Consider the following 72089-nt stretch of genomic DNA (forward strand, 5'->3'; position numbering starts at 1 on the left):
TCCTGACAATAACTATCTTGTTAGCATTATCAGACAGCTTCTCCACTGTAAATCCAGAAAACTGGGGCCTCACCCCCTCAAAACGATTCCAAAACTCTTGATAAAGAGCCGCCGTTACAAAACTTACATCAAAGCCTTTGCCAGAAGGCAAGTTTATGACGCAATGTAAGTCCTCCATTTTAAACTTCAGAATTTTATCAATGTTGGGGAGGCAGCGTCATGAAGAAGGATTCCTCTCGTCTCAATAAACTGGCGAGGAAAGCGAGCTCTGTTGTGGGCACAGAGCTCGACAGCCTGACAACAGTAGCTGAGAGACGGGCACTGAAAAAGCTGCGGTCAATCATGGACAATTCATCACATCCACTACACAGCATTATATCCAGACAGAAGAGCAGCTTCAGCGACTGACTGCTGTTACTGTCTTGTACCACGGACAGACTGAAGAGACCTTTTCTTCCTCATGCCATGAGGCTCTTTAACTCCACCTGGCGGAGTAAAGGCCCACACTAAACCACACCCCCCTACATTGCATATTACCGTACTTTTATTGCAGTGTGTATTTTATGTAGCACTATTTAAAGCACTATTGTTACAGTGTTAATGTTACTGTTTACCTGACTTGTTAACCTGAATGCCCATTTTGCACATCTGGTTAGCTACTCCTCTTGCACTATCGGCACTATGGTAAAATACTATACGTAGCCATAATACAATACAATACAACTTTTACTTATATCTGTACATTCGAGGAAACTGTGCGGGTCAGATGTATCGACATTTCGTTCTGTATACACGTGTACTAGAATGACAATAAAGTAGATCTGAATCTGAATCTGAATCTGAAATACTCTATACAACACGCTACAGTGGGTATTAGCCCGTCACATTGGGTGTTTTGTATATTGTATTCCTATTGCTTTATTATTGTGCTGTTCTCAGCAAAGGGATGGGTTTCAACAAATTTATTGACACTAATAACAGAAAACAATCATGACAATATCAACAGCAATTAAACACATTCACAATATTATATTTCAATATGACGTTTTTAACAGCAAACACAATGTGAGGTTTGAACAACCCTTCTCGAAAATCTTAATAGCAATCAAGCATATTCACAATTTCATTATATAACATCTTTGATAGTGTCAATAGATCCGTCCAGGTCAAAGTCGATTGCCTTTGGTCTGAACAAATCCACCAGATTTTTTTTTTTTTTTTAATTTTTTTTTTTTTTTAACAAATTTATTGACACTAAAAACAGAAAACAATCATGACAATCTCAACAGCAATTAAGCACATTCACAATATTATATTCCAATATGACGTTTTTAACAGCAAGCACAAAGTGAGGTTTGAACAAACCTTCTCGAAAATCTTATTAGCAATCAAGCATATTCACAATTTCATTATATAACATCTTTGTTAATGTCAATAGATCCGTCCAGGCCAAATTTTTTTGGTTTGAACAAATTTATTGACACTAAAAACAGAAAACAATCATGACAATCTCAACAGCAATTAAGCACATTCACAATATTATATTCCAATATGACGTTTTTAACAGCAAACACAAAGTGAGGTTTGAACAAACCTTCTCGAAAATCTTATTAGCAATCAAGCATATTCACAATTTCATTATATAACATCTTTGTTAGTGTCAATAGATCCGTCCAGGCCAAAGTCGATTGTCCTCAGTCTGAACAAATCCACCGACACCAACAGCAGCAAAACAAACACGACAATCTCAACAGCCATCAAGCATATTCACAATTTTTTAATATCTGACAATATGACGTGACGATATGACGTTTTAACATTTTTTCCTGACATTTTCAACATCAATTAAACAATTTCAGAGTTATTTTCTTTTAACAGTAGTTAACCAGCGTGTAAAAGGCAATACTATTGTGCAAGGGCATAGCTCTGCCATCCCACCCTCCCAAGCAGCATTCTTCCAGTCCTCTGTGTGGGTCCTCTCCCTTCTGGTGTTCCGCAGGGTTCAGTGCTTGGCCCCCTTCTTTTCAGTATTTACATGCTTCCATTAGGTGATATTATTCGCAAGTACAATATCAGCTTCCACTGCTACGCAGACGACACTCAACTATATCTTCCGTTGGAGGAATCTCACACACTAAACTGTGGAAATTTGGAGGCCTGCCTCGTTGAGATAAAAGAGTGGATGTCACTCAATTTCTTGCGTCTTAACTCTGAAAAGACCGAAATGTTAGTCATTGGTCCATCTAAATGCCGTGATATATTCTCAAAAACTGCTGTGAACATTGACAAATGTCACATCACACAGAGTGACTCAGTTAAAAATTTAGGTGTCATATTTGACCCTGATCTATCCTTTGAAATGCATGTAAAGAAAACTACTAGAACCGCTTTCTTCCATCTTCGTAACATTGCTAAAATCCGTTCAATACTGTCTCAGTCTGATGCGGAAATTATAATTCATGCGTTTGTCACCTCCCGTCTCGATTACTGTAATGCACTACTCTCTGGTCTCCCGAAGTCTAGAATCAAATCACTTCAGCTGGTACAAAATGCCGCAGCGAGGCTTTTAACTAGGACAAACAAGTACGATCACATAACACCGATTTTGGCTAACCTGCATTGGCTCCCAGTTAGCCATAGATGTGATTTCAAGGTTCTCTTAGTATTGTACAAAATCATACATGGACTTGCTCCCTCTTATCTTTCAGATCTGATTTGCCCCTACGTCCCGGTCCGAAGCCTACGATCTGAGAGTGCCGGTCTTCTGGTGATCCCAAGAGCAAATAAGTGTTCTGCTGGTTCGAGAGCGTTCTCCATCCGGGCACCGGTGCTGTGGAATGCTCTTCCCCCTGAGATCCGATCTGCAACCTCAGTGGAAATGTTTAAATCTAAACTTAAAACTCACTTCTACTCCATAGCATATGAATAACCTACTCTTCTCGTCGGCTGAAAAAATAGTCTGTGTAACATAGTGTAATAATCTGTGAAGCCCTTTGAGACTCTTCGTGATTTAGGGCTATACAAATAAAAATGACTTGACTTGACTTGACTTCTGTGTGGGTCCTCTCCCTTCTGGGTTCCACAACCCAGGCCGTTGCTGCTCGGACTCCCACAGTGTAGCTCCGGCTCCCCCCTCCGGGTGGGTGCAGACGAGTCTTCTTTATGGCTGCGTCCTAGGCCCGCCGCTCGCAGATTGTATGGTATCTGCAGCCATTTGGAGCACAGCCACGGGGGGGATCTGCCTGCACCTCCATACCAGCAGGTTTCTGGAGGTCCAGATGGCGTCCTTGATGGCGGCGAGAGTGAGCCAGTCCCTGGCAAAGTCGTTCCGAGACCTCCTCGACCGACTCATCCCGTAAAGCACGTACTGTGCATCAGGGACCTCCCCTGCTGGCAAGTCCGGGAACTTTCCTAGTTGGTCGGCCATTGTCCACAAGACCTGGGCAGCGCTGCACTCACAAAAAAGGTGCCTCACCGACTCCTGGGCGCCACAGCCAGGTCGAGGGCACGTCGAAGTCGCTGACATTCCTCGGTGGTGCATTACGGCTCTGACTGCGAGAACCTCATGAGCCACCATCCATGACAAGTCTCGTAGTCTGTTTGGGAGGGCAGGATGATTCACGTTGCTCCAAACCGTTGTGGATTCGCCAAACGCAAGCCCCCGCACAGGACTTACTGTTGCACGCTTTTGCACAATAGCAATAAGGGCCCTGTGGTTTTGTAAAGTGTGACATTCTTGTGTTTCCAAATCAAACTTCTTCAAAAAATCCCAAATAAAGAGATGTGTTGGTGGCAAGTTAAATGAAACTGGAATCAAACGATTGTTTGGTACAAGCTTTAGCTTCCGCAAATATGAGCCCATCCAAAACCGGGTCATTGCTTGACTTTTCGGGTTGTTGGGTGGGCCCACAGCGTTTTGGAAGTGGAGAGAGACATATTTGCTTCCCAGGAAAAGCTGGAGGTCAGGCACTCCTTTCCCCCCTTTTTCCTTTTCATTGTATCTCTTTTTATCCTTTCCCGCTTTGAGCCCCAGACAAAGCGAAAGATGGCTCGGTCCAGTTGTAACAGCACGTTTCTTTTAGGCATAAAAACTAAACTGATTGACATAAGCATTGGGAGGATGATCGCTTTGAGGATTAGGACCTTCCCCTCTATTGTCAGTTTTCTTAGTGACCATAAAACAAGTCTTTGCTTAACTTTCCTTGTCACGTCATCCCAGTTGGTCTCGCCTCCTCCATCCGCATTGAATTTTATCCCTAGGATTTTCTGGTCTGTCTTTAACACCGTCAGCGGCAGTCCTGCCTTTTCTGTCTCTTTCCACATTCCATAAAACTTCACTTGTGATTTTTCTCTATTTAGCCTTGACCCAGACGCCCTCCCAAACAGGTCAGTCAAGTCAAGGGCTCTTCCAACAGATGCGCGGTCAGTACATAAAATATTAAAATCATCCATGTACAAAACACACTTGGTAATTTGTCCCCCACTTCCTGGGATATTGATCCCTTCGACAAATCTATCTTTTCTTAACATTTGTGCCAAAGGTTCAATGCAAAGAACATAGAGAAGGGGAGACATAGGGCAACCTTGACGTACACCGCAGTTGATCTCGATTGCTTCCGATAAATTCCCGTTAATCATGAATTTGCTGTAGATGTCTCGGTATAGCAGTCCTACCCACTTGATGTATTTTTGGGGAAAACCACATTTTTGCAATACCCTGAAGAGGTATTGGTGCGAGACTCGATCAAAGGCTTTTTCAAAGTCTAGGTTTAGGACCGCTAGTCGCATGTTTCTGTCTCTCGCATAACAAATGGTGTCACGGATCAGCATGAGACTGTCGCTGATCTTCCTTCCCACAATGGCACAGGTTTGGTCTGGATCAACCAAGTCTCCCAAGACTACAGACATTTGTGTTGCTAGAAGCTTGCTGAAAATTTTACAGTCCACGTTTAAAAGCGTTATGGGTCGCCAGTTTTTTAAGTCAATTTTGTCTCCTTTTTTGTGCAATAGAGTAACTATCCCTATTCTGAAACTGTCTGGCATATGGTCTCGACTGGAAAATTCGTTAAAAACAGTAAACAGATTTGGTGCTAAAATATCCCAAAAAGTCCGGTAAAATTCGAGGTTGAGTCCGTCCTCCCCGGGTGATTTGCCTTTTTTCATAGGCTTTATGCAATCATTCAGTTGGTCTTGGGTAAAGTCCGATGTTAAAAAGGGGTCTTGACGCACTGATCTTGAAATATAATCTAATACATGCCCCATTTCATTCTCATGTGTTTCTTTCTTTTCAAATAATTTTTTGTAGTAGTCTTCGACCAATCTGGTTATTTCACTACTTTCCTTTGTTATTTGCCCGTTTTCGTTTTGAAGTTTAAAAAGCCCCTCATTTTTGCTCATAATTTAAAAAAAAAAATAGCGTGTACATTTTTCCCCTTCTTCTATTTCTCTTTCTCTGCTTCTTATTATGATGCCTTTGCTCTTTATTTCCGCCAAAGCGTTTAGTTCTTGTTTGGTCTCTTTGATTTCATCATTAAAGTCCATCCCCTTTTCTGTTAGGATGAAATAGCGTTGGAGTCTTCTTTGTAGTCCCGACATGCGTTTCATCTCTTTAAGTTTCTTGTTTTTCCCTGCATTTTTAAAAAAGGTCTGTGTTCGTTTCCTTGTCATTTCCCACCATTGTGCTCGTGAATCATACGAGTCTTGAAGGGCCTGCCAGTCTTTGTACAGCTCCCTGTATTGTGCGGCTAGAGCCTCATCCTCCAGCAGGGAGCAGTTTAACTTCCACAAACCCTTCCCAACAGTCATACCTGAAGGAAATGAGAAAGAGCAGGACAGTAGCAAGTGATCCGAAAAAAAAACTGGAATTAATCTTGCATCACTCTGTGCTAAACCCCTTGTAAATATGTAGTCTATTCGAGAGGCTCTGGCATTGTCACTACTGAACCAGGTGAAGCCCTCCTCTCCTGGATGTATGGATTTGAAACAGTCCACCAGTTTAAATGTCCGGCACATGTCTTGTAATAAAGTTGATGTTTTATCTACTATAAACTCCTCATCGGTCCTCTTTCTATCCTTCCTACTTAGGATGCAATTAAAATCTCCTCCCACGATTAGTGGTTGATGGCCTAGCATATGCGACTGAATGTCCTCTAAAAGTTCGTACCTGAGTTGTCTGTCGGCATGGCCGTATATGTTAATGAGGTTAAAATCATTCCCTATATAAGAAAGTCTTGCTAAGATTGCGCGTCCGTCTCTCATCACAGTACTCCCCTTTATGATGAGTTGAGGGTGGTTTATTAAAATGGCTACCCCATCGTTACGGTTTTTATTCGAGCCACTCCATAATGACGGATATGGCCAAATCTCTTCCCACTGTTTATAATTTTTTAGAAAGGGGATGCAGCAGTCCTGTAGTAAAAACACATCTGTTCTGATAGTTTTTAAGAACGATAAAACACTGTGAGCCTTAACCTTTGATCTCACACTTCTCACATTGATAGTAGAGAATGTAATGTTCATAATTGTTGTTAAAGTATTTAAACTAGTTAGACAAAACCGGGGGATCTGAGTCCATTCTTTGGTGATCATCGAGATCATCGAGAGTGTCACCTGTGTCAGACACATCACTTAAGAGTAGTACCTCATTTTGAGACTCACCGGGGAAAACTCTGGAACCCTCTGACTCTCTTTCTGTGGTTCCAGGTCTTCCCCTTTTTTCTGGGTTAGGGGGTGAGCCAGAGGACCTATCAAGGGGTCTCTTACTTCCCTGCCCACAAAGGGTCAGATTTTTTCCCTCCCCGACTTCCTCCGTCTCAACTTCATACAGTTCCCTTGTGGGCTTATTCACCGGCAACCGGCTTTCTTCTAAATCTTTTCTCTTTGTTTCTGTTTTTTTCACCACTCCCAATTTTGTCTTACTTTTACCCCTCTTTCCAGTGCCCGTATGGGTTTTTGGAGAGTCGTTCGCCTTTTCGATTTGTTTGTCTTCTCCAAATCCCGGCAATGGCGTAGCAAACAAATTTGCTAATTTGGACTCTCTTCCAGGCCCTTCCTGATTAATATGTGTTTTTGGAGTGGCAGTTGCCTTTTCTATTTGTTTGTCATGTCCAAATTCAGGTATTTTATGAGAAATCGAATTAGAATTTCCAGGTTCTTCCTGATTCAAATTTGATCCTCTGGTCTCTCCTCCAGGGGTTTTGGTAGGGACATCTGTTTTTTCAATTTGTTTGTCTTGTCCAATTTCTTTGTGCATTTCTTGATCAAATTCATTGGGTATTTCCATAACTTTATTCATTTTGTTCATCTTCATTGGGTATTTCTATAACTTTATTCATTTCTTGTTCATTTTCATTTTGTATTTCCATGACTTTATTAATTTCATTGTCTTTGTTATCTTTATTCATTTCATTGTCTTTGTGACATTTATTCATTTCATTATCTATGTTGTCTGACATCATTTCATTGTCTTTGTTGTCTTTGTTAACTGCCTTCCTAGCTTTCAATTTGTTAGCAAACGAATTCGGGCAGTTTCTATAGAGATGATTAGTTTCTCCACAGAGATTGCATTTTCTGCTATTGATACATTCCTCAAAGGAATGTCCAATTGTTCTGCACTTTCCACAAAAAATTCGATCACATACCTCAGCCAGATGCCCATGCTCACCACATTTGCGACAGAGTTTCGGTTGCCCTTGATAGTGGATAAAGCCACGGTTTTCCCCCAGGAATATAGTCGACGGGAGTTGTTTCAGTCCCTGAAAGCCCTGAGGATCTTGCCGTAAGTGGACGGGTACCCTCCAGGCACCAGTCCAATAGCCTTTCTCATCCCTCACCTTCATAGCCTGGCCTTTTACTGAGCAGTATCTACTCAACCAATAACAGACGTCATCAGCACTGATTATTTCACTAAACATTCTAACAATGACAATCTTGTTAGCATTATCAGTCAGCTTCTCCACTGTAAATCCAGAAAACTGGGACCTCACTCCCTCAAAGCGATTCCAAAACTCTTGATAAAGAGCCGCCGTTTCAAAACTCACATCAAAGCCCTTGCCAGAAGGCATTTTTATGACAGCATGTACCTCCTCCTTTTTAAACTTCAGAATCTTTTCAACAAACTTGTTAATAAAATCCAGCCTTGACATTCCCTCCGAAATTGCCACAACATCTTTGAGGAAGAATCTTACGCAGTTACGTCTCCGCCCGCCGGTATAATGCCCGGCCATGGCAGGACTCGGCTGCTTTACTTCTAACTATGTTAAAATGGCTAGAATTGTAAAATTAATAATTAACAATACTCTTAAAACCGACGCCAATGACAGTATAAACGCATAGAACGAGCAGTGCTAACCTGATGCGTCTACCATCATGCCCTGCCGGTGTCCACGTACATCGACTACAACTTTCGCAATTCAGATGGGGGTTTTGGGGTTTTTAAGGGTTATTGTTCTATCTTCGTTATTCATTATCCATTATCCGTTATCAGTCAGTTCATAATACGCTACAAAGCCTAGGAGCCGGGACACTTACTCTCAGCCAAAAGGCCAAGCTAAGGTCCTAGCCCTAAAGCCTTGCTGCGATCATTGCGAATGCACCGTTCCAGGAGGTACTGCAATACCAGGCCGATGCGTGGAGTGGACAGAGCAAGCTCTTATTCCATCTCCACTGAACACAAAGTTCACAGTTCAAAAATGCTGCTGGAAAATTGAAATTCCCTGCGGGGATAAATAAAGTATCTATCTATCTATCTATCTATCTATCTATCTATCTATCTATCTATCTACTAGCGTGTTGGTACCTTTAAAAGGCACGGTTTGGGATGAAAGTTATATTATTATTATTGAAGCTTTGAAAACTCTTTCGGTGTACCGTCTTTCTCCGTAAATATGTGTAACCATGTATAATATGTATTTGCAACTGTATACTTTTGTAATGTATTTATTTTAGAGATTTATCCTGTTATGTGTTCTATGGGCAAATCAAAAAGAAGGGGCGGAGCAAACGCGGGGTGATGGGAATTGGGGTAAAGCTGAGTTACCGGTAGATCTGTCTGTTGTCGCAGCGGACAATAGTGGATATATATTTTTCCCACCCTTAACTTTGGAAATATACATTTTGATTCCTTAGATTACTTTCAACAGGACCCGGACTTTACAAGTCTGCATCATACGTTAATTACGGCTATCACTTTCCATTTATGGTGCCAACTATTGTTCTAGAATTGTGTACTATCCATGAAGTTACAATCATGGAACTTACAGACTGATCTGGGTTAAACTTGTGATTGTGTTACAAGTAATAATGCGGGCGCACGCTGCTTATACATGGGTGCGGCTTGTGTAAGTGCAAAAGTGGCAAATCCGCCAAAAAGTTGTGGGTGCGGCTTATAATCAGGTGCGCTCTATAGTCCGGGATTTACGGTGTATATATATACATGTGTAAATATATATTTTTTTTTTCAGGAAATACTTGGATACACAATGGACACTCAACTAATAGACACCACAGAGCATGCTAAGCCACGCACACCGTAGTATGGTATCCATGTGTCACAAATGGAGAAAATGCCGCCGCCGAAACATCAACAGAAAGCAACTCTTTAGTCGATATTCCTCATTGCATAATCTGAAGAGAAATTATATGGCTATGGTAATTTATCTCAAAAGTCAGTAGATAAGGGTATCAAGTATTATAGGCAGAGTGCTATTCATGGCATCAAACTCTCCAGAGACGCTAACCTTGTAAGGGTGGATGCAAATTGTTGGCTATCGATGAGGAAGTTAGAAGCCCCGTACCAACAACGCATAGAAATAGATTCACATTTGTGAAAGATAGTCGTATTTAGATGATATACAATGAGTGATCCAGTCTATCAAATGTTTGTCTTTTATCAGCATATTTGGTATTGGAGTAATCTAAACGTAATGGAAAGTAATCCAGTTACATGACTGCAATATTAGGGAAAGGACATTTTAAAGGGGAGCTTCAAGAAGAGACCGAGCGAAAACATCGACGGCCGGACCAAGTTAGCATTAGCAAGCAACTACAAGTTGTGTTGAAAGGAGCAGGTTGGTCCTTTTACTTTTAACAACATCTTTGGCGTCTTCTTTTCTACTCCCAATGTGATTTTACAATATTTCATCCAAATTGAGCTATATAGCTTTATATCATGGATCACCAACGTTCCTCCAGATGAGAGCTACTTTTGTGACGTACTAGTGCAAAGGGCACCTAGTTTGATATGAATTTATGTAAAAACGTATCATGTCATTACTGTGTTGGTACTATGTTATTACCAAGTTGTTATTCAAAGTAGGGTTCAATAGACTCAAGTCAACCACTAAAACACATTTGACTAGAAAATAGCAAAGACCTAGTGTAACCGCGGTATACCTGTCCCACCAAAGATCCACATTCACGCAAGACTGGATGATGAGGCTTTTATTACAGTTGCTGCAATGAGAGACACAAGATATCCACAACATGTGGTTAGCACCTCCGCTGGCTTTCAACATGTTTGCAGCGCGCTGTAGACTGCTAACAATCTCCGCGTTCCGGTTGGCTAAACTAAACCTTGCCCCATACCAGCATGTGGCACTGTTGGACTCGTCATTGCAGGACTGCCTACCTCACATTTGCACAAATATTTTCTTGGACTTGGCTTAAACGTGTCCAGCTACGATTCTTCTTTTGTTGGGTTTGTCCATATTTGGTCTTCCCAAACCTTATTGTCCTGAATTTCCATCATCTTCAAATTTATCTCTTAATTCAGTGTTGCTAACTCCTGTTGGTGGTTCTTTGTTAAACTCTTTCCTCTATGGTCTTCTACTCCGTTTTCATACTTCAAGTAGAATTTCAGAATCGATTTCACTTTTTGAAACTCAAGTCTGGCTGCCATCATTTAGTTCATTTAATTCAGTTCATGACCATGGGTGAGGGTAGGAACATAGAGTGACTGGTAAATACAGTGCATCCGGAAAGTATTCACAGCGCTTCACTTTTTCCACATTTTGTTATGTTACAGCCTCATTCCAAATTGTATTAATTTAATCTCTTATCTCAAAATTCTACAAAAAATACTCCATTATGACAGTGTGAAAAAGTTTTTTTTTACTCTTTTTGAATTTATTAAAAATAGAAAACTAAGAAATCACATTCACATAAGTATTCACAGCCTTTGCTTGATACTTTGTTGATCCACCTTTGGCAGCAAATACAACCTCAAGTCTTTTATAATATGATCCCACAAGTTTAGCACACCTATCTTTAGGCAGTTTTGCCCATTCTTCTTTGCAATAAGTCTCAAGCTCAATCAGGTTGGATGGGAGACGTTTGTGCACAGCCATTTTCAGATCTCTCCAGAGATGTTCGATCGGATTCAAGTCTGGACTCTGGCTGGGCCACTCCAGGACATTCACGGAGTGGTTCTGAAGCTAATCTTTTGAGATCTTGGCTGTGTGCTTTGGGTCGTTGTCCTGCTGAAAAATGAACCTTCGCCCCAGCCTGAGGTCAAGAGCGCTCTGGAGCAGGTTTTCATCCAGGATATCTCTATATATTGCTGCATTCATTTTTCCTTCTATTCTGACTAGTCTGCCAGTTCCTGCTGCTAAAAAACATCCCCACAGCATGATGCTGCCACCACCATGCTTCGCTGTAGGGATGGTATTGGCCAGGTGATGAGCGGTGCCTGGTTTCCTCCGCCTGGCATTCACACCAAAGAGTTCAATCTTTGTCTCAACAGACCAGAGAATTTTGTCTCTCATGGTCTGAGAGTCATTCAGGTGCTTTTTGGAAAATTCCAGATGGGCTTCCATGTTCCTTTTACTAAGGAGTGGCTTTCGTCTGGCCACTCTACCATACAGGCCTGATTGGTGGATTGCTGCAGAGATGGTTGCCCTTCTGGAAGACTCTCCTCTCTTCACAGAGGAACGCTAGAGCTCTGACAGAGTGACCATCGGGTTCTTGGTCACCTCCCTGACTAAGGCCCTTCTTCCCCGATCGCTCAGTTTAGAAGGCTGGCCAGCTCTAGGAAGAGTCCTGGTGGTTCCAAATGTCTTCCATTTTCGAATAATGGAGGCCACTGTGCTCATTGGGACCTTCAAAGCAGCAGAAATGTTTCTGTATCCTTCCCCAGATTTGTGCCTCAAGACAATCCTGTCTTGCAGGTCTACAGACAGTTCTTTTGACTTCATGCTTGGTGTTTGTGCTCTGACATGCACACTCAACTTAGGGACCTTATATAGACAGGCGTGTGCCTTTCCAAATCATGTCCAATCAACTGAATATACTGGAGGTGGACTCCAATTAAGCTGTAGAAAGATCTCAAGGATGATCAGTGGAAAAAAGATGCACCTGAGCTCAATTTTGAGCTTCATGGCAAGGGCTCTGAATACTTATGTAAATGTGATTTCTTAGTTTTCTATTTTTAATAAAATCAAAAAAAGTAAAAAAAAAAAAAAACGTTTTCACACTGTCATAATGGAGTATTCTGTGTAAAATTTTGAGATAAGAGATTAAACTAATACAATTTGGAATGAGGCTGTAACATAACAAAATGTGGAAAATGTGAAGCGCTGTGAATACTTTCCGGATGCACTGTAGATAGATAGAGATAGATACTTTATCCATCTCCGAAGGTAAATCGAGAGCTTTGCCTTTCAGCTCAGGTCCTTCTTAACCACGACAGACTGGTACTGGCACCGGTTATACAGGGACCTCACACCTCATAAGACTGTCTGGTTCGCCATACTTCAGAAGAACCCCCAGCAGATGTAAAGAGGTCAGGACCTCTGCTTCTGTTCCAGGAAGGATATTTGTGGTCCCCATATCCTTTCAAATTTTTCAGTTTTGTCTTTTATGATGTACCGAATTTTCTCTACGTGTAGCGTGTCTGTCAGTTCCGTCAGCCATCTTCTCCTTGTGGGCACCTCTTTTCCTTTACAACACAATAATATGAGTTTTTTTGCTGTAACAATTCTGTAGGAAATGAGCTGTTGTTGCACCACTGTTAATGCATAGGATACTTTTGATATTCCAAAGATTATCATATGCGGTTCAGGTTCTATCTGCCTGCCGAATATTCTTAAGAAAAGATTAAAAATATCAACCCAAAAAATGTATTACAAAGTGCGAAGCTGTGCAACAGGTCGGCCTCGATAGACTCACATTTCTCACACATGGGAGACATTTCAGGAAAGATACTATGTAGTCTTACTTTGGGCGTAATGAATTCTGTGGGCAACCTTAAATTGAATTAGACGGTGCCTAGCATTTAAGGAGCAGATTTGAATATGTTCCAGGCTGGCTAGACATGTTTGGCTCAGAAATACCTTGCAATTTGTCACATAGGAAAGTCATTGAATGGTCACCTGCGCTAGACAGCCATCCAATTGATCAGGGTTTGCATTTTTGGATCCAGTCAGGTATGTATTCAGATTCAGGAATCGGTGAGTCCATGGTAGGTCATATTTTTCCTGAAGTTGTTCAAATGATGCAAAGAGCCCTCTATGAAAAGGTCCCCATTTCCTTCCAACTGTTAAAAAAGCCATCCATATTAGAGTTGGGAAAATAATGGATTCGATGCAATAGGTAAAATAAAAAAAAACTATCTTCCTATTTGCTTCCATATCTTTTTTGTGTTTATATAATTGGATTTTGCCCAAAGGTATATTTACCAATCTCCACAAGAGAGAGTATAACTGCTCCAATCGCATAGGGCTGACAGTCTTCCCTCTTCATCCTCAGCCAGCAGGACGACATTGAAGTGTCATCCAGCCATGCTGAGTCCGAGCAAAGGCCTGCTGCAGTAACCCATGAATTTGGACAAAGCAAGTCCGCCATCCATCTTAGATTACATAGATGATCTTTTTTAATCCTACGTGATTTAGGATTATAAATGTATAATGTATAATAGGATAGTTGCATCTAATTTTATGAATAAGCTTTTACTGATGATATTGGTATGTTCTGTAGGAGATATGAGAATCAAGGAAGATTATCTTAATTGCATTAACTCCACCTAATTACGAGATTGGCTAATTACGAGTTTTCCAAAATTTTATACGGTTTTTAAGTTTCTCCATTAAGGGAGTAAAGTTTGTGTCAAACAAAGCTTAATATTTTTGGGTGATCACAATCCCTAAATATGAAAAAAATTCCACAGTTAACTTAAAGGGGAATCGTCTTATCAAACCTTCATCAGTAACTTATTGGCTTGATCTCACTCTTAGTCAAATTAATTGTATAAACTAATAATGTTACAAACAAATCAATTCTATCCATCTACCATGGTCATATCCCTCAAGAGGGGTGACTGACAGCAAGACACACACATACAATAACAAAGAAAATAAAAGGGAAATAAATAGCAAAAAAAAAAAACACACAAAATATTTTGGACCATGACCAACCCAATTGCCCAAACAAGTTAGGCATCTCGGCACCCAAGTTGGTCATGCTTTCGTCCCGCCAGATGAAATGGAACACCAGAAAGCGGCCAAGTCACTCGGGTCAGGGTGACACAACACACAGTTTTGTTCAACAGCAGGGCCCGACAGCTTTCACTAGTTTACCCCTGCCACATCATACGGGTGCCCTGCCCATCCTTAAGAACGCGTCCACAATCCCACTATCCTTTCACAACACCTCTCCACTCCTTTCTATCACCAACAAGAGCTCTAGCTTCCATTATATTTAGACCTCTTTCCTGAAGTGCACTCATAACACCATCCATCCACGTCAATCGCGTCCTTCCTCTTGGTCTCCTTCCATTTACTTCTGCTCTGTAGATCTTCTTCAACATTCGCTCCTTATCCGTCCTCTCCATATGTCCAAACCAACCGAGTCTCTCCTATCAACACGCTTGCTCAGTTCCACGACTAATCCAGTTCTGTCTCTCACAATTTCATTTCTCAGTCTATCCAATCTTGTCACTCCTAACATAGTCCTCAAACACTTCATCTCAAAAACATTCATCTTCCTTCTTAAATCTGCGTTCAGGCTCCAAGTCTCTGCACTATACAAGACAGTCGGCACAATCACACTCTCATACAGTCCCCTCTTAACATCCATACTCATACTCTTGTTGTTCATCACTCTCCTCAGAGCACCCAAAACCTTGCTTCCTTGATTCACTCTGTGCAATACCTCGCACTCCATTCCACCTACTGCAGCCACATCACAACCCAAGTACCTAAAGCTTTGAACTTCTTCCAGCACCTGTCCATGCAACCTGATTTCTAACATCATGCCCACTCCATCACTTGAACACTTCATCACCTTACTCTTCCCAACATTGACACATAACTTACGCCTATCACATACTCTTCCAAACTCCGTTACCAACCTTCTCAATGTTTCCTCGGAATCAGCCATAAGCGCTGTGTCATCTGCAAACAACAACTGACTTACCTGCCTCACTGTTCCACTGTTGTCCATCATGTCTACACCTCTGCCAAATACTCTTGCATTCACCTCTCTCACCACACCATCCATGTACACATTAAACAGCCATGGTGACATCACACACCCCTGTCTCACACCAGTCAACACAGGGAACCACTCACTTGTCTCACTCTCTACTCTTACACATGCTCTGCTGTTCATATAAAAACTCTTCAATGCTTCCAAGAAATTTCCACCCACTCCATACATCACCAGCACTTGCCACAACACCTCTCTATCAACTCTGTCATACACCTTTTCCAAGTCCATGAAAGCCAAATAAACATCCTTACCTTTTGCAAAATATTTCTCACACACCTGTCGTACTGCAAACACCTGATCCACACATCCTCTTTCTTTCCGGAAACCACTCTGCTCCTCCATCACCACCTCATTCGTTCTTTCTCTCACTCTCTTAATCAAGACTCTTCCATACAGTTTACCCGGCACAGACAACAAACTGATAATTGCTACATTCATACTTATAACCTTTACCCTTATACAATGGCACCACACATGCACTACACCAATCAACAGGAACCACACCACTTAAAAAGCATACATTCAACAAGCGTACTAACCAGTCAATCATAGCTGTGCCACCTTTTTTCAGGCATTCAGCAGAACAACCATCCAACCCAGGTGCCTTCCCCCCTTTCATTTCTTTCACTGCCTCTTGCACCTCCCATGTTTCCACAGGCTTCACATTTAAATCACCCAACACGGGCATTCTCTCCATACCACCGATTGCCTCGACTCTCACTTCTCTCCCATCCTCCACATTTAGCAACTCCTCAAAATACTCTGCCCATCTCATCCTGACTGCACTACGCTAACCAGCAATCTACCATCCTTATCTTTCACTTTCTCTTCCTTTCCAGACTCACTGTTTCTTACTCTTTTCACTTCTTTCCAGAACACTTTTCTCCTTTCCTCAAAGTTCACTCCTATCTTTCGACACCATTCATCATTTGCTTTCCTTTTCGCTGCTTCCACTGCCACTTTTACCAAACTTTTCTTCACCTTATATCTTTCATACGCACCGCCACTCTTATCTTGCAGCCACTCCTCAAAGGCACGTCTCTTTTCTGTCACATTCTCTGATACCTCATCATTCCACCATTCACTTCCTTTCCTAATACCTCGACCAACTTTTCTCATTCCACACACCTCTTTTGCACTCCTCAACACTGCTTCTTTAAAACACTTCCATTCAATTTCCACACTCTCCATTTCTCTTCTACTAACTCGTTCATACTCTTCCTTTATCCTCTCTTTAAACTCTTTCCTTTTCTGCCTTATTCAACTCTCACATTTTCACCTCTTTTCTCACACTCTTCTTATAACTAGCCCTCCACGATCCATCTATTCTCAGTTTTCCTTCCACATAAAAATGATCAGACATACCACTCATTTCACCTCTGTAAACATGCACATCCAACAATCTACTTAACATCCCTTTCTTAACCACTACATAATCCATCAGTGCTCTGTCCACCAACTTTCCACTATCCACTCTGACAAAGGTATACTTATTCACGTCCCTCTTTTTAAACAATGTATTTCCAATCACCAACTCATTTTCCACACATAACTCAATCAATTTCTTCCCACTCTCTTTTCTTCCTGGTACTCCATATACACCAATCACATTTTCAACCGTTTCATCACCCACTCTAGAATTCAGGTCACCTAGTATTACCACTTTCCACCCTTCTTTCGCACTTGCCACACAAGTCCTTCCAGAACTCCTCTCCTCAGCGCTTCTCTCTGAACCAGGTCCATATGCACTTATAAACATCCATACTTCTACACCCCACTTCAACCTCACCCACATCAATCTGGAAGATATCTCTTTCCACTCCATCAGTTTTTCCTTTGCTTTCTCTTTTACAAGCACAGCCACTCCTTCTCTAGCATGTCCACCTGCAACTCCAGACCTTCTACCATACATACCTCCAAGCTGTAATTCACCCTTTCCTTTCATCTTTGTTTCACTCAAAGCTAACACATCAACCTTCCTTTTAGTCATCATCTTTCCGATATCCTCTTTCTTCCACTCAGTCGCTTTACTTCCACATCCTCTCACATTTAATGACGCTATAACTAGGGTTTGTGAGACCTTTCGGTCACCCAGCCCCCTTTCTTTGCCTTGCTGTCTCTTAGGGAGTAGAGATAGAGAAGAGAGGATCCCCAGTCCCCTCGCTCCCTCCACTTTAGTCGCCTCTTACGACACACAGCGGACCATGGTGGGAGAATTCTCTTACCTCTCACAAGGCAAAATCAATTAGTTCCAAAATATGTGGGATTGTAGTTTCTGGTCGGGTTACATACAGAAGAATGTCATCTGTGTACAAGGGAAAACCTTTTCTGTATTAAGTATTTTCTGTGTTAAGCCATGTATGGCAGGGTCTTCTCTAATTGTTGGTGCGAGGGGCTCCAGAGCTAAAGCAAACCACTAAGGGCTCAATACACATCCCTGTTTGCAACCCCTACCTAGCATGAACAACGTTGTCTGATTGGTCACTATCCTGGCAGAGGGATTGCTGAAGAATAGCCTAATCCAAGCGATGAACCCGTCTCCAATCCCAAATTTTCCCAAAACTGAAAATAAGTAAGAAAATTCTACCTGGTCGAAAACATTTTACACATCTAGGCTCATCACAAGGTCTTCCCCAAAGCCTCTGGGGGTGCATGACATTAAAAAGGCGTCTATGATTGTGAAATGGGTTTCGTTTTGGGATAAAACCTGATTGGTCTGGGTGCACCATTTTGCTCTTACAGACAATAAGCCGCCTTGCCAAGGTTTTAAGCTTGAATCTTCTGATCCGTATTTAAAAGGGAAATTGGCCTATTCGTCTCTATCCTTCTTGGGGATCAAGGTGATAATGGCTTCATTCAAGGTGGGTGGTAGGGTGCTATCTTTCATAGCTTTGTTATACATTTTATGCAGGTAGGGAGCCAAAGTTCTACTAAATTGTTTATACAACTCATTACTCAGACCATCAGGGCCAGGGCCTTATCCATTTTTAAGTGATTTAATACAGTAGAATCCATGATGTCTGCACACGTATTTTTTTGCATCCAGTCTCTCCCTATCAGACTGGTCAAGCTCTGGTAAACTACATGAACCTAAAAATGTTTGCATTACTCCTGGCTTCTGCAGTACTCTAAGAAGAGTACAGCCTTTTGGAGAAACTTTTGAATTCTCTATAAATATCTTCATGTTGAGTGTGGAGAACACCGAAGTCAGATCTTATTTTGTGTATAGTTTGGTACTTTCCAATTTGGATAATTGTCCTGCTAGCAATTTTTCTGGTTTATCACCAAATTGAAAATATTTTTGTTTCACATGCAGAAAAGCTCTACTTATTTGGTCAGATAATAAATGGTTAAGTTTAATTTTAAGGCTCAAATCCAGTTATATTTTTTAGTTGATGGGTTTTGAGCGCTATCCAAATCTAATCGTCTTATTTCTTCTTCCAGCTCTGTTTTTTTCCTGTTGTGTTTTTTTGGCACTGAATTGATATGATACTATGCACCCTCTCAAAAAAGCCTTAAAAGTCTCCCATAATAACACGGACGAGATGTCATCCTTATCGTTAGTATTGAAAAACAAGGCAATATTCCCTTCCAAGCATTCACACAACTTTTTGTTGTCAAGTAGCTGAGGGTTAAACCTCCAATTATATTGTGGTGTAGTAATTTTATCCATTTTCAAAGTAAAGGAGACAGGTCCATGGTCAGATATTATGGTATTATGATATTTAGGATTAGAGTCATATGGTAGCAGTTTTCCATCCACCAAGACATGGTCAATTTGGCTATACATATTGTAGACCCTTCAGTGAAAGGAATACTCTCGGCCTTTTGGATTAAGTAATTCCAGAGGTCTACTATTTTCATGTTATCAATGTATGTTTTCATCAGGTTACCAGATTTCGATGAGGTTACTTTTTGAACGTTTGCTTTATCCAAAAGGGTCTCAAAAACAAAATTGAGCTCAGATCCAATTATTAGGTTGGTGCTTGAAATATTTGGTATTAAACTTAAAACTTTCCTAAAAAATTCAGTGTCATCATAATTTGACCCAAAAATATTCAATAGTGTTAAATGGACAGAATGCAATTCTCCCTGGACCATCACGTAGCGTCCATTCTTGTCTGATTTTGTTGATAAATGTTTAAAAGCCACTCCATTTCAAATCAAGATTGCTGTTCCTTTAGCTCTGAATGAGAATTTTGAGTGGCATATTTGACTTCTCGCCTATATCTCAATTTCCCATGCTCATCGTTTATCAAATATAGCTCCTGCAGTTCTCTTATACCTAGCCACTCCTTTGCACATCCGTTCTCCTCTGCACTATTGTATTCCAGTGTTATTGTTATTGTATAGTGACTTGTTTACTGCCCATTTTGCACATCTGGTTAGCTGCTCCTCTTGCACTCTTTGCACTACTGTATAATAATAATAATAATAATTTTCTTTGTATTGTCATTCTTTGTAAAGAACGAAATGTCCTGACCCGTTGTAGCTATAATTATTTAGCATATTATTAGTACTTCAATACTCTAACGCAGTACAACATTTATTTATATCTGTACATTCAAGGAAACTGTGCGGGTCAGATGTATCAACATTTTCTTATGTATACACGTGTACAAGAATGACAATAAAGTATATCTGAATCTGCAGGAATATTATATCCGCCTGTAGGTTTTTCAATGTTGGTGTTATGAGTGCACTGCAGGAAAGAGGTCTAAATCTAGTGAAAGCTAGACCTATTGTTGGTGATAGGAATGAGTGGGTTGTTTGGGCGCGTTCTAAGTGTATGATGTGGCAGGGGTAAACCAGTGAAAGCTGTCGGGCCCTGCTGTTGAACAAAAGAGTGTGTTGTGTCACCCTGACCCGAGTGACATGGCCGCTTTCTTGTGTCCCGTTTCATCTGGAGGGACGAAAGCATGACCAACTTAGGTGCCGAGGTGCCTAACTTGTTTGGGCATTTGGATTGGCTATGGTCCAAAAATTGTATGTGGGTTTTTTTTTTGATATTTTTTCCCTTTTATTTTCTTTGTTGTTGTATGTGTTTGTCTTGCTGTCGGTCACCCCTCTTGAGGCATATGACCAAGGTAGATAGATAGGTTTTTCAAATGGGAAAGCACCTTACCTCTTTTTGTTTGATTGTTGATACCATTGACATTCCATGAACAAAACAAGACTTATCCTGCATCAACGAATTGAAGAAAGGTTATTGATATCCGGGTTCTATGGCCCACCCTATATGGACTGAACATTAAGTAGCGCTCTATTCCACCCCATACCCCTTTAAGACCTAAGCTAAGAAATAGAAAACAAAATAAATACAAAGAACCTGAAAAAACATGATTGGCAGAATCTTAATCATTGCTTCCTATAGAAACCTGTCTTTAACCCTATCGCTTAGGGGGAGACTCCCAGTACAAATGAAAAGTTTGTCATTAAAGATAAATGAAAAATCTTATGGTTCAGGCCCACCTTCCCATAAACCACAGGCTCTTATTAATCCTTTTGTATAATAACTAAGCATTCTCAACCCCTCACTGCACACAAAGTCACGTGCAGTGTTTCAAGACGGGCATAGCCACAAAAAGAAAAAGATACATAAATATATATCTAAATATATATAGTCATCATTAATGCCAAATATGTATGTGCATGTATGTATGTTTATATATTATATATATACATGCACAAACATATACACACACAAGCTGCATCAGAATTTAAAAAGGAGGTAGTCAACTTGACAGAGAGCCCATGTGCATGTCTTTTCTCAATGTTCGAAGTCTTACTTACGCCACACTGAGTCTGTTGAAAACGATGGGGAGAGAAACAACAGGAAATAAATCCTGTCAATTAAACATATTTATCCAGTTGGAAAGTGTTGGTCATAGAATATTGGGCTGCTTCTGCTTACTTAAAGAGGTAAGTATGATCCCCATGCTCCACCCGAAGCAACGCAGGGTGGACGAGGTAACATTTAATCTTCCTCTGGTACGGTCGGGATTTCACCTCTCTAAAGGAGGTGCGTTGCTTGGAAGTATATTGGCTGTCATCTGTTAAAAAACGGACCTACACTCCGTGACATGAATTGTGTAGCATTTTGTCCACCCGCCTCTAGGTACTTCTCGTCGATATTGGTCACCCTCAAGTTGAATCTCCTTCCACGGTCCTCAGCGTCAACACCGTGCTCGCGCAGTGTTTTATTTTCCGGCATTAAGCACCTCACAGGTTGCCTCCAAAGACGCTATCTTTTCGCTGTAAGAGTTAAGCCCTTTCTCGAGGTGCTTGATGCGCTTCTCGTGATCCACTTGGTTATGCCTTTTGGATTGAATGCAAACATTGAGAGGGCTTTCATAGAATCGTCTTTCTTGTCATTGATAACAAAGTAGTGTACATGACAACACAGTTCTGCCTGGCACTCCAATTAAACATGAAATAAGACTTTTGGGAGGAAAAAAACCAAAACACCATATTCCTGTAAAGCGTTTTATAGTCATTTAAATTATTTTTGCAAATATGCCTGAAGGATTTTTGTTGTGATGCATTTGCTGTTAAAAAATACATTTTTCTTGTGTGTAGAGATTTTACAAAACCTTTTGTGTCTTGTGTCCTGCAGACATCAGTTAAGAGCATCTTCTTCCTTGGCAACAGGAGACAAAGTTGTCTGGCATCAAAAAAGAGGAAAATGAGATTTTAGAGACAGTTGACGTCAAAAAGGAGGATGAAGTTTTGGAGTTTGATCATGATGAAATGGAAGAGGACAAATTTGAGCCTATTGTAATTAAAAAGGAGGAAGATTTGAGAGAGTTTCCTGTGATTGAGGCCTGTTTAACCCCGAAACAAGAAGACGGAAATGAAAAGAACAAGGAGAAAATGTCTCAAGGCACAATCTCCTGTCAACATGTTACAACTGTTGATGACAATACATCAAACTCAGCAAAAAATATTAGCAACAAACAGTCAGAAGGTGATAATACTTATCACAAATTTTTGCACTGTGGGAAAACATTTCGATCCAAATCTTATTTGAATTCACATGTCATTTTACATGCGGGTGACAAATATTTTGCCTGCTCAGTTTGTGGTCTAAACTTTACCCGCAAATCACACTTACTAATTCACGTCAGAACCCACACAGGTGAAAAACCTTTTGCCTGCTCAGTTTGCGGTCAAAGATTCAGCCGGAAATCAGACTTAAAAATCCACACAAGAACCCACACTGGTGAAAAACCCTTTCTATGCTCAGTTTGTGGTCAAAAATTCAGCCTGAAATCCAACTTAAAAATCCACACGAGAACCCACACTGGTGAAAAACCCTTTGCTTGCTCAGTATGTGGTAAAAAATTCACCCACAAATCCCACTTAAAAAGGCACACAAGAACACACACTGGTGAAAAACCTTTTGCCTGCTCAGTTTGCAGTAAAACATTTTCAGATGGTGGGGATTTAATGAGACACACAAGAAGCCACACTGGTGAAAAATCATTTGCCTGTTTAGTATGTGGTCAAAATTTCACAGAGAGTGAGAGCTTAAAAAGACACGCAAGAATCCATACTGGTGAGAAACCCTTTGCATGCTCAGTTTGTGGTCAAACATTTACCCAGAGAGGTACCTTAAAAATCCACACAACAATCCACACCAGTGAAAAACATTATATTTGCTCTGTTTGCGGTCAAAGATTCCGCCATAAAGGAAGCTTGAAAAGACACCTAAAAACCCACTGTGATAAGAAACAATATTCTTGTTCAGTTTGTGGTCAAACAATCTCTACTCAAGTCAAAGTTCAGGATCACAAGTGTGTTGGTGAGAACAGCAGTCATCTCTCTGTTTGATATGAGCTCATTGTTTGCATTTAAAAAAACACTGAATTAATTCATTTGTCTACTCTTGACTTGAGTGATGTGTATAAACTCAGCCCTTTTTATTGTTGTTCTCGTTATGAAAATGTTTTTTTTTTTTAATGCACAAGTCTTGCAGCTTGTTTCCTTTTTCGATTCATTAAATGAAACTAAATGATGAATATCAATACAGTAATTACTATGATATAGTATACATTTCCTGTTGACTTAAACTAGTTAGCCTCTTTACAGGGTGGTTGTGTCACCCTGACCCGAGTGACATGGCCGCTTTCTTGTGGAAAAATAATTATTCCAGGTTAACTGAATTAGCGCATCTTGATCTAGTCTGGCTTTATAGGTTGCACGTTTGCCAAGTCAGGGTGAAAAGAAGCAGCTATCTCAAGCCACCTTTATATCTCATCTCATCTCATTAGCTGCACCGCTTATCCTCAGTAGGGTCGCGGGGCCACCTTTATATAGTTGGGATAAATGTATGTTGCGAAAAATGCACTGACACCTCAAATACAAACCCCTGGATGCATTTTAGAATCACGCATCTGAAAATGGAAAAGTGTACCCCATGGTCTTTTCCAGTCGCTGAACATCAATTCCTGATAGTGAGGATGAATTCAAACAAGATAAGAATTATATCCCTGTTTAATCCCTCATATATATCTTGGTTCAATCCCTTGTATGGGTTTTGTGCAATACCCCATCCCCCGTTTAAAAAAAATCTCATTCTCATTGTATGACTTTACCATTTATAAATATATCTTTAATCAAAGCATACTTATACTAGGATTTCATTATTTGCATCACATGTAAGCATATTTGAAATGTGAATTTGTTGGTGGATATTTTTTGTACATTGTTCTATAGACGAGTTGTTTTTTTTTCTACAGAATGCGATTTTCAGTGATTCAAAAACGTCATAAATTTAGATTTGATCAATAATCAAAGCATCTTAAGTTAATTCCAAGTGTCCAAAGTTTTAAGGAGACAAGAGATGAACTATCTTTTCCCATCAGCCCTTGTTGGGTTTCTATTTCACTGATCTCATCCTCTTTTTTTGTATTGATCTGACTGCATTTGATTTGGTCTCGTTAAACTGTGATTCTGTCATTTATGTTTTTATTTTTTGCAATTTGTAAATAACGTATGGTGTCTGCTGTGTGATTGTCATGAAAGTATTCAGACTTGAGTCATTATGTCGCTGTCTCATCAACAAATAGAAACCATTTCTTTACTTTTATTTACAATAAATAGTTGCTTTCATCACTGTCTTGTCTTTTTTTCTTAGATTGAACTGTAATATTGTCATTTAAGTTTTTGTGATCATCTTGTGAAATAACGATAAGAAACATCAACCCTGCGTGTGGCAACCAAGTCATTACAAACATGTCCAAAACCTGATATCCGGTAACACTAGTTCTTCAAATGCTAATGAAGTGACCACTGCACTATTTGAAGGGTTGCACAGCTCACACACGTTAGTTGTTTTTTTCAACAACTATTACATGAGATTTCTTGTCTTTTTAAAAGAGTATCTTTTGTGACATAATACTAACATTTTATGGATTTTTTTTAGTTGGTTGCACAATACATAATTGTATTTAATCACGTTTTTAGTGGAAGTATGCTGTTGGCAAAGATATTGACTAAGACCCAATCCCATTCCTCTCACTTGGCCCTGAGAACCCTCCAGTGAGGTCCCTCCATAGGGAAGTCCCCTCAGTGAGTGGAGTTCAAAGTGAAGATTGTCCCATAAGAAATTGGACGGGACTTGCAAGGTTCCACCCCAGTCCAGTTGATGGCCGTAACACGAATTGGCTGGTTACAAAAAAAAATCTTCCTCAGCCCATCCCGATTTGGGAATATCTGCTCCAATTTGCAAAAGCAAGGTCACAATAATTGAATAAATATGAACATTCTTGTACCAGTGAAGCTTTTGGGATTGCGTCATCCGGACAAGGCCAAGCTGATTGAAAAGGTGTCACGAAAATGGGAGAAGAGGACGAAGAATCTTCAACCGGCGTGGCCACAAGGGGGTACGTTTGATGCATACACTTGTGGCGTCAAGGAGGTGAGAATCATGGACTACAAGTCTGGCAAAGATAGCAAGAAACGACGGGAGAAGAGGAATACTGAAGAGGACATTTTGAAGCTGTTAAAGACTTAAGGAGTGCATTATAAGGAGAAAATTAGGGAAGGACTGAGTCGACTAAAAGATAAATCATTGAACGCTGATACGACAACTGGATCGGCTGGGTTGTATCCAACTTTGGTCGGAACAATGAAAATAAATGGGGATTTCAAATATGATGGAGAAGGAGACGAGATGAGATCGCCAACACGAAACCTGGGAAACGCGCCAACAAGTCCTCAACATCATCCTATCCTGAAGCATTGTAGCACGGGGAGAAAGTTTGACGGAGCAGAATGTAAAGAACCGCTTGACTGCTATGCAGGTGCCCGGCAAACCATCCGGAACTTGGAAGAAGAACGGCAAGGGGCGATTCGCGCTACAATTCAAAAATTGGAGGAAGAACTGGACAGTCTTCACACAAGAACTGAGGCAGGAAGGAACAGCGAAAGACCTGGACCGTCAACGAGTGCAACCGGAATTTATGACCTAAGATATAGGCCAAATATCCGGCCGCCGGAGAGATATACAGACCCTGGTCAGTTTCCGATTCTAACCAAGGGAAACAAAGGTCAGTACATCCCTTGGCAGACGCTCGACCTTGCTGGACTGATTTCCCGACTGCCAGACATACATGAAGGTGCTGGGAAGTGGATTCGACGGTTTGTTGAAGAGACTATTGGCAAGCTGCTGGCCATCGGCGATATCAAGTCAGTATTGGCGCAATGTGTAGGTGCTTCAGCGATGGAGAATCTTTTGCGTCACAGCAACAATGGATGGATGGTCGATGTGATGGCGGATGGAACTGAATTTAACGCCTACCGTGCAGTAGTGTGGAGAGCACTACGGGATGAATACCCTGCCAAGATCGACCCTAAGGCATTAAAAGGTGAAACTCTCTGCGAAACTGAGAACCCAGCTTCATACATCGGCAGGCAGCTCAAACGATTGAAGCAGGAAACAGAGGAAGAAGTGGAGAACAGCCCTATACTTTCGACTCTGTTCCGCAATGCAGTCATCGGAGCCCTGCCAATACGAGTTCAGAGTAAGCTGGAAGATGTCGTAGGGTTAACCTCAATGCCATACAGGAAGTTCCGCGACCATGTTGTCCACGCTATTGAAAAATTCAGAAAGGATCAACAAAGGCAACAGGACTTAGAAAGAGCTGAACAACGGAAACTCACTCAGATGCAGCTCTCTGACCTGCAAAATTAAATTGAAGACTCAAGCACCTGTACTTGACCAACCCTTCCAAACAAGCATGACGGCGCCGCCTATCGTCTATTACCATACCAGAGGCGACACAAGCTGGTACTACCCGTGGTAAAAAAGGACTTTGGAGATCACATGAAAGACTGATTATTGCTCCAGTGTCACTGCTGACTATGTTGATATCAGAAGCGGACAATATAGATCATTGTGCAAGGGGGGAGGTTGTAAAAAAGCTGAAAAAACAAGGTTACTGGTCTCCATATTTACAGGCCACTGTAGACAAAGTGCTCAACCAGTATGAAATCTGTGCAGAGAATAATATCATAAAATGTAGCAGTTCCATCAAAAGATCTAGGTGCGGAAACAGTAATTAAGTTTTTGATCAGAGATGTTATTCCGCGATTTGGTATACCGTCAGAAATGAGCTCAGATAACGGTGCGGCATTTGTTCAAAAGGTTGTGAAGGGCATCCCACAAAAAATTACACATCAAACAACGATTGGGTGCGGTGTATCACCCACAAAGTCAGGGGATGGTGGAAAGAGTAAATGGAACATTAAAATCAAAGATAAACAAGATCTGTGCGAGTACTAAGCTCAACTGGGTGGATGCGCTACCGTTAGCGCTGATGAGTTATCGCATGCAAACTCATCAATGACACATTTAACACCGCATGAAATGCTAACAGGCAGACCAATGCCAGCGCCGGATCTGAGAGGTCCCTATAAGCTTGAGCAACTGCAAACTGAACTGAGAGACCATATGAGACAATTGACGGCTGTCCAGAAGGCCATCTACCTGCAGGTGAAGAGACAAGAGTCCAAGGTCGAACAACCATTCAAGAAGACGGTGGTCCCAGGGGATCTCGTGTACATCAAGGTGTTTCGACGTGAGGGACCATACACCGTCGTGAGGGCAATGCGACCGCAGTCCAGGTCGAGGGCAGCTCAACCTGGTATTATCTGAACCACTGTACCAAGGCTCACGCTGCCACCGTCAATGAGACCAACCAAGATCAATAGGGCAGTAACGTTAAATTAGGAAAACAAGATGTGTATGATAAAGTTGTGTGTGGTAATAAGTTGTCTGATATGGTTGTTACTAGGAGCAGAGCTCGAGAAATCGCAGCGACGGATGGAAATCCCGGGTCCGGAAGTGCAGCCGGAGAATCGAACAGCGGCGCTGCAGTTGCAGACCTTGACGCATCAAAGAGACAGCAGCCTGGTCAAGTGTGACACTACGGCAAATGCAGATAAAACCCCCTTCCCCAACCTCAAATTCCAGCATTGTCAGTCAGATAACATATCTATGTGATTGACTTAAAACACAGTATTCACTTCATATGTCATTCATCTACTCCCTTTCACCGTGACAGTCCGTAATTTCCGGAATGGAAATTGCCCATCCAGATCATGGCCGTACCCCCAACCTACGCTGACCTTGGAAAGTCTGCTCGGTATGTTTTCACTAAGGGATACGGCTTCGGGCTTATCAAGCTGGACTTAAAAACAAAGTCTGAGAATGGACTGGAATTCACCAGCACGGGCTCAGCCAACACGGAGACCAGCAAGGTGGCTGGCTCTCTGGAAACCAAGTACAAGTGGTCTGAGCACGGACTTACCTTCACAGAGAAGTGGAACACTGACAACACGCTGGGCACTGAAATCACGATTGAGGATCAGTTGGCCAAGGGTCTCAAGCTGACATTTAACTCCTCCTTTTCACCAAACACTGGCAAAAAAGGGGGCAAGCTGAAGACTGGCTACAAGTGCGACCACATCAACCTCGGCTGTGACGTCAACTATGACATCAATGGCGCAGCTGTGCACGGCGCTGGCGTGGTGGGCTTCGAGGGCTGGCTGGCCTGCTACCAGGTGACATTTGAGGCCGGCCGCAACCGAATCACCCAAAGCAACTTTGCTGTTGGCTACAAGACGGACGAGTTCCAGCTTCATACCAATAAAAATGATGGCACCGAGTTTGGGGGCTCCATTTACCAAAAGGTGTATAATCAGCTGGAGACGGCCGTCAATCTGGCTTGAACTGCCGGCAACAGCAACACTCGCTTTAGCATCGCCGCTAAGTACCAGATTGACCCAGACGCGTCCTTCTCTGCAAAGGTGAACAACTCCAGTCTCATAGGCCTAGGATAAACTCAGACTCTAAAGCCAGGCATCAAGCTGACGCTGTCCGCCCTCCTCGATGGCAAGAACATCAATGCCGGTGGCCACAAGCTGGGTTTTGGACTTGAGTTCCAGGCGTAAAGGTTTATGTGGAACTTTTCACTGATGCCTCCTCAAGCCCACACCCAGAATTCACATTTAGATGAAAAGTAATGAAGCCCTCACAACGCCTACTCCTTCCAATTCCTCTGTAGATATGTGCATCAGTTTGAGGAATGTCAATCCCCCGACCCAAGAGGTCTGCAGTGCCTCTCACAGTTAAAGGACCACGTTTAAGGGAATATGTTTTGACATTGTTTGATCATTTTCTGACATTGCAAAACAGAATTCTGACCAAACGTTGAATACTCTACATTCCTCCCTTTGTCTTTATCACGGTTATTGGGGGCGTGATCCCACAGACACCTTTGGAAAACTTTGGGCGTTTGCTGAAGATGACACCTGATTGTCGTTGTGTCGGTAGGTGACATTGGGCCTACAGTCCCTTCTTGGTTCCACAAGAAATTATTTTTCTTGAGTCTTGGGTCCTTGGTGGCCTGGATGAGATTGGTCAGGTGGGAGAAGTTGTCACATCATCGTAGGTCCCAAATCATCAGTTACATCGTCATAGTTACCCAAGTATGGATTAGTATGACCCACACCACTTATTTGTCACACAAAATTTCAGGTTTGGGTGCTTTTCCAAAAACAATTTAAAAAAAGCCCATTAAATTAAAAATAAAAATAAAGCAATACTATTGCACTAAGTATGGGCAGAACAATTCAGTGCAGTTTTTCTCAGTCTTTTGACACAAGCTGGTGGTGCGACAAAACAAGAGAAAAAAACGAATTTTGGTTGAGTTTAAGCGAATTCGGTTTGGATTTTGCTTATCTTTACAAATGTTCGCTAAGAAAAAAATGCTTGTTTAGATGCGCACTGCTGATGGCAATGGGAAAATCTGATTCCCCAGTGGGTTTTCAGGGCTTTTTACCCCAAACTACAAATATTATAAAAAGGACATCGGACATAGCAGCCTGAAGCAGGTGTGTCACCAAACACTTTGGGTCATGAGAGATTTGCCAAGTTAGAGTAAAGTCATTGTATACTTACTGGAATATTTTGCCAGCACATTTGTATTATTGGTGACGTCCTCAGCAACAGCAAACCACATTTGTCAGGCATCAGGTGCCCGGAAATATTGTAAGGTCTGGCTGTGTCAACCGAACTTTTCGAACATGGGTTTCGTCTCATGGTCTCATCCTCAAGTTTTGAGGATCTACTCCCCCTTTTTGGCTCTAGGGTTTGGACTCAGAAAAACTGATTATAAACCACCAAGCCACACAGAGAAACACCCATGAAACGTACCCGCGTTATTTAAAGAGAGGGCTCGCTTTCCCGTGCCAACGGCAACCAGACTGACTTGTATGAGTGGAAGGCAACCTTTCTTTTGTACGGGTGGGCGGCTATGTTACGAACTTACCCAGGGACTGGTCTGGTATGCTCTCACGACCTTCAATCGAAACGTTGGGTAGCTTTTAATTTTTTTAATTGGGGAAATGTCGTTGATTTTGCTAATTCTTTATTGGCAAGTTATATATTTGTCGTGTTCATTGTCAGCCTACAAAACGGAATTCTGAGCATTACGTTGAATAATCTACACTGGTAAAATAAATTGTATTTGCTCAGTTTGTGATAAAAACAAAATGAGTTATAAAGTAAGCTTTAAAGACACTCAAGAACTCACACTGATGAAAAACTGTTTTCTTGTTCAGTTTGCAGTCAGATTATCTAGTTAATTAAAAACTCGGGGTCACAAGTGATAGTGAGACCAGCAGTCATCACTCTGCTTGATATGAGCTTACAGTTTGCACTGAATGAACACATTTGTGTACTTTTGACGTCAGTGATATGTATTAGCTTATCCTTTTTTAGGAGGCCAACATGTGTGGAGGAGAGGCCGACGGGAGCCTCGGTCAGATCGGCCCCAACTTTTCCCGGAAACCCCATTCGAGGCACAGCAATTATCATGGCAGGCGAGTCCATGGGCCGAATGGGCGGGAAATACGACAGCACGGCAGGAGGAGAGCCCCCGGGAGGCGGGGCCGTTGCCGACGGCCGACGCGACAGGAGCTCAGTCATCAGAGCTAATTGCTCCTGCTGGCCCTGCTTGTTCTGTAGATTTCGCTGGAACAGCAGTTGAAGGGCGGTGACGTCACTGGACAATTGCCAGACCCCACCCCCTGTCCGGTGCAACTGCTGCAGAGCGTAGGGAGTTTCCAGCTCTCCCCAATCCGCGATTGTGTGAGCGTTCGCTGGGTCCATTTTGTGGTCGGTCCATACTGTCATGAACCAGAACAGGAAACAGGACCCACTCGAGTAACGTTACTTACAGTTTTATTGGGGGGAAAAAGATAGGAGAGCACACTCGATCCGGAGATCGATGGTCGCGGGGAGTAGGTTGCTCAGCCGCAAAAGTGGGACTTCCGTGGCGAGGGAACGGAAAAGTCGAAATCAAAACAGATCGTGGCGGGAGAAAATCAAGCACAAAAACACAGAAAAAACGGAGATTTGCAGACGGACCGACGAAAGTCTACAGACAGGACAGCGTTTAAGTATTGACAGGGAGCCAATCTGTCAACAAGCTTCAGCTGGCGCCCAAGGGCGCGACCAATTGGGCGCCATGGCGACCGTGACAAGAGCTAGCGCCACATGGCGGGGGCCAGTTGGGCGCCATGACAACCATGACAGATTGATTATATGAAATTGATGACTAACAGTATTTCCCACAATATGTCCTCAGTATGTTCCACTATTGTCTTATCTTTTGGACTACTTTTCAAGCATCTCTTGCATGCACATGTAAATATATGTTAGATCTTATGGAGTTGGCCTAATCAAGACAGCCCCTTTACCCAAAATTTGAATATAGAATATCAAGGCTTGATTGAGTTTGCCTTAATGGGCACGTTTGCCGGAGTCAGGATGAAAAAGCCCAGCTATGTCAAGCCTGCTGTAGAAGTTGGGATAAATGCGTATTTACCAAATCCTCAAATAGACCTCCAAGATCTATCTTAGAATCATGGATCAGAAAAGATAAAAGATTAACTTTCATCTTGGTTTCGTCCAATACCCCCCATGGTTTTAAAAATGTTTTTGAATATGATTGTTATTGTATGAATCTGCAATATATGTATTTTATACCTGTATTGAAAGCTTGCCTTTTATGTGGATTTCATTACCTAGAATCACATGTAAGCATATTAGAATTGCAAATTTGTGACAAATATTATTTGACGATAGTTATGTCGATAAGATTGATTTTAAACTGAATGTGCTTTCGCTGTGATTGAACAAGTTGGTTTTGTTTTGTTTTTAAAACTTACCCTTTGTCTAAAGTATCAAAGTGTGAAGTGGGGCACAGGAAAAACTTGAGCTGTTGTTTTGGGGTTTTGATTATTTTTTTGTCTCTATATGACTGCAATTGTATTTTTTAAACAAGATGTCTTTTGTCTTATATTAATTTGGGATTATGTCTTCAAATTTTGATTTTTTTTTTGCAATGTATAACTATTGTGCATGGGCTAAGCAGTGTGATTGCCGCCTTCACATTAGCAAATCCAAACCTTTTATTCACTTTTGTTTACAAAAAATAGTTAGCAATTGTAGCTTTTGTGACCTTTTTGTCTTTGTTCTTAGATTAATCTAAATTTTTGTCATTGCATTTTTTTTGTCTTATTTCAAGAGTTTGTAGTTTGAACTGCTTAAGCGAGTTTAATTATTTGAAACCCTTCCAGCATATATTTGAAACTAATTGTTTCCCACTTAACAATTTCCTGAAGTTTTCAAGATTACTTATTTACAGTTTCAGGGTTAGTGGAACAAAATCTACATTTAAACCTCAATGTCTTTGCTAGACATTTTAATGTATGCACTTTGGCTGGGTATATCCCATGAATTATTCCAAAACTAGGTTTCTTGTACTTTGTTTCTTAATAAATAGCAATTGGGTAACAACCAGCTTTTTTCCCGTCAATCAATAGAACATACTTTTTCGAAAAAGACATGGCATATGGAACTGGCACATTTTCCTTTTTACACACTGATCTGATAAGTCTTTTCCTGTGATAATGATTGTTGGACAAGCACATTTTCCCAAACAGTGATGTCCACAGATGGTTTAAAAAATTGCTGGCATCCTTCACCAATTGAATATTTGAATAACATGCAGATGCCCAGAGGGATTGCTGAAACAACGTATACATAGTCACAAGGTGAAATAGGAAAATTGGATATTTCAATGAATTCTACAATATAGATTTCCATTCCGATCAAATAATTGAGAAGATTTGGAAAACACCAGCAAAAGTCATTGAGAAAGCTGCAAAACCAAGGTCTTGTATCATCCAAACCAAACACGGAACTGTTGCTCGGAAAAAACTTGAGCGCCCACAGAAAATGCCTAAGTCAGCTTTCCTGGGTGCTGAACAAGAGACTATTGGTGGCAGTGATTCTGCTATTGTTGTCAATGACACAACTACTAGTTTCTTATTCTTCTTAGACTTCCTCTTCTTCTTTCTGCTGCTTTCACACATGCTTGAAGGAGGGGAGGCCTTGCTAGCTTAGGCCGCCTGGGTACAATGAGGAAGAAGGCTGAACGCCACAGCCTCATCTCCCCAGCCTGGAACATGGCAAAACCAAACCATGGTTCTCCTTTTCCCTATAATTCGTCTGTGGGATGCAAAAAATATTATACAGAGTTTTCTGAGGAGGGTTTTAATTTCCCGCCATGCGGCTAATCCCCAAGACCTTTTTATTCCTTCCCCTCACGTGCTGCTTTGTCTGACCTAAAGGTAGGACAGAAATAATTTTACAATAAACCGTTTGATTGCTGTGCAAATAACATTTCATTTCTAACATGCTATTAAAAACAGCCCATTCATTTAAATGAGTTGATAATCTTTACGGGTTGATGGAACAGTAATTTCATTATTTCGTCCGAATTTCTTCCCTCACTCATGTTTTCTAATACTGCAAGGGCTTTTGTGTCAACAATGTCTTTTTATTCTTTCGTTTGATTCAGTTATTTGTGTGTCGCTACTATTTTCTTTTTGAAATTATTAATCAATATCCATATCAATGAACTGAAAAATGATTAGTCCAAGCTAAAATTGAAATGTATTTACAGTATTGCTACCTTCATGAAAAAATGCGAAATACAATATGAGGCTAGGTCAATTTAATTTGGGTGGGAATCCTGCTGGCCAAACCGGTAACCACCAAATTACATTCTGAATGAAATAAACATAATATAAGCTATTCCTACAGCTATTAGAGCACCCAATAGGTTTTCAACATGCTAAAACATCTCATCTCATCTCATCAGCCGTACCGCTTATCCTCCTCAGGGTCGCGGGGGGGCTGGAGCCCATCCCAGCTATCTCCGGGCAGTGGGCAGGGGACACCCTGAACTGGTTGCCAGCCAATCGCAGGGCACACAGGGACAGACAACTCATTCACTCATTCACACCTAGGGACAATTTGGACCGGTCAATTCACCTGAAATGGAACGTGGGAGGAAACCGGAGTGCCCGGAGGAAACCCACGCAAGCACGGGGAGAACATACAAACTCCGCACAGAAAGTCTGGAGCCGGATTTGAACCCACGACAGGTTCCCATGACATGAACTGTGCCGCACAAGCGCTAACCACTGCGCCGCCGTGCTGCCCATGCTAAAACATATTGTCTGAAAAGGAAGATTTTTGGTGATTGGTTTGTTTTTCCTTGATAATTTTTTTATTTAACTTAAAGGGACATTCTGTAATAGTTTGTACCTTCTATTGGAACAAAAAACAACTTTCATTTAGTAAAATACATTGGTATGAATACTATTCAAAACTACATGAACCATCATACCAACGTTAAGTTTTCTAAGAAATCATAGGTCGATAAATTCGTATTTATTTTACTTTGTGGCACCCCTGTCTTGTTGACGTGAAAGCGGTTATTTTTTATGAAAGCTGCCTGTGGCAGTTGGCAGATTTGGTTAAACTACCATATAATAAATGTCCAAAAGTCTCCAGCACAGAAGAAATTTGTGACAACATTGCCCTTTTTGAAGTGTCCATCATTACAAGAAGTTTTGGGATACCCTGCCCAAGCTGAAATTTGGAACGCTTGCTGGGGATTTTCTTCTATATATATTTTTGTCTGGAAACAACTACGCCAAGGTAGCACTGCTGTTCAAATACACAAAAATAGGAATGGAAAACAGAATCACCTTTTTCACCATACAAAACACATACTGTGTTGATGCCCTCAAAGAGTTTTCCTACCAACTTGTCCGGCCCCCCTGGGGGGAGTTGTCAAGTCAACCTTTGCTACACATATGGGAAATAAAGCCAACCCTCATGCCCAGTAGCTGCCAGATAATTAAATCAATGTAATTAAAGAGAAACACAGTTCAGTATTCATTTCACATGTTTGACTTTGATCATTTTCTGACATTGCAAGAGGTTAATTTGTGTAAGTTCCACTCTTGCGTGAAAGCAGTGTTTCATCAATGTATTCCAGCTGGAGTAGGGAGAGAGAAAAAGAGGGAGAGGAAGGTGGATGCAAAGGTGGGGGTTGGGACGGGGCTAGCTTGTCTGCCTGAACGAACAATGGTGTCCCAAAGTAAAGTCTTCTACAGCATGATTTTTTTTTAATTGCCTGAAAGGTACTTTTAACGGCGACGTCTGCGGCACAGTTCTGAGGTCATGGGTTCAAATCCAGCTACCAGCCCTCCTGTGCAGAGTTTGCCTGTTCTCCCCATCCTGGTTCGGGATTCCTCCGGGCACTCTGACTTCCTCCCACATTCCAAAAACATGCACTTGAGCCCAAATTGTCCTTAGATGTGAATGAGTTGTCTGTCTGTGTGTGCCCTCGGACTGGCTGGCAACCATTTCATGGTGTTCCTTGCCCACTACCCGAAGATAGCTGGGATGGGCTCCAGCACACCCGCAACCCTACTGAGGATAAGCGGTGCAGATGATGGATGGAAGGATAGATGCATTATTTTAACAGAAACCCTTCGTATCACCTCCAACCAGACAGTCGGAAAAAGACAGGACAAAACAAAATATGTGGTGGGCATCAATTTTGAATAGAAGTGTGTCTTAAGTCTAGATTTAAAATCTTCCACTGAGGTTGCCGATCTTATCTCTGGAGGCAGAGCATTCCATAGCACCGGGGCCCGGGTGGAGAACGCTCTCGAGCGTGCAGACTTCTTGCTCTCGGAGTCACAAGACCGGCATTTTCTGAGCGGAAGCTCCGTGCAGGAACATGGGGGAAATTAAATCAGAGAGATAAGAGGGTACAACTCCATGCAAACATTTGTATTTTAATAAGAGAACCTTCAAGTCACATCTTAAGTGGACTGGGAGCCAGTGCAAGTTGGCCAATACAGGAGTAATATGCTCAAACTTTTTGTCTTAGTCAAGAGTCTAGCTGCCGCATCCTGAACCAGCTGCAAACTTTTGATGCTTAGACATCGGGAGACCAAAAAGCAATACATTACAGTAATCAAGCCGAGAAGTAATAAACGCATGAATTAAAACCTCTGCATCTGATTGGGACAACATCGAGTGAATCTTCGCAATATTACGGAGGTGGCAGAAAGCTATTCTAGTATTATTTTTAATGTGTGACTGAAACAACAGATTAGGATCAAATATAACACCTATATTTTTGACCGAGCCACTATGGGTGATATTACATTTGTCTAGGTTTAGGGCAGTGTTTGAAAATAACTCACGACAATGAGTTGGACCAATAATCAACATTTCAGTTTTTTCTGGGTTAAGGCGCCAAAAAATAAAGTGACATCCATCTTTGAATCTCAGTAAAGCAAGCCTCCAGATTTTTACAACTTAACTGTCCAGTTGTCTCCAGTAGCATATACAGTTGAGTGTCATCTGCATAGCAATGGAAACTGATATACTTGCGGATAATGTCACCAAGCGGAAGCATATAAATACTAAAAAGAAGGGGGGCAAGTACAGAGCCCTGTGGAACGCCACGGGGACATTAGAGAGTTTAGAGGTCAGATTGCCGTAATTAACACATTGCATCCTGTCTGACAGGTAGGACCTAAACCGCAAGAGTACAGTTCCTGAGATACCAATGCATTCCAGACGAACAAATAATATGTTATGGTCCATACCCGAGGATAGCGATATATTATTAATATTTAAAAACGATGATCTTAAGATCCCAAACAGATCCTTCACCAGTGAAGCTGGAAACTGATCAAGCAGGCAAGTAGTTTGTTTGGCCCTACTGACCATCTGTTCAAGACTATCAAGGGACAAATTATTGAAACTGGAGAATGTTTCTGAACAACTGCCGACACGGTCCTTACCTAACACCTCTGCATCTTTGAGGTAGGACGAGGTTGCAGAGCGTTCGTTTAAGATTTCATTCCTGATGAGTTTAATCTTTTTATTTAAAAATTCCCTAAAGTCATTAGCAGAATAAGTAGAACTATTTGGGTTAAGTTGTTGTCTGGTAAGTTTCGCCATTGAGTCGAACAAAAAATTCGGATTATTTTCATGTTTAACAATAATCTTAGAGAAAAACGATGCTTTAGCTGAGGCAAGAGCGACTTTATATTTTAGCAAGCTGTCACACGAGGCCAGTCGGAAGACCTCCATATTTGTAGTGCGTCATTTTCATTCAAGTTTCCTGCGACCTTGTTTGAGTGACCTGGTTTCTTCGGTAAACCAAGGTGTATGCTTCTTAGGTCGAAATGTATGCCTTAGGGGCGCCACAGAATCAAGAACATTAACCAAAGCAATTTTTAAGTTGTTTGTAAGTGAGTCAACAGACCCAGTGTATGAAAGGAAGGCCGCAGTTACTGTAGGTAATAATTCTTTTAAAGCTAATGCCGTTGCAGGGCGGATATTGCGACTACTAAAGCCTAAATTTCCCTTATCACAGTAAACATTAAACAGCACCTCACACTTAACAAGATAATGATCAGAGATGGCATTAGGATACGGTAACAGTGTATCATTTGAGTCCACTACACCCCGGGTCTAGAGTGTTCCCATCTTTATGAGTGGGCACATTAACTATTTGATTAAAAGCAAATGCATCAATCAGTGACTTAAAAGCAATCGCAAGTGAATTTGATGCGGAGTTTATGTGTACATTAAAATCACCAATAATTACAACATTGTCCGCATAAGTTACTAAGTCTGTTAACAGTTCCGAAAATTAATCCAAAAAATTTTGATTATGGTCCAGGTGGGCGATACACAACAACTACATAAATTGGTGTTGACATCAAGGACCTCGTAACAAGTGCTTCAAACGTTTTAAAAACAGTAGGGGTACCAGGAGTAAATTTCAACTTACCTTCCGATATCAGAGCCGCCACCTTATTTGCATGGTCGTGGCAAGTGTGAACTCACAAAGTTAGGGGCAGAATCCTCATTTAACACTACAAACTTATTTGGTTTTAACCAGATCTCACAAAGGCCAATAAAGTTGAGATTGTGTTCATTAATAAGGTCATTGACAAGTAAAGATTTGGAGGCTAGTGATCTAATATTCAGAAGGCCAAGCTTCAGCACTGTGGACTGAGCTGAACCCTTTCCCGAGTTTTGAACCTTAATGGTAACCTTAGTGGTAACCTCCACAAGATTATACTGCTTGTCTTGTGCCTTGCATGGCGGCAGATGCGGCCCGAATTCCATACCATAGGGATATTGTTGACAGGTGGAGGAGCAGGATGACTAGTGGTAGAAACTAATGTTATTTCTTCTCCCTTCTCACCTAACAAGGGAGAATGAAATGAAATGATTTGCATTCATATAGCGCTTTTCAATGACTTCCCAAAGCGCTTTACAATGTGCTCCACATTTCCCAATAGCGGCCTTGCAGCCATGTAAGGCGCTAACCTGCTTATTGGGGGTATTAGGGGTTCAGTATCTTACCCAAGGACAATTCGACATGTAACACAGACGAGCCGGGATTCGAACTGGGATCCCTTGATCCCAAGACGAGCGCTCTACATCCTGAGCTACTGCCGCCCAGAATCAGAGGTAAGAAGCACAGAAGGAGATGTTATAGAAGAGTACAGATAAGGGTGTGTGGTGCAGGTAATTGAACGCTCTAAACTACAAAAACTATGTGAATTGCATGAATCTAGCATAGCGCTAGTTAGCTCCAGCAATACAGACTCCACACCCGTGGTTACAGGTTCACTAATCACCTGTGACCTGGCCTGCACTAGTGTACCCTGTCATGGAAGGCTTAAACAGTACTCTATATTTTTAAAAAGAGTGAGAGCACCTTCCAAGTCAGGGTGAAGGCCGTCGCTCCTCAGAAGGTCAGGTCAGCCCCAGAAAGCAGGCCAGTTATCCACATACCTAAATCCCTGCTGACTACAGAAACTTGCAAGCTAGCCGTTCAGCGAGACTATAAACCTCTCATCATTTTTTTCTGGGTTAAGGCGCAAAAAAAATTGAAATTTGAAGTTGAAGCATGTAAATACTAAAACTCCGCGGAAAGTTGAAATGAGACAATTTTGTTGCACATGTTAGGTTCGAGACTCGTCAGCAATTGTTGTGTTCTCATCAAAAATATAGATGGGGAAAAACGGCATGAAGTTTACATGACTTTACCGCTTGAACAATCTTTAACGGATTCAGCAGTTGATGATCGACCTATACATTGTATCACTACACGCCGTGCGCAGGGTGATAACTACAATATTATTACACAGAAAGTAGTTCCTTTGGAACATAAACAAAAGTCTAGGGTTAGAAGTGGAAGGGGGCCTACGGATCAGATTTTTGGAGTGAAACGTTTTTAGTGAAAGGAAGAGAGGTGTTTTATGCATTTATGGATTAAAAGAAAGCATATGACCGGAAAGATCGGGAAGCTTTGTGGCAAGTGTTTAAGATGTATGGGGTGGCAGGTTGCTGCGCGCTGTGCAAAGTTTGTATGAGGATAGTAGAGCTTGTGTGAAAGTGGGGAGTAAAGTTTTCGAGTGTTTTCCGGTAAGATTGGATTTGAGGCATGGGTGTGTCATGTCACCTTGGCCGTTACTGTATATTTGTATATGATTGGCGTGGTGCATGAGGTGCATGTAAGAGGAGGCATATCAAGTATTGTGGGTGAGTGTGGGTTGCATGTAAGTCAGATGTTATTTGAAGAAGACACTGCTTTGGTGGCTAACTCTGCAGCAGGACTGAGGGCTTTGGTAGTGAAGTTTATAGAGAGTGTGAGAGAAGAAAGCTTACCAAGGAGTAAGGTAATGAGGTATTCGAGAGGTGGTGAGGTAGGTGTATTAGATATTTTGTTAAATGATCTAGAGTTGCAAGAGGTAAATGGTTTTAAGTATGTAGGTTCATATGTGGCAGTATGTGGTGGTTTGGAGAAGGATGTGAGGAAGGCGGTTGGCGAAGGTGAAAGGACATTCTAATGTCTCACCGCGTTTTCTTTTCCAGGACCAGACCAAATATTCGGACTTTGAAAAAAGAGAAAGAAGCAATGCAGTTGAGGATATTTATGACAAAGTTTCAAATTAAGTTAAAATAAGAGTGCACAAGCGCCCTCCCACCAAGATATGGCCAGGAGTGCGCCCCTCCATGATTTCACAATGATTTTCACATGTTTCTGAAGGTCCCATCTATGGGTGGAGGCTGAGAAGTATCCAAGGGCATCTGGTGAGTTTTTGCACATCAGCTACTACCAGATTTAAAGTATGGGCACCACATGAGATAAAAAAAGCTCTTGAGTTCATTTTTTCCCTTCATGCGGCACTGTTGTCATAGGACTGTTCTCTGCAGTCCTCAAATGGAATGTTAAGTTCCTCTAGCTTTTGGAGGATTAGAGATGACAAATGTTCTGGTGACTGCTCTGCAACAAGAAAGCACAAGAAATGCTCCTCATGTCTTCTTGTGACACTATTCTGACTATGACAGAGAGCTTTTTCTCATAACTCACATCAGGTGTGCAATCGAAAATGATGAAAAATGTTTGGATATTTTTATCTCTTCCACCTAGTGGGTATAGGACTTTAGAACTGATGGAGTTTATCAGTTCATTTTGGATTATTTTGCGAAAATAATGCATGTTACTGAAAGCTCCACCCCACTGACATGTTGCTTCATCACTGGGTCAGATTTGGCCATAACCTTCACCTCTTTCAGAAAATTCCCATTGTCTGGTGGATTTTAATGTGTCTGTGGAACCCCTAAAAGCCATGTTTCTTTCAGCTTAAGACTAAATTATTGCCACCAATCGATTTAATACTTCACGCCACCTTTATCTCTAAACCTCCGCAAGTGCCATCTCTTGTCTATTTATTGTAAGCCCTTTCGCAACACTTACCTCCAAGTCCCCTTTCATGTTGCCATTTGAGCATTATGATCCTGGCTACCCTTGAGGACTTTGAGAAAGTGACTTCCATTTTTCCAGTCCATCTGTATTCAGTTTGTACTCTCTTTTAGCATAAAGTTTGCAGCAGAAGCAGTGCAAGCTATCATTGTTTTAAGAGTACATAAGCCAGCTTTTTCTGACTTTTTTTTCATTGACTAAGAGTCTGTTGAAGTATTCATGTTAACACCTTTGTCTAACTTTTTGTTTCGGGAACTTGAAATTGTTTCTTATTTGAAATGCACCATTGTGAACCAACTCTGTTTGTACCTTATCGGTCAGCGGAGATGGACTACTACTCGAGCAGATGACGGTCCAATTGATGCTGCTGTGTGTGTCAGTAGTTTGAGTAGCTGGGGTAGGGGCAACTGGAGGACGGGTGGATGTTGTTGCATCACTAGGTTGGGTAGCAGGATTGGAGAGAACTGGAGGAACGGTTGATGCTGCTGTCACTGCTCGGTTATGCTGCTGATGTGGAGGTGACGGGGGGATCTCCACTTGTGGGACTGAGGTATCTCAGCAGTGTATCTGAAGAGAGAAGAGGAGTATTTAACACCAATCTTATAACACATGAATTAAATAATAAAATAAAATTAAATAATATAAATGAAAACCATAAGAAATTTAAACCCCTCTATGCAGAGCAGAGTCAAGATTCGTTTCATACAAATGAATGGGCCAGTTGTGGAGTTTACCTAGTATCAGTCTGTCTTTCTGGAGTTGTTGAGGATTTTTTGGAAGAGTGTGTGTCATAATCCACAACTATTTATGATTGTTGCTTGCAAGCTAGAACAGGGCATGAAAACAAGAGATGTCCTGGGAAAGGTTTAGTGACTGGTCACCCGACGTAAAAAGTGACAGATAGCGCTGGCTATTTTTTGATTAACTAACTACTGGTTTGTTAAGCTGAATGGTATGTGAATAACCTTATATAACACTATCAATCTACTTCAGAAAAATAATATCGTGGTATCATCTTTACTGACTGCAACATTACCTCTGTGCTTGTTGGGTTTTTCCTCCTCTTTTTTTATTTTCTTCCTCTTCTGGGCACCAGACAGTTTGGGAAGTTTTGAGATGTTTCAGGTTGTCGCATCAAAACACGACCATCCTCCCCAAGTACTAGTAAAGTCTGATTATTCTGAGGGGGATGGGGGGAGGGGCATCTTGGGAAAGTAATATATCATCCATCCATCCATCCATCCATCCATCCATCCATCCATCCATTGTCTTCCGCTTATCCGAGGTCGGGTCGCGGGGGCAGCAGCGTCAAAAGGGAAGCCCAGACGTCCCTATCCCCAGCCACCTCTTCCAGCTCATCCGACGGGACCCCGAGGCGTTCCCAAGCCAGCCGAGAGACATAGGCTCTCCAACGTGTCCTGGGTAGCCCCCGGGGCCTCCTGCCGGTGGGACATGCCCAGAACACCTCCCAAGGGAGGCGTCCAGGAGGCATCCTTATTAGATGCCCGAGCCACCTCAACTGTCTCCTCTCAACGCGAAGGAGCAGTGGCTCTGCACCGAGTCCCTCCCGGATAACTGAGCTTCTCTCCTTATCTCTAAGGGCCCGGTCACACAGCCGTTTGCGGCTGAATCACGGCCAGAAATTTCTGCCTGTGAGGCGGACGCTATTGGACGCTTTGAGATCGCCATACAGACGAGATACAGCAGTGCTTAACACGCGGTCGGAAATTCACGCGCGGGTGGCGGCGCGAAAAAGTTTTGCGCTGCTCAATACTTTAGAGCGCGGGTACACAGCCTTTCACGGGCGTATCGAGGCTGAATCACGGCCAGAAATTTTGCAACGTTGAAAATGCCCGCCACAGCTGTGTTATTACCGATCGCCTGGAAGCTTATCACCTTTGCCGTCTCTCCAATAAACTGAGGAGACGGCTTTCGCGCTATGTTGCGCTGATTCATCTTTACAAGGTAAGTCCTCTCATTAAAAAAATGACGCGGTTGGTCAAATACAGTTAGGGTTAACGTACAACCCACGTTCACATAATACCCTATGTTTGTGTAGACATAAATGACAACCTACTTATTAGTATCTTAATGCCATTTTATGACATATAGTAGGGGTCTTTAATGTGTGACACAATGAAAAGTAACACAAAAACAGTCCACCTGACCCTTAAGCTGAAATAATATCATTACCAAACCTTCTATTTAGCACCCAAACACCTTTGTTTATAAGTAATTTAATTCAAAAGAATTGTCATTAGATATTAAAAAAAAAAGATAATTTCTACATTGTTTTCATGACGCATACGTCACAGTAAAAGCTGTCTCTTTCTTTTCTATGCCCACATTTATGTCCAAATTGTTTATCTTATCTATTGTGTTTCAGAGTGGCTGCCCCATAAGCGTGGACAGGTTGGACAGGAATGTTTTTATCCTGTGCTTATGGTTTGATGCGTCGTTGTGGAGTCAGAACTCATCCAGGACTTCAGGCTGAGCAAGAAGGCCTGCAGGAGCTGCTGAAGAGAGAACAGGACCATGGCTGGAGGTCCTGATCTACGTGTACTGGCTGGCCCACGGTCTGTCCTACCGTATGGTGTCACGGGTCTTCAGTGTTCCCAGGGCCACAAAACACAGAACTTTCCACAGTTAATATGGAATAAATTGCCCAAAAGCCATGTTTCAGGCTCTGGAAGTCAGACCCACATTTGCTTTTCTGCATTATGTTTTAACTATTAGTTATTACTGCAGCAGTCACTATTTGTCCTGAGTTCTACACAAGTTAATATTCATACTAGACCTGTGCGTCATGTGTATTTGGTATATTGTTTCTCTAAGTACAACTACTATTCATTAAATGTCTATATATTGAGTAACACCTTGGTGGTTTATTTTATAATGATGTGACATACTGTGCGTGAACTGTGTGATTGTTGAACAGAAAACAACTACAAATCACTCTGGGTTGAATAATAATTTACAAACAAACGCACATTGGTCCGAAATACATAAGAGTAAATAAATAATGTGTCACAAAATGTAACAAATATACCAATACTTCCATATAACTGGAAAATAGACTGGAACTTCATCGAGTTCTTAATGAAAAAAAATATTTTCCTTTCATAAAACAAATGAGAACTTGCAGGGATGTCACTGTTCTGGCAATTTGTCCACAAGCTTCCCAAAAAGGATCAGGAACGGCTCAGTTTTGGCCTCAGTTTCTGCGTGCCTTTTCTTTACTCTGGCAGACTCCTCTTTTAAAAAGTCAAGGAGTGTATCGTGCTTCCTTTTTTTTCTGGGTGATTTGGGGTCTGGTGCCGGAGTGGAAGATGACGCCGACGTGCCCGGTAGTGTGGATGGTGTGGTCGCTGTGATGGTGGCCAGCTCTTCCGGCATAAATCACGACCTAAAAGACGCACACCTTGGTTTAATGATGAAACTAGATCCCTTAAACGAGAATGCAGGAAATCTGAAAGAAAATGGCGCGCTACCAAGCTTGAAGTTTTCCATCAAATCTGGTGTGATAGTTTGTTGAAGTATAAAGCGGCCCTGGCCTCTGCAAAATCAGCCTACCTTTCGAAAGTGATTGCGTCACAAAAGAACAATCCCAAGGTCCTTTTCGACACTGTAGCATCGCTAACAAGGCAACAGACTATCCCAGATAGCTCCACCCATTCTGCCCACGACATAATGGTCTTCTTTACTAAGAAGATCCAAAGCATACAGGAAGAAATTGCTAAAGACAGTATTAATTCAACACATACTAAAGCACTCAAATCTCTAGATGCACGACATGGTGGCTTTCTAGGTATTTTGTCCCGTTTTAGTGAACTGTCACTCGAAAATCTTAAACAGATGGTGAATACGGCCAAACCGACGACTTGCCAGTTCGACCCACTTCCAGGTTCACTTATCAAAGGTCTCTTTGGCGTTCTTGCACCTTCAGTTCTAAATATTTTAAACATATCACTCGCCTCAGGTGTAGTTCCAGCTGCTTTTAAGTCCGCTGTCATTAAACCCACACTGAAACGACCCAACCTAGATCCAGAAAACTTATGTAATTATAGACCTGTGTCAAACCTACCGTTTCTTTCTAAAATACTTGAAAAAGTAGTGGCACAGCAGCTGAATGATTTCATGCCCGAGAACAATCTCTTTGAATCAATGCAATCAGGATTCAGGGCTAACCACTCTACTGAGACAGCTCTGATTAAGGTAACCAATGATCTCCTACGGGCAATGGACTCGGGCGCATCATCACTTTTGCTGCTGCTGGACCTTAGTGCTGCATTTGACACAGTGGACCATATTATCTTGCTAGAACGGTTGGAAAAATGGATTGGTCTCTCAGGAAGCGTCCTATTATGGTTCAGATCCTACCTCTCAGATAGGACACACTGCGTTAAATATGGCGAATTGACATCTGAGCTATTTAGTGTTACTTGTGGTGTTCCGCAGGGTTCAGTGCTTGGCCCCCTTCTCTTCAGCATTTATATGCTTCCACTAGGTGATAGTATTCGTAAGTATAATATCAGTTTCCATTGCTACGCAGATGACACTCAACTCTATCTCCCGATGGAGGAATCTGCCACACTAAACTGTGGAACTTTGGAGGCCTGCCTCACTGAGATAAAAGAGTGGATGTCACTCAATTTCCTGCGTCTTAACCCTGAAAAGACTGAAATGTTAGTTATTGGTCCTTCTAAGTCCCGTGACTTATTCTCTAAAACCGCAGTGAACTTGGACAATTGCCACATCACACAGAGTGACTCACTTAAAAATTTAGGTGTCATTTTCGACCCTGATCTGTCCTTTCAAACACATGTGAAGAAAATTACTAGAACCGCTTTCTTCCATCTCCGTAACATTGCTAAAATTCGTCCTATACTTTCTCAGTCGGATGCGGAAATCATAATTCATGCGTTTGTTACCTCCCGTCTCGACTACTGTAAAGCACTACTTTCCGGTCTTCCGATGACCAGACTCAAGAGTCTTCAGCTGGTACAAAATGCTGCAGCGAGGCTTTTAACAAGGACAAAAAAGTACGATCACATCACCCCAATTTTCTCTAACCTGCATTGGCTCCCTGTTAGCCTAAGATGCGATTTTAAGGTTCTCCTACTACTATACAAAATCATACATGGACTTTCCCCCTCATATCTTTCAGATCTGATCTACCCCTATGTCCCGGTCCGAAGCCTTCGTTCCGAGAGCGCCGGTCTCCTGGTGATCCCAAGAGCCAAGAAGTGTTCCGCTGGTTCGAGAGTGTTCTCCATCCGGGCACCGGTGTTGTGGAATGCTCTTCCCCCTGAGATCCGATCTGCAACCTCGGTGGAAATGTTTAAATCTAGGCTTAAAACTCACTAGCATACGAGTAACCTGATCTTATATGTAATAACTTGTGAAGCCCTTAGAGACTAATTGTGATTAAGGGCTATACAAATAAAAATGACTTGACTTGAAATGACTTCCACAGGACATTCTACAATGGCCTTTAGGTTGGGTGGAAAAAACAAGAATTACTTAATGCTGGTTTATTGCCAGGTCAAGTCAAGTCAAGTCACATTTATTTATATCGCCCTTAATCACAAAAATGTCTCAAAGGACTGCACAGGATTACAATTACACAATTACCTGATCTTAAACCAACATGCGGGCAAGGAACAACTCAAAACCTCAGCGTGAGGAAAAAGAGAAACCTTGAGAAGGGACCTCACAAGTAGTAATCCCCCTTTCAGGATGACCAGGGTGAATTACATTTAGCATTACAGTACACAAACATAGTAAACACTAGGTAACACGTTGAAAATTTGTCCCGAAGGTGCATGACAGCAACGACGCTCCCAGCCTGTAAACCATTCAAAAAAGTTTATGACGGCCACGACGCAGCTTCCCATCTCTGCCAGCTGGTAAGTGCAGGCGTTAACATGCTTCTGGTCCGCTAACTCATCTCAGATCGTCCTTCTTCGTATCACCACCAGGCAGGCAGTCGGAAAAGGACAGGACAATACAAAATATGAGGTGGGCATCAATCATATACTTTGGAATAGAAGTATGTCTTAAGTCTTGATTTAAAAACTTCCTGTACAAAAACAACTGTGTATAGGGTGCTATACATAAAGAAAACATTATTGGTGGGTTGAGTTCCTGCTCCTCTCAACTTACTATTGGTGATTCTGTCGGTTCAGGTGGGGTGAATGACGCCACCAATACTTGTGGATCAACGGATGGCCTACCACGGAGAACTGCATGCATGGCCTCATAAAAATGCCAGCTTGATGCCGTCTGTTTGAGGAGTTGTTGAATGTAGAGGATGGAAGGGAAGTGAAAGTCGAGGCGTTCGGTGGTATGGGAAGAATGTCCATGTTGGGTGATTTAAATGTGAAGCCTGTGGAAATATGGGAGGTGCAAGAGGCAGTAAAAGAAATGAAAGAGGGGAAGGCGCCTGGGTTGGATCGTTGTACTGCTGAATGCTTGAAAAAAGGTGGCATGATTGACTGGTTAGTACTCTTGTTGAATGTATGCTTTTTAAGTGTTGTGGTTCCTGTTGATTGGTGTAGTGCATATGTGGTGCCATTGTATCAGGGTAAATGTGATAAGTATGATTGTAGCAATTCCAGTTATTTTAGTTTGTTTTCTGTAAGCTGTATGGAAGAGTCTTTATTAAGAGAGTAGGAGGAAAAACAGATGAGGTGGTGATGGAGGAGTAGAGTGGTTTCAGGAAAGGAAGCAGATGTGTGGATCCAGTTTTTGTAGTAAGACAGGTGTTTGAGAAATATTTTGCAAAAGGTGAGGATGTTTGTTTAGCTTTCCTGGACTTGGAAAAGGCGTATGACAGAGTCGATAGAGAGGCATTGTGGCAGGTAATGGTAATGTATGGAGTGGGTGGAAAGTTGTTGGATGCATTGAATAGTTTTTATGTGAACAGCAGAGCATGAGGAGGAGTAGGGAGTGAGACAAGTGACTGGTTCCCTGCGTTGACTGGTGTGAGACAGGGGTGTGTGATTTCACCATGGCTGTTTAATGTGTACATGGATGGAGTGGTGAGAAGAGTGAATGCAAGGGTATTTGGCAGAGGTGTAGAGATGATGGATAACAGTGGAACGGTGTGGCAGGTAAGTCACTTGTTGTTTGCAGATGACGCTTGTGGCTTATTGTGAGGAAAAATTGAGAAAGTTGGTAATGGAGTTTGGAAGGATGTGTGATAGGCGTAAGTCATGTGTGAATGATGGGAAGAGTAAGGTGATGAAGTGTTCACGTGATGGAATGGGGCAAGGCGTTGGAAACAAGGTTGAATGGACAGGTGCTGGAAGAAGTTGAAAGCTTCAGGTACTTGGGTTGTTATGTGGCTGCAGTTGGAATGGAGTGCGAGGTATTGCACAGAGTGAACCAAGGAAGCAAGGTTTTGGGTGCTCTGAGGAAGGTGATGAGTAACAACAGTATGAGTATAGATCAGGGGTCAGCAACCTTTTCTGTGCGGCGTGCCACTTTTTAAATTTCCTTGTAATTCAGTGTGCCACACCAAGATTAATGACTTGCACAACAACCCTTTTTGAACCAAGGTAACTTTTATCTATAAAAAAGTTCCGTGTCACACCATCCGTCAAAAATGTTTGAAAATTAAGTTATGTCAAATATTTCACTGTACTACCTCATAAGCAGATAATTAGTATATAAAAAGAAGAAAATAAGACTTAATATAAAAAATAATGATGCGCTTTATGTTTTTATTTTTTACAGTAAAATCTTAAACCACTTTGTTAAACAAATTACGTTATTAAATGTACTGTGCTACCTCAAGAGCAGATAATTAGTACATAAAAAGTATATAAAAATCTACTGTCACCTACTGATATGGATGACTATTACAGCTCCTCATCTGAAGAGTGCAAAAATACTGAATACATTTTTGGAAAGATAAAATTCCAGCAGCACACTGGTATACCTGACCTATTTATCTTCCACTGTTCTTGTTCATCAATTAACTAAAATATGAATGTGAACAACATGTGGAAAGGCCTGTAGCCATTCTGACTTCAACTTTTTACCACAAGAATTAACCAGGATCAACTATTCGTCATCAACTATAAACTACAATCAAAAAACAAATAATATGGTCAGCTACTATACCATTCATCAATGATATCTTGTTGCAGAAAATATCAAAACTTGAAATAACAGCAGCAATAAAGAAGGCACGCGCGCGCACACACGCACACACCCGCGCGCGCGCACACACACACACACGCCCGCGCGCGCGCGCGCACACACACACACACACACACACAAAAGCTTCTTTAAAATATTCGCCATCAGTAAATGGTTTTCCGTGCTTTGCTATTCAGTGAGCAATTTGTTAGATAGCTTCAGTCGTGGTGTTTTTAGCAGTGACAAAGGTTTTTAGTGTCTGTGTTTGTTTACTACCTGGACACAGCGCGTTTTAATGTCTCGGCCTTGAATTCAATGTTCAATTTTCGTCTCGTAATGACGTTTAACACTTGATGCGCTCTCGGGGCATAATGCACAAGGAGCACGGTCACTTTTTGCACAAAGCCCCAGTCATCTGTCCACGCTGATGGAGAGAGCGCGATCTTGTTATGCCGAGAAATGCATCCCTGCCGAGTTTTGCATCCCCTAGCTACTATCACCACTTTTACCTCGTTTTATCTCACTTTTATATCACTTTTCGGGATCGTGATGGCAAACATAGAACCAAAACCACTTCGTCTTGCATTTGTTGGGAATGTAATAAAATTTAAACCATTTCTGCTTTGTATTTGTTGTGAATGTAATCGAACGGTAATGCACACCGTATATAAATTACTTTTGAGCAGGTAACATGTTTATTTTGCCTTTTTCTACTCAAATCGCTCGTATTGAAACTGTTATGCACTCTACCATAAAGCTTATTTCAGCATAATAAGCTTTATGGTAGATCATAACAGTTCTCAAAAGTGATTTTTATATTGATCCATATATAAGGCGCACCGGATTATAAGGCGCATAGTCATATAGTAAAAATCGGATTTTATGTGCGCCTTATAGTGCGGAAAATACGGTAAATGTTTTTGAGATGAAGTGTTTGAGGAGTATGTTCGGAGTGACAAAATTGGATGGATTGAGGGTTAAGGGTTATTGTTCTATCTTCGTTATTCATTAGCCATTATCCGTTATCGGTCAGTTCATAATACGCTACAAAACCAAGGCGCCGGGACACTTACTCTCAGCCAAAAGGCCGAGCTAAGGTCCTAGCCCCAAAACCTTGCTGCGATCATTGCGAATGCACCGCTTCCGGAAGTACTGTAATACCGGGCAGATGCGTGGAGTGGACAGAGCAAGCTCTTATTCCATCTCCGGGATACAAAAATCAAATCATAAGCAAGGGCCATTTTGTAAATTTAGTAATTGTAACTGAACATGAAGTACACAGCCCAAAAACAACAGCCATGCCGACACCTATAGCAGAACATCCTGATGCTCATATCCTGCATTTTTTTGTTTTTTTGGTTTGAACAAATTTATTGACACTAATAAGTGAAAACAATCATGACAATCTCAACAGCAATTAAGCACATTCACAATATTCTATTTCAATATGACGTTTAACAGCAAACACAATGTGAGGTTTGAACAACCCTTCTCGAAAATCTTAATAGCAACCAAGCATATTCACAATTTCATTATATAACATCTTTGTTAGTGTCAATAGATCCGTCCAGGCCAAAGTCGATTGTTTTTGGTCTGAACAAATCCACCGACACCAACAGCAGCAAAGCAAACACGACAATCTCAACAGCCATCAAGCATATTCACAATTTTGTTATATCTGACAATATGACGTGACGATATGACGTTTTAACATTTTTCCCTGATATTTTCAACATCAATTGAACAATTTCAGAGTTATTATCTTTTAACAGTAGTTAACCAACGTGTAAAGGGCAATACTATTGTGCAAGGACATAGCTCTGCCATCCCACCCTCCCAAGCAGCATCCTTCCACACCTATAGCAGAACATCCTGATGCTCATATCCTGCATTTTTTTGTTTTTTTTGGTTTGAACAAATTTATTGACACTAATAACAGAAAACAATCATGACAATCTCAACAGCAATTAAGCACATTCACAATATTCTATTTCAATATGACGTTTAACAGCAAACACAATGTGAGGTTTGAACAACCCTTCTCGAAAATCTTAATAGCAACCAAGCATATTCCCAATTTCATTATATAACATCTTTGTTAGTGTCAATAGATCCGTCCAGGCCAAAGTCGATTGTTTTTGGTCTGAACAAATCCACCGACACCAACAGCAGCAAAACAAACACGACAATCTCAACAGCCATCAAGCATATTCATAATTTTGTTATATCTGACAATATGACATGACGATATGACGTTTTAACATTTTTCCCTGACATTTTCAACATCAATTAAACAATTTCAGAGTTATTATCTTTTAACAGTAGTTAACCAACGTGTAAAGGGCAATACTATTGTGCAAGGACAAAGATCTGCCATTTCACCCTCCCAAGCAGCATCCTTCCAGTCCTCTGTGTGGGTCCTCTCCCTTCTTACTTCTACTTTCCACAACCCAGGCCGTTGCTGCCGGGACCCCCACAGTGTAGCTCCGGTTCCCCCTTCCGGGTGGGTGCAGACGATTCTTCTTCATGGCTGCGTCCTATCTGCAGCCATTTGGAGCACAGCCACGGGGGGATCTGCCTGCACTTCCATACTAGCAGGTTTCTGGAGGTCCAGATGGCGTCCTTGATGGCGGCGAGAGTGAGCCAGTCCCTGGCAAAGTCGTTCCGAGACCTCCTCGACCGACTCACCCCGTAAAGCACGTACTGTGCATCAGGGACCTCCCCTGCTGGCAAGTCCGGGAACTTTCCTAGTTGGTCGGCCATTGTCCACAAGTCCTCAGCAGCATTGCACTCACAAAAAAGGTGCCTCACCGACTCCTGGGCGCCACAGCCAGGTCGAGGGCACATCGAAGTCGCTGACATTCCTCGGTGGTGCATTACGGCTCTGACTGGGAGAACCTCATGAGCCACCATCCATGACAAGTCTCGTAGTCTGTTTGGGAGGGCAGGATGATTCACGTTGCTCCAAACCGTTGTAGGTTCGCCAAACGCAAGCCCCCGCACAGGACTTACTGTTGCACGCTCTTGCACAATAGCAATAAGGGCCCTGTGGTTTTGTTAAGAGTGACATTCTTGTGTTTCCAAATCTAATTTCTTTAAAAAATCCCGAATAAAGAGATGTGTTGGTGGCAAGTTAAATGAAACTGGAATCAAACGATTGTTTGGTTCAAGCTTTAGCTTCCGCAAATATGAGCCCATCCAAAACCGGGTCATCGCTTGACTTTTCGGGTTGTTGGGTGGGCCCACAGCGTTTTGGAAGTGGAGAGAGACATATTTGCTTCCCAGGAAAAGCTGGAGGTCAGGCTCTCCTTTCCCCCCTTTTTCCTTTTTCTTTTTCATTGTATCTCTTTTTATCCTTTCCCACTTTGAGCCCCAGACAAAGTGAAAGACGGCTCGGTCCAGTTGTAACAGCACGTTTCTTTTGGGCATAAAAACTAAACTGATTGACAAAAGCAGTGGGACGATGATCGCTTTGATGATTAGGACCTTCCCCTCTATTGTCAGTTTTCTTAGTGACCAAAAAACAAGTCTTTGCTTAAGGGGCCGGTCACACAGACATTTGCGGCTGAATCACAGCCAGAAATTTCTGCCTTTGAGGCGGACGCCATTGGACGCATTAAGATCGCCATTCAGACGAGATACAGCGGTGCTTAACACGCAGTCGGAAATTCGCGCGCGGGTGTCAGCACGAAATTATTAGGCACTGCTCAAGTCTTCAGAGCGCGGGCACACAGACTTTCACGAGCGTACTGAGGCTGAACCACGGCCATAAATTTCTGACCGTGAAGCAGATGCTGTTGAGCACTGTTGGACGTTTTGAGACCGCCATATAGATGAGATAGAGCAGTGCTTTACTCGCGGTCGGAAATTTTCACGTGGTTGGCCGCGTTCAAAACTTTTGAGCTGCTCAAAAGTTTGAGCACGTGTTAAACCGCGTGCCGCACACGTGGTCAACACGAGGTAATGACGCAGAAATGACGCGGAACGACGTGCTCTGGCCGCGGCCAGGGCGTGCTTACACATGGGTAGGACGGGAAATTTCAGCGGGTAATCGTGGGTGGAGCATGGTAATAGCATGTTCTGCGCCTGTATCGCGGTGTTATTACGTGAAATTAGCGTGTTACGCGTGTGACAGTCAAACGCCACACGTCATTTGTGCTCGTGACGTCAAGGGGGTGAACATGGATCCCCGTCAGCGTAGTTTCTCTTCATTTCGAATAAATCTTTCGGTGCATTCACAGCAAATCTTTAACTCTGGGACCTTAGCTTAGCCTTTTGGTTGAGAGTAAGAGTCCCGGCTCCTGAGCTTTGTAGCGTATTATAAACTGATCGATAATGGATAATGAATAAAGAAGATAGAATAATCTCCCCTAACCCCCCCCCCCCGTCAACGTAGTGTTCTCGTCTTAATCCATATTTGTTTCTTGGCATTTCTTCTCAGGATGACAAAATAAAATTGGTGCCATAGTTTGATATCTTTATCTTTACGGGACTGTGTCTTGTACAGTTAAGGTTGCTACAGCCCGGTGCCGTGATTTGCATCCCCTCGTTAATACAACTACCTTTACCTCGTTTTATCTCACTTTTAAGTAATGTAATGGCGAACATATAACTAAAACCACATCGTCTTGCATTTGTTGGAAATGTAATACAACTTAATCCACTCCGTCTTTGCTTTTGTTGTGAACGTAATCGAAAAGTAATGCACACCGTATATAAAATCCTTCCCCCCATCGCGTGAACGCGCATTCTGCTGCGCTTCCAACGAAAGCGATCGTACTCTATATAAAACGCTTATTAAAACTATAAAGCGAGATAATTATAACAAGTGGGAGATCCTAGTCTATATAACGCGTTAATTTAAACAATAAAGTGCGATCGTATTCTACAAAATGCGTTTGTTAACGCGGATGAAAAAGTCAAAAGCGATCACAGCAGAATGCGCGTTCACGCGAGGGGGTGGGGGGGTGTTGCGTAGGAGTCGGATTTGGGCACAACACCGGCTCGGGAGCTTTTATACCCGTGGTCCACACGAGAAAATGACGCAGAAATGACGCGATGAGGAAGCGGAACAGTCGCCGGCGTCTTTTTTCCGGCCATACCACAGATGAACAGCGGGTTGGCCAAATTTGCGCATTTTCCATCCCGGGCAACCACGGGCAAAAAAACCCCGCAAAATTTTAGCCGTGATTCAGCCGCAAACGGCTGTGTGACCGGCCCCTAACTTTCCTTGTCACGTCATCTCAGTTGGTCTCGCCTCCTCCATCCGCATTGAATTTTATCCCTAGGATTTTCTGGTCTGTCTTTAACACCGTCAGTGGGAGTCCTGCTTTTTCTGTCTCTTCTCACGTTCCATAAAACTTCACTTGTGATTTTTCTCTATTTAGCCTTGACCCAGACGCCCTCCCAAACAGGTCAGTCAAGTCAAGGGCTCTTCCAACAGATGCGCGGTCAGTACATAAAATATTAAAACCATCCAAGTACAAAACACACTTGGTAATTTGTCCCCCACTTCCTGGGATATTGATCCCTTCGACAAATCTATCTTTTCTTAACATTTGTGCCCAAGGTTCAATGCAAAGAACATAGAGAAGGGGAGACATAGGGCAACCTTGACGTACACCGCAGTTGATCTCGATTGCTTCCGATAAATTCCCGTTAATCATGAATTTGCTGTAGATGTCTCGGTATAGCAGTCCCACCCACTTGATGTATTTTTGGGGAAAACCACATTTTTGCAATACCCTGAAGAGGTATTGGTGCGAGACTCGATCAAAGGCTTTTTCAAAGTCTAGGTTTAGGACCGCTAGTCGCATGTTTCTGTCTCTCGCATAACAAATGGTGTCACGGATCAGCATGAGACTGGCGCTGATCTTCCTTCCCACGATGGCACAGGTTTGGTCCGGATCAACCAAGTCTCCCAAGACTACAGACATTCGTGTTGCTAGAAGCTTGCTGAAAATTTTACAGTCCACGTTTAAAAGCCTTATGGGTCGCCAGTTTTTTAAGTCAATTTTGTCTCCTTTTTTGTGCAATAGAGTAACTATCCCTATTCTGAAACTGTCTGGCATGTTGTCTCGAATGGAAAATTCGTTAAAAACAGTAATCAGATCTGGTGCTAAAATATCCCAAAAAGTCCGGTAAAATTCGAGGTTGCCCGTCCTCCCCGGGTGATTTGCCTTTTTTCATAGTCTTTATGCAATCATTCAGTTGGTCCTGGGTAAAGTCCGATGTTAAAAAGGGGTCTTGACGCACTGATCTTGAAATATGATCTAATACATGCCCCATTTAATTCTCATGTGTTTCTTTCTTTTCATATAATTTTTTGTAGTAGTCTTCAACTAATTTGGTTATTTCACTACTTTCCTTTGTTATTTGCCCGTTTTCGTTTTGAAGTTTAAAAAGCCCCTCATTTTTGCTCATAATTTTTTTTTAAAAGTAGCGTGTACATTTTTCCCCTTCTTCTATTTCTCTTTCTCTGCTTCTTATTATGATGCCTTTGCTCTTTATTTCCGCCAAAGCGTTTAGTTCTTGTTTGGTCTCTTTGATTTCATCATTAAAGTCCATCCCCTTTTCTGTTAGGATGAAATACCTCTTCTTTGTAGTCCCGACATGCGTTTCATCTCTTTAAGTTTCTTGTTTTTCCCTGCATTTCTAAAAAAGGTCTGTGTTCGTTTCTTTGTCATTTCCCGCCATTGTGCTCGTGAATCATACGAGTCTTGAAGGGTCTGCCAGTCTTTGTACAGCTCCCTGTATTGTGCGGCTAGAGCCTCATCCTCCAGCAGGGAGCAGTTTAACTTCCACAGACCCTTCCCAACAATCATACCTGAAGGAAATGAGAGGGAGCAGGACAGTAGCAAGTGATCCGAAAAAAAAAAACAGGAATTAATCTTGCATCACTTAGTGCTAAACCCCTTGTAAATATGTAGTCTATTCGAGAGGCTCTGGCATTGTCACTACTGAACCAGGTGAAGCCCTCCTCTCCTGGATGTATGGATTTGAAACAGTCCTCCAGTTTAAATGTCCGGCACATGTCTTGTAATAGAGTTGATGTTTTATCTACTTTAAACTCCTCATCGGTCCTCTTTCTATCCTTCCTACTTAGGATGCAATTAAAATCTCCCACGATTAGTGGTTGATGGCCTAGCATATGCGACTGAATGTCCTCTAAGAGTTCGTACCTGAGTTGTCTGTCGGCATGGCTGTATATGTTAATGAAGATAAAATCATTCCCTATATAAGAAAGTCTTGCTAAGATTGCGCGTCCGTCTCTCATCACAGTACTCCCCTTTATGATGAGTTGAGGGTTGTTTATTAAATGGCTACCCCATCGTTACGGTTATCATTCGAGCCACTCCATAATGACGGATATGGCCAAATCTCTTCCCACTGTTTATAATTTTTTAGAAAGGGGATGCAGCATTCTTGTAGTAAAACACATCCGTTCTGATAGTTTTTAAGAACGATAAAACACTGTGAGCCTTAACCTTTGATCTCACACTTCTCACATTGATAGTAGAGAATGTAATGTTGATGATTGTTGTTAAAGTATTTAAACTACTTAGACAAAACCGGGGGATCCGAGTCCATTCTTTGGTGATCATCGAGAGTGTCACCTGTGTGATCTCACACTTCTCACATTGATAGTAGAGAATGTAATGTTGATGATTGTTGTTAAAGTATTTAAACTACTTAGACAAAACCGGGGGATCCGAGTCCATTCTTTGGTGATCATCGAGAGTGTCACCTGTGTAAGACACATCATTTAAGAGCAGTACCTCATTTGGAGACTCACCGGGGAAAACTCTGGAATCCTCTGACTCTCTGTCTGTGGTTCCAGGTCTTCCCCTTTTTTCTGGGTTAGGGGGTGAGCCAGAGGACCTATCAAGGGGTCTCTAACTTCCCTGCCCACAAAGGGTCAGATTTTTTCCCTCCCCTACTTCCTCCGGCTCAACTTCATACAGTTCCCTTGTGGGCTTTTTCATCGGCAATCGGCTTTCTTCTAAATCTCTTCTCTTTGTTTCCGGTGTTTTCACCACCCCCAATTTTGTCTTACTTTTACCCCTCTTTCCAGTGCCCGTATGGATTTTTGGAGAGTCGTTCGCCTTTTCGATTCATTTGTCTTCTCCAAATCCCAGCAGTGGCGTAGCAAACAAATTTTCTAATTTGGACTCTCTTCCAGGCCCTTCCTGATTAATATGTGTTTTTGGAGTGGCAGTTGCCTTTTCTATTTGTTTGTCTTGTCCAAATTCAAGTATTTTATGAGAAATCGAATTAGAATTCTCAGGTCCTTCCTGATTCAAATTTGATTCTCTGGTCTCTCCTCCAGGGGTTTTGGTAGGGACATCTGCATTTTCAATTTGTTTGTCTTGTCCATTTTCTTTGTGCATTTCTTGATCAAATTCATTGGGTATTTCCATAACTTTATTCATTTCCTGTTCATCTTCATTGGGTATTTCCATAACTTTATTCATTTCTTGTTCGTTTTCATTTGGTATTTCCATAACTTTATTCATTTCATTGTCTTTGTTATCTTTATTCATTTCATTGTCTTTGTTACATTTATTCATTTCATTATCTATGTTGTCTGACATCATTTAATTGTCTTTGTTGTCTTTGCTAACTGCCTTCCTAGCTTTCAATTTGTTAGCAAACGATTTCGGGCAGTTTCTATAGAGGTGGTTCGTTTCTCCACAGAGGTTGCATTTTCTGCTATTGATACATTCCTCAAAGGAATGTCCAATTGTCCTGCACTTTCCACAAAAAATTCGACCACATACCTCAGCCAGATGCCCATGCTCACCACATTTGCGACAGAGATTCGGTTGCCCTTGATAGTGGATAAAGCCACGGTTTTCCCCCAGGAATATAGTCGACGGGAGGTGTTTCAGTCCCTGAAAGCCCTGAGGATCTTGCCATTGTTGGACGGGTACCCTCCAGGCACCAGTCCAATAGCCTTTCTCATCCCTCACCTTCATAGCCTGGTCTTTTACCGAGCAGTATCTACTCAACCAATAACAGACGTCATCTGCACTCACCACCTCACTAAACATTCTGACAATGACAATCTTGTTAGCATTATCAGTCAGCTTCTCCACTGTAAATCCAGAAAACTGGGGCCTCACTCCCTCAAAGCGCCGTTACAAAACTTACATCAAAGCCCTTGCCAGAAGGCATTTTTATGACAGCATGTATCTCCTCCTTTTTAAACTTCAGAAGCTTTTCAATAAACTTGTTAATAAAATCCAGCCTTGACATTCCCTCCGAAATTACCACAACATCTTTGAGCAAGAATCGTACGCAGTTATGTCTCCGCCCGCCGGTATAATGCCCGGCCATGGCAGGACTCGGCTGCTTTACTTCTAGCAATGTCAAAATGGTTAGAATTGTAAAATTAATAATTATAATAATAATAATAATAATAATTTCCTTTGTATTGTCATTCTTTGTAACAATGTACACAGAACGAAATGTCGATACACCTGACCCGTTGTAGCGAGTCGATGCAGCCGCAGCCAGAGGGCGCCGCCATTATACCAATTAGGTATGTCTCGGTCGAGCTGCGAACCAGCGACCTCCCAGTCTCAAAGCGGGCACACTACCAACAACACACTTAAAACCGACACCAATGAGAGTATAAACGCATAGAACGAGCAGTACTAACCTGATGCGTCCGCCATCAAAGCCAATAATAATGTTTGAACGCATAGAACGAGCATTGCTAACCTGATGAAAACAAACAGTGTGAGGTTTGATCAACTTCTACGCTTTTATCCCTGCGAGCGTGTTAGGTGTAGCGTGGTGGTACCTTTCACAGACACGGTTTGGGATGAAAGTTACATTATTATTATTAAAGCTTTGAAAACTCTCTCGGTGTACCGTCTTTCTTCGTAAATATGTGTAACCATGTATAATATGTATTTGCAACTGTATATTTTTGTCATGTATTTATTTGTATTTATTTTGGACACTTGTTCTGATAAGTCTTGGACTGACCAATTAAAAAGAAGGAGCGTAACAGAATTTATGGGAAGTAGGGACCAGTAAAGGTGAGTGTTTGTGGACACCGCAGACCAGGGTGCATATATATTTTTCCCACCCTTACCTTTGGAAATATACACTTTTTTTCCCTTGGATTACTTTCAACGGGTACCTGGACTTTGCAGGTCTGCATCAAACGATAACAACCGGTATCATTTTCCGTTGAATCAGCCATTTATGAGAATCTAGATGTGTCGGCATGTGACGGTCAGGACCTTGATCCCCCCCTCCACTTAAAACAAACGTTTCAACCTAGTGGCTCAGAGGTGTAATATGATATGTCTGACAATTAGCAAGCAACAGAGAAACATCAAATCTATACAAGTTCTCACCGTTAAAACTGTTCAGTTAAAAAGGACTTCTGTTCTCAATGTGGATACATGCGGCTAATATACCGGTGCGGCTTGTGTATGTAATAAATCTGTTTTCCTCCCGAAATGTGGGGGGTGCGGCTTATAATCAGGTGCGCCTTATAGTCCGGAATTTATGGTAGGTAGGTAGGTAGGTAGGTAGGTAGGTAGGTACGGCGGTCGGTCAGTCGGTCGGCCGGTCGATCGGTCAGTCGGTCGGTTGGTCCTAATATAATTATTGATTTATCAGGATTCGAATTTGTGCCAAAAAGTACAAGAAGACATTCTTTGAAAGATGATGAACGCTCTGTGAAAGATAGCTGAAAGTATCAAAAGGCAGCACATATGAAAAAAATCTATTTGCCGTAATGGGGACACAGCTAATTAAAACATGACAGGATAATGGAGTCATTTTTTAAATGGACACATTTTCCGAGCTGGAATAAAGATTCCTGTGGTGGGGAAAGCAACAACCTATCAATGGATTACAAGTGGACAATGAGGCACTTCGTTGCATGCAACGAACCTTCTTATGGAAAAATAAATTACAGACAGATACGGAAGTTACTGGCATGGAACTTGAAAAACTATACGTCACAGTCCGTCACATCAAAACTGAGACATTAAAGACATTAAGGGCTAAGCGTCTGGACTTAAAGTGACGTTGGGTCATGCAAATGATAAAATGTTTACATACTTAAGGAAAAATTGTTGAATTATAATGTTTAACTGTTGCAAAATATACATAATTGCTAATTATAAATGAATAGTCGGAATAATGTCAATATGTACTGGGTAAAATCATTTCAATTTTATTTTATTTTGGGAAATTAAAATAAAAAAGGAAAAAATCTTTATATATTATGCAGCTTCTACCAAATAAAGTGATTATGATTTTTAAATTACCTTAAAAAATATTTTTACAGAAACCGTTGTATTGTGTATTTGCTACAGAATTCGCTCACCATTATTACAATTTTGGGGAAACCTGTTTGTGTTGTTTAACATAACAAACACATTTTAGAAGATCTTACATATTTGGCAGATTCACTAGCATCAATGTAATTATGAAGAAACATGAAATAGGAAGGGCAGCACGGCAACGCAGTGGCTAGCGCATCCGCGGCACACTTCTGAGGTCACGAAATCAAACCTTCCTGTGTGGAGTTTGCATGTTCTCCCCATGCTTGCGTGGGTTTCCTCCGGGCACTCCAGTTTCCTTCCACATCCCAAAAACATTCATGTCAGGTTAATTGAACGGTCTGAAATTGTCTCTATGTGTGAATGAGCGAGTGAGTTGTCTGTCCCTGTGTGCTCTGCTACTGGCTGGCAACCAGTTCAGAGTGTCCCTTTCCCACTGCCGGAAGATGGCTGGGATGGGCTCCAGCACGCACGCCACCTTACTGAGGATAAGCGGTGCAGATAATTGATGGATGGATGGATGTAATAGGAAAAATACTTTTGACTTTGATTAGACTATCAAAGGCACTAAGCATTTACATTTGTTAAGTTGTACAATCAGAACCCTGTAATGAGAATTACAAAATACTGATATAAGGTGCTTATATTCAATTCAACTGTTTTAATTGTCATTGATATCAACGTTGGAAAAAAATTTATTGCAACGAGATTAGGCATGGCACTCCAGGGTAAACAGGAAATTAAGACTTTAAAGAGAGGGGAAAAAGATGAAAAGACTGTCAGAATAGAAAAGCAAAAATATTTACAAAGTAGTGTTTAGAGACTAGCCTAAGATAATAATGCAATGTTTATGAATGAAAAAGAATAATGCATTGTAACAATAGTGCAATCAAAGGGTTTATATTGATATTTGGTGACTTCAATTGGGTAATTTTGATGATGCTATTGTAGTAGACAAGCAAATCAGTGACTTAAACAGCATAACCAGGCCAGTTTCTTTACTTATTTGAGACATAAAAAAACATATTCACAATAGGACTATTTGGCAACATTTTCCTTTTGTAGAATCATTTGAGAATTGGATGTTCGTTCTAAAGTATAAGAATTTAGTGTACAGCCTAACAAGGCAAATGCAATTTTCATTTTAAATTGCTGATACTGTACGACAGGGGTCAGGAACCTTTTTGACCCAAAGAGCCATAAAAGCAAAAAATGTTTTAAAAAGAAATTGAGGGAGCCACATCATATATTTTCAGACAAAATTGAAAAAAACTGCCAAACACGCTCCCTAGACAAAAGTCAATTCTTCAGCACATTTTATTTCACTGTGTGTCATTTGATGATTTAATCAAATGTATGAAATGATAATAATGCCAAATCCTGTGTCCCAAATCAATGTAAATATGCCATTTACAATTCAGTTAAGAGTGTTGAGGCAATTTTTTTTCCATGAAATTTGTCCTTAATAACGGTTTCAAAACAATGTGCATGCAAAGTTATTTTGTAAAAATGTCACAAATTACTGCAAACGATAAGCATATAATCATATTCACTTTCGGTGTAGACTGCACTGAGCGAGAGAGAGAGAGAAGGAAGTGCCTTGCGCTGTGTGCAGGGATCCGCCCACCTGTACTGCTCACCCAATCAAAGTCGTTTGCCAGCGTTTTTATTCATCAGTTTAAATGGTTTCTTATCGAACTTCTCCATTAAGTTGTTTCGGCTCTATATGGACCAATATTGGGACGAAATCACTTGACTTTGGAACGCCACAGAGAGATGTGCAATAGTTACATTTTATTTCAGAGCCATATGTACTCATGAAAAGAGCCATATATGGCTCCCGAGCCATAGGTTCCCTACTCCTGCTGTACGAATTAGAAAATTAAAAAAAATAGCTGTTAGGACAGAATATTTGTCCTGACTCCCTCACCCACATTGTACAAAATAGATTGCAATTACAGTCTATGTGATTTTTTTATTATCAGGTATGACTTGTTAACCTGACTGCCCATTTTGCACATCTGGTTAGCTACTCTTCTTGCACTATCGGCACTATGGTAAAATACTATACGTAGCCAAAATACAATACAACTTTATTTATATCTGTACATTCAAGGAAACTGTGGGGGTCAGATGCATCGACATTTCGTTCTGTATACACGTGTACTAGAATGACAATAAAGTAGATCTGAATCTGAATCTGAATTTCTAAGATCCTGGTTTTTAACGGGGCAACATTGTTCTGAACTTGGCAAAAAAAACAGGCAAAATATGGGAATACTAAGCCTATGAGGCGGATGAATCAAGACTTCCCTAGATTATCATATCCAACTGGGTTGGTCCGCACAGACCCAAAAGGAGATTTGTGACACCTTTTCTGATTACTAAGCATCACTTTATTCTTCACCAGCATCAGTTAAGAAAGCTGCTGGGGTGGTATCCACGGCCTAAGCTAACCCTGGTGGTAATAAGCAGTGCAGAAAATGAATGGATCTGCAATTGGCAAGCATATAAACCAATCTCCCTCTTAAACACCGACTTAAACATTCTATCAAATGTTCCTGTTATCCGGCTGCAGTAAGTAATTCCTACACTAATAGACCCAGATCACAATGGCTTAATGTCTGGTTGTCATTCCTTTGACAATGCTAGATGTTTAATAAACAACATCAGTTCATCATCAGAAACCAAACAAGCTGAAGTAGTTCTCTCGCCAGATGCAAAAAAGGCATTTTACTGTGTAGAGTGGATCTACCTCTTTTTATTTCTTATGAAGTTGGGATTAATTCAGATTTTAAATCAATGGTAAAGCATATTTACTCTTCTTATCTTGCAAAAAATTAAACAATTCATTAATATTAACCCTTTACTGTTTCTGTCAAATTTCCCTAAAATTCGATTCCAAGACATACCCAGAGTAAATTGATTGTTGTTCTTGAACCCTTTGGAAAATATGCTTTTGGTCTCTTTAAAAAGGTAGAACTAAAGCCCTAAAAACTTTGCATTGGAGTATTTTACTTTAGTCAATTTTTGAAACATTGTGAAAGAGTTTTAAGTCATTCCATGATTGCCCATTCATACACAATCACACCTAAAAATGGATTCAGAGTTGCATTTACCCATGTTTATTTTCAATACAGGCCCTCATTGGTTGTCACAGGCTAAGGACCGTGCAGAAAAGCTCGACATTGAACAAGAGTGGTGTCAATCAAAATGTCATATCGGAAATCATATGACAAGTCTGTTTATTTTTAAAGGGTTATGGAGCAAGACAGATTACAACAACGATCTTAAAACAATACAGGAATGCTTTCAGGTGGATTTTTTTGTAATCTGTCAGCATTACCATGCGTTTTGGAGTAATATCTTACATGGTTGGACTCACTGGACTGTCCTGAATGTAATAAGAGGAATCGTTGGCTAACTATGAGAACTATTTATCTGTGAGCTATGTATGATTTTCGAATATCTTGTTTCAGGCTTGTGATGAGTTAATTTTGAAAATGGTGTGAAGTCCGTCTCTTTTCCTCTATTTTGTGGTACCCATCAAGGATGACACATCTTGCATTTCCTTTCACACTCTCTGACGAATCTTAAGCACTGTGGCTTTGTAAAAAAGAGACGTTTCAAGGAATCTCCCGCTTGAATTTTATTAACACATTTTACCTTTATACTCATGACCTTTTGCTTTACATTTCAAACCCAAATACAGTGGTACCTCTATATACGAGCACCTTTAAACACGAGAACTTTGAATATACGACTTTTATTTGTAACAAAAAATTTCCTCACAATACGAACGATATTACAAGCTCTGAGCATTCCCAGAGGCTACCACTAGAGACTAGAAACCGCTCATGCATGCACTTCCCACTAACAAGTTGAAAGAAAGTCAAAAAAGAGCTGCAAAAAGCATGTGTGTTCATTTTTTTTAAAGTTACAGTACATTTAGTAAGTGCTTATGTATCATCAACAGTTGTGCACCATCAGTCCTCTCACACCCCTCTCCCTGCACCCCTACGTTACGGTGACTCCACTCATGGTACGTGCTCTTAATAAACTTGCAATTCAAGAGTATTATCCCACTTATCTTATTACTGTGTTTGCTATGTTGAATAACTTTCTTAATGTGATTGTAATGATCAGGAATATGTGTTTATTGGCCCCTTATGGTTAACTTGGATTATTTTGGGGGGTCAGGAACAGAACAATTAGTTTTTAATTATTTCATAACAGGAAAATTCACCTGTTAAACAAGCCACACGAGCTATGATCACAATCCTGAACCGAATTAGGGCTGATATGAAGAGGTACCATGTCACTTCCTGCAATTTTGGATACAGACTGAACTTACATAAATATGAATACGTTCCCATTAACCCCTTAACCGCAAGCCGTGGGACTGTTGAGAAGCAAATGTGTCCATACGATGTCACCAGTCACTCAAAGACATCATCCCACATGTAATTGGAAAGCTTAAATTCTTGGATTCAAGATATACTGACCATTTCGAAACGTACTCATCACAGAAAGGTCACCAACAGTCTGAAACAAGATCCCCAAAAACTATAAATCCTGCATAGTTCACTAGTAACGTCCCCTGTCAGTCAGATAATGATACAAATCTCCGCAACATGCTCTTGATATATCCACGAGAGTCCAGTGAATCTAACCTTATAAATAGTTTACTCCAAAACACACAATAATGCCGACAGATAAATAAACATGCCGAAAATAATGTCGGCATCATTGGACTTTATTTTTTGCAACCCATCTGTTTTGCCCCATAATTCTAGTTTAATTGAACAGACTTGTAAAATTATTTCCAATATGGCAGTTTCCTCTGAACTTTTGATTGACACGGGGGCCTGTATTGATAAGACCGACATTGTCCCTTTTATCTCTGAATATCTTAAGCCAGCAATGAATTATTTAAATTATTATTGACACATTGGTTATCCAAACGAAATTCCCAAATCAAACGTATGCAATGTTACAATGTGTATTCAAAGCGGAGCCAAAAATAAACGCATGCAATGTTACGATGTGTATTAAAATCGGAGCCGAAAATCAACGTGAGTTAATGCAACACTGTATACATTTCTACACAAATTTCTACACGGTTTAAGAGGTTTAGAGCTGTGCATTTGTTATCTCCAAATGGCCAGAAACATAACCTCAGAAAAATGTATTGAACAAAAAGTATAGTTTTTTTGATATTGTGAACAAATTCGACCAGGAATAAGGTAAGGCTTTTTGCTTTTGTTACAGCTTTTTTTCCAGTGACGATGCCCATGCTACTGTCTTTTGCAGGCATGTAATAGCAAAAAAAAAACATTTAGGCGAGAAGGAAAACCCTCTATTTCTGTGTGTTCAAACTAAGATTATTTAATCTTAATAGCACTTGCAGTACCTATTTCAGTTGGGGACAAATCTTCAGAGTGTTATCGTTCAAAAGCGACCAAAACCGTCCATATTATCTAAAGGGTTCAAGAACAGCATCCAAACTACTTTGGGTATGTCTTAGATTGGGATTTGAGGCAAATATTAGAGGATTGCGGGCAGCTCCGCGGCGCAGTGGTTAGCGCGTTTGCGGCACAGTTCTGAGGTCGTGGGTTCAAATCCAGCTACCAACCTTCCTGTGCGGAGATTGCATGTTCTCCCGTGCTTGTGTGGGTTTCCTCCGGGCACTCCGGTTTCATACCATTCCAAAAACATGAATGTCAGCTTAATTGGCTGGTCCAAATTGTCTCTAGGTGTGAATGAGCGAGCGAATTGTCTGTCCCTGTGTGCCCTGCGACTGGCTGGCAACCAGTTCAGGGTGTCCCCTGCCCACTGCCCGAAGATGGCTGGAATGGGCTCCAGCACCCCCGCGACCCTACTGAGGATAAGCGGTGCAGATAATGGATGGATAATTAGAGAATTGCTAAGGGTTTAATTTAGCCGCCCAGGGTCTTTTTACTGCTATATTAGCTTTTACGATACCGTCTAAATCGAAGTACCTTGGCATAACTGTAAAAAGCTGACCCAAAGAATTGGATTCTCAGAACCCTTTGAACCTTAGAGGTAACTTCCACAATATTTTGCTGCCTGTCCAGGATCTTGTGCCTTGAATGGCTGCAGGATTTCACACCTCAGGAATTGTCTAGACATGTGAAGTAACACACACAAGAAATAATAGTAGAAAAAAAGTATTTTTTCTTCTTTGTCATAATTTAGCAGAGAATTCAGACCATAATAAAGACCATAATGGTAAAGGTTCCGAGGTTCGAACACAGAAGAGGATCTTACAGAGGAAAATAGTTCAAGTTGTGTTTTGCAGGCAATGGAATGCTTTAAACTACAAAAAATGTGAATTGCATGAATCTAGCATAGCGCTAGTTAGTTTTAGCATTAAAGACTCCACACCCAAGGCTACAGGCTCACTAATCACCTGTGACCTGGCTTGCACTTGCGTACCCTGTCATGGAAGGCTTAAACAATAATCTATATTTCTAGAAAGAGTGAGGTTGCCATCCCAGTTAGAGTGTAAGACGTCCCTCCTCAGCAAATCAGGTTGACCGCAGAAAGAGGGCCAGTTGTCCACAAACCTAAATCTCTGTTGGCTAAGAAAACCAGCCCACCCCCAGTTATGCAAGACTAGTCTGCCAAACCTCCAATCATTGCCTCTTACAGGCCAGAGGCAAGAGACAATGCCGACTCCTCTTTCTGGCAAGATTTCAAGACCTTGCAATATTTTCTTTGGAATTTCAAATTGCCTCATCGTAGTATCACTGGAGCCAATGTTAGTGACTATATTGGTGTACCCAGCCATGTCCTAGTGTCTAGGTTTGCATGTCAGCTCAATGTCGGGTTTAGACAAGAAACTTGAAGTGCCTTCAGAGTCAGATTTCAGTTTAATAAATGTTAAAACTTTACAGTTTTTGGTGACCCACGACGTGAGTCGAGGGAAGTTTAGAAATCTGAGGGGAGACGAAGGATTAATAATAATACACAGATAGACAGATATTGTCAACATAAAATATAGGTTATTCATTATGCTATAGAATAGAAGTGTGTTTTAAGCTTAGATTTAAACATTTCCACTGAGGTTGCAGATCGAATCTCAGGGAGGAGAGCATTCCACACCACAGGGGCCCGAATGGAGAATGCAACATTCCATGTCCCAAAAGCCAGATTCTGTAGCCGGGGATCGTCGCACCAAGGACCCCTCCCTTGGCTGCTACCCAGCTCTCTACACACCCGACCCCTTTGGCCCCTCCCACAGGTGGTGAACCCATGGGGAGAGGGACCCACGTCGTCCCTTTGGGATTCTAGACCCCATGAGAAAACGCCACCAGGCGCTTGCCAGCGAACCCCACCTCCAGGCCTGGCTCCAGAAGGGGGCCCCGGTAACCCCTGTTCGGGCGAGGGAAATTGTGGACCAATGTTTTCTTCTCATCTATGTTTTGTCTGGCCCCTCACCTAGAACCTGTTTGCCCTGGGTGACCCTATCAGGTGCTTAAAGCCCCAACAACATAGCTCCTAAAATCATTGGGACATACAAACTCCTCCACCACGATAAGGTAGCAGATCGTGAAGGAGCAAAATTGTTTCCGGGTTATCTTAATATATATCTACAATTGATCTTTGTAACATATGTATTGGTCTTGCTCTACTCTTAACGACTTTTAGACTGCAATTTTTAAAACATACTTTGGCTTCCCAATAAACCCAGATCATTGCTCTTTTTGGAGTACCACCACCACTTTTCCAATCCAGATTAGCACAAACCATAATTTTCATTATCTACCTACCTACTGACCGACTAACCGTTATCTGCACCGCTTATCCTCAGTTGGGTCGCGTTGGTGCTGGAACCCATCCCAGCTATCTTCAGGCAGTGGGCAGGGGACACCCTGAATTGGTTACCAGCGAGTCACAGGGCACACAGAGACAGACAACTCATTCGCTAGTTCACAACATTTTGAACCAGCTAATTACCTTGACATACATGTTTTTGAATGTGGGAGGAAACCGGAGTGCCTGGAGGAAACCCACGCAAGCATGGGGAGAACATGCAAACTCCACACATTAACTATGCCGTGGACGCGTTAACCACTCAGCTGCCATGCCATCACATACCATTTGAGTTGGTTTTGAAATGAAATGAAATTAAATCATCTGCATTTATATTGCATTTATATAGCGCTTTTCAAGACTTACCAAAGCGCTTTACATTGTGCTTCACATTTCCCAATAGCAGCCGGGCAGCCATGTGAGGCGCTAACCTGCTTATTGGGGGTATTAGGGGCTCAGTGTCTTACCCAAGGACACTTTGACATGTAACACGGACGAGCTGGGATTCGAACTGTGATTTCTTGATCCCAAGACGTGCGCTCTACCTCCTGAGCCATAATTTCAATAAAACAATTCATTCAATTGCAATTGTGTGTTTTGTGTTATTCTGTTGATCTAAAGTTGTTATTTAGTAACCTTCAGTCAGCAATGACGTCATCGAAAGATAAGTTTGCCCCTTGGGGGATTTTTTTAAAGTATCACGCTACTTCGCAGATTTTTACTTTTCACGGGGGGTTCTGGTCTCCGTCAACCGCAAAAACTGAGATATCTCTTTATTCCTATCTTTATGTGTGGGCACTCCAATTATTTGATTAAAACCAAATGTTTCAATCAGCGAATGAAATGTAACCATAGGCGAATTAGCTAATGATAACCTTAAAATAACCCATACATATCACTTTGTCTGCATAAGTTACATGGTCATTTAACAGTTGCGAGAATTAATTCAAAAAAATGGAATATGGTCCAGGTGGGCGATACACATTTATTACATAAACTGGCAGTGGCATTTGATAATAGTGCATTTTGTCTTTGTGCTGTGTTTAGGATTACTATTTTATCTATAAGCCATTTCAGGTTCCACAACAGAGTGGACATTATTGAAGTCTGGTGGGTGTTAATTTGACCCTTTTATTCTTTTCCTTGTGCGCAAAAGCTTTGTTTACATCCATCATATCCGTTCATTCCTTTCCCCCTCCTACCGCAGAGCTCCCCAAATTGCCTGACTACAAAACATGACCAAATGACCAAACACGTTGCAAAACAAAAAAACAGAAAAGTGCCATTTAATTGAAAAGCAACTAATGAGACAACATAAACAAGTATGAACAAATGAAATGACATGAAATTAAATGATCAATGCAATTCAATGCCTGGGAGCTTGTGCCTTTCAAGTATCCATTCAATTACACCATGTTTTGTCTAAAATTCAAGTCAAGTCATTTTTATTTGTATAGCCCTTAATCACAATTAGTCTCTAAGGGCTTCACAAGTTATTACATATAAGAAGTTTAGGTTATTCGTATGCTATAGAGTAGAAGTGAGTTTTAAGCCTAGATTTAAACATTTCCACCGAGGTTGCAGATCGGATCTCAGGGGGAAGAGCATTCCACAACACAGGTGCCCGGATGGAGAACGCTCTCGAACCAGCGGAACACTTCTTGGCTCTTGGGATCACTAGGAGACCGGCGCTCTCAGAACGAAGGCTTCGGGCCGGGACATAGGGGGAGATCAGATCTGAAAGATATGAGGGGGAAAGTCCATGTATGATTTTGTATAGTAGTAGGAGAACCTTAAAATCGCATCTTAGGCTAACAGGGAGCCAATGCAGGTTAGCCAAAATTGGGGTGATGTGATCGTACTTTTTTGTCCTTGTTAAAAGCCTCGCTGCAGCATTTTGTACCAGCTGAAGACTCTTGTTTTCTGGATCAAGGTTGGGTCGTTTCAGTGTGGGTTTAATGACGGCGGACTTAAAAGCAGCTGGAACTACACCTGAGGAGAGTCTCATCTCATCTCATTAGCCGTACCGCTTATCCTCATTAGGGTCGCGGGGAGGCTGGAGCCCATCCCAGCCATCTTCGGGCAGTGGGCAGGGGACACCCTGAACTGGTTGCCAGCCAATCGCAGGGCACACGGGGACAGACAACTCATTCGCCCATTCACACCTAGGGACAATTTGGACCGGCCAATTCACCTGAAATGCATGTTTTTGGAATGTGGGAGGAAACCGGAGTGCCCGGAGAAAACCCACGCAAGCACGGGGAGAACATACAAACTCCGCACAGAAAGTCTGGAGCTGGATTTGAACCCACGACAGGTTCCCATGACATGAACTGTGCCGCACAAGCGCTAACCACTGCGCCGCCGTGCTGCCCCTGAGGAGAGTGATATGTTTAAAATATTTAGAACTGAAGGTGCAAGAACGCCAAAGAGACCTTTAATAAGTGAACCTGGAAGCGTGTCGAACTGGCAAGTCGTCGCTTTGGCTGTATTCACCATCTGTTTAAGATTATCGAGTGACAGTTCACTAAAACGGGACAAAATCCCTGGACAGCCACCATGTCGTGCATCTATAGATTTGAGTGCTTTAGTATGTGTTGAATTAATACTGTCTTTAGCAATTTCTTCCTGTAAGCTTTGGATCTTCTTAGTAAAGAAGACCATTATGTCGTGGGCAGAATGAGTGGAGCTATCTGGGATAGTCTGTTGCCTTGTGAGCGATGCTACAGTGTCGAAAAAGACCTTGGGATTGTTCTTTTGTGACGCAATCACCTTCGACAGGTAGGCTGATTTTGCAGAGGTCAGGGCCGCAGGGCAACAAACTATCACACCAGATTTGATGGAAAACTTCAAGCTTGGTAAATTTTCTTGAATTACATATACATAATGTACTCATCGGTGAATTGTATCATAATTTCAATAACTGATAATAGAGAGACAGAGACAGATTACAAGAAGCCCCAAATTGTGTTCGAAATTTACTGTAATAGTGATGTGGGATAAGAATAACCTATATTTCATGTTGATAATATGTGTATTATTTGCCCTCATGTAGGTTTTAAATCTGGGGATGGTGTCATAATAGTCTGCAGTTTGCAATAGTCTTTGATCTGTGCAGCCCTTTGTGATTAAGGGCTATACAAATAAACATGACTTGACTTGACTTGACTTGGGGTGGCGCGGTGGTTAGCGCATCCGCAGCAAGTCAAGTCATTTTTATTTGTATAGCCCTAAATCACGAAGAGTCTCAAAGGGCTTCACAGATCATTACACTATGTTATACAGACTATTTTTCAGAATATTAGGACAGTTCTGGGGTCATGGGATTAAATCCAGCTAGCACCCTTCCTGTGCGGAGTTAGCATGCTCTAACCGTGCTTGCGTGGGTTTCCTCCAGACACTCAGGTTTCCTCCCACATTTTAACCCTAACGCTAACGCTAACATCATCTAATAATGACAGTCATTTTTTTGAACCATGCATTCTAGAATCATAAAACTTGCTTTTGGAAAACTTGTGAATTTTATATATTTAATGCAAGAATTGTGAAAAACTACTCAAGA

The 72089-nt window shown here is 41.6% G+C and overlaps 1 protein-coding gene and 3 pseudogenes across 3 annotated transcripts; 2 read left to right on the forward strand and 2 right to left on the reverse strand.

The window, feature by feature from the left end:
- Window positions 1-8590: 8590 nt before the first annotated feature.
- LOC148345891 (U2 spliceosomal RNA) lies at window positions 8591-8675 on the reverse strand (annotated as a pseudogene).
- Window positions 8676-9958: 1283 nt separating this feature from the next.
- Window positions 9959-24597, forward strand: LOC148345892 (uncharacterized). Of its 3 annotated transcripts, none has more exons than XM_088325759.1 (3): window positions 9965-10067; window positions 12661-12778; window positions 22100-24597. In XM_088325759.1, exon 3 carries the CDS (start codon window positions 22234-22236, stop codon window positions 23314-23316), a length of 1083 nt encoding a protein of 360 aa, XP_088181885.1. In that variant the 5' UTR covers window positions 9965-10067; window positions 12661-12778; window positions 22100-22233; the 3' UTR covers window positions 23317-24597. The 3 variants fall into 3 exon arrangements, with proteins under 3 accessions (XP_088181883.1, XP_088181885.1, XP_088181884.1); XM_088325758.1 differs by lacking the exon at window positions 12661-12778 and adding an exon at window positions 13348-13421 and having other exon boundaries at window positions 9970-10067; XM_088325757.1 differs by lacking the exon at window positions 12661-12778 and having other exon boundaries at window positions 9959-10067.
- A 3340-nt stretch (window positions 24598-27937) lies between these two features.
- LOC148345893 (non-selective voltage-gated ion channel VDAC1 pseudogene) lies at window positions 27938-33785 on the forward strand (annotated as a pseudogene).
- A 16718-nt stretch (window positions 33786-50503) lies between these two features.
- Window positions 50504-50634, reverse strand: LOC148345894 (U2 spliceosomal RNA; annotated as a pseudogene).
- Between the last annotated feature and the right edge of the window lie 21455 nt (window positions 50635-72089).

The sequence above is a fragment of the Urocampus carinirostris genome, unplaced genomic scaffold (assembly GCF_059441175.1).
Source record: "Urocampus carinirostris isolate Australia breed hairy pipefish unplaced genomic scaffold, RoL_Ucar_1.0 HiC_scaffold_21, whole genome shotgun sequence".
Lineage (NCBI taxonomy): Eukaryota > Metazoa > Chordata > Actinopteri > Syngnathiformes > Syngnathidae > Urocampus > Urocampus carinirostris.

Bases quoted from the DNA above. Each gene is read 5' to 3' on its own strand.
- LOC148345892 (XM_088325757.1), top strand. From the start codon at position 22,234: ATGGAAGAGGACAAATTTGAGCCTATTGTAATTAAAAAGGAGGAAGAT.